General features: G+C 34.9%; 7 protein-coding genes across 7 annotated transcripts; 3 read left to right on the forward strand and 4 right to left on the reverse strand.

The window, feature by feature from the left end:
- Window positions 1-3,512: 3,512 nt before the first annotated feature.
- On the reverse strand, window positions 3,513-6,287 carry LOC7465173 (peroxidase 4). Its single transcript, XM_002319931.4, has 4 exons — window positions 5,931-6,287; window positions 5,146-5,337; window positions 4,500-4,665; window positions 3,513-4,125 (listed from the first exon to the last, which is right to left on the reverse strand). Exons 1-4 carry the CDS (start codon window positions 6,285-6,287, stop codon window positions 3,740-3,742), a joined length of 1,101 nt encoding a protein of 366 aa, XP_002319967.3. The 3' UTR covers window positions 3,513-3,739.
- Window positions 6,288-18,471: 12,184 nt separating this feature from the next.
- Window positions 18,472-21,180, reverse strand: LOC7464730 (peroxidase 4). Its single transcript, XM_002319932.4, has 4 exons — window positions 20,893-21,180; window positions 19,936-20,127; window positions 19,686-19,854; window positions 18,472-19,105 (listed from the first exon to the last, which is right to left on the reverse strand). Exons 1-4 carry the CDS (start codon window positions 21,115-21,117, stop codon window positions 18,714-18,716), a joined length of 978 nt encoding a protein of 325 aa, XP_002319968.2. The 5' UTR covers window positions 21,118-21,180; the 3' UTR covers window positions 18,472-18,713.
- Window positions 21,181-30,522: 9,342 nt separating this feature from the next.
- LOC127904211 (biogenesis of lysosome-related organelles complex 1 subunit 1) lies at window positions 30,523-31,790 on the forward strand. The gene is made up of 3 exons (XM_052446562.1): window positions 30,523-30,733; window positions 30,799-31,004; window positions 31,523-31,790. Exons 1-3 carry the CDS (start codon window positions 30,571-30,573, stop codon window positions 31,610-31,612), a joined length of 459 nt encoding a protein of 152 aa, XP_052302522.1. The 5' UTR covers window positions 30,523-30,570; the 3' UTR covers window positions 31,613-31,790.
- A 1,117-nt stretch (window positions 31,791-32,907) lies between these two features.
- Window positions 32,908-34,608, forward strand: LOC7465174 (peroxidase P7). The gene is made up of 3 exons (XM_002319386.3): window positions 32,908-33,455; window positions 33,541-33,735; window positions 33,880-34,608. Exons 1-3 carry the CDS (start codon window positions 33,249-33,251, stop codon window positions 34,438-34,440), a joined length of 963 nt encoding a protein of 320 aa, XP_002319422.1. The 5' UTR covers window positions 32,908-33,248; the 3' UTR covers window positions 34,441-34,608.
- Window positions 34,609-35,717: 1,109 nt separating this feature from the next.
- Window positions 35,718-38,911, reverse strand: LOC7465175 (transcription factor RF2b). The gene is made up of 4 exons (XM_024583140.2): window positions 38,187-38,911; window positions 37,255-37,387; window positions 36,661-36,745; window positions 35,718-36,497 (listed from the first exon to the last, which is right to left on the reverse strand). Exons 1-4 carry the CDS (start codon window positions 38,789-38,791, stop codon window positions 36,130-36,132), a joined length of 1,191 nt encoding a protein of 396 aa, XP_024438908.1. The 5' UTR covers window positions 38,792-38,911; the 3' UTR covers window positions 35,718-36,129.
- Window positions 38,912-40,988: 2,077 nt separating this feature from the next.
- LOC7464732 (RING-H2 finger protein ATL74) lies at window positions 40,989-42,113 on the forward strand. Its single transcript, XM_024583375.2, has one exon. The coding sequence runs from the start codon at window positions 41,307-41,309 to the stop codon at window positions 41,814-41,816; it is 510 nt and encodes a 169-aa protein (XP_024439143.1). The 5' UTR covers window positions 40,989-41,306; the 3' UTR covers window positions 41,817-42,113.
- Window positions 42,114-49,500: 7,387 nt separating this feature from the next.
- Window positions 49,501-52,170, reverse strand: LOC7465178 (uncharacterized). The gene is made up of 3 exons (XM_002319936.4): window positions 51,491-52,170; window positions 51,004-51,107; window positions 49,501-50,153 (listed from the first exon to the last, which is right to left on the reverse strand). The coding sequence occupies exons 1-3, from the start codon at window positions 52,097-52,099 to the stop codon at window positions 49,871-49,873; spliced, it is 996 nt and encodes a 331-aa protein (XP_002319972.4). The 5' UTR covers window positions 52,100-52,170; the 3' UTR covers window positions 49,501-49,870.
- Between the last annotated feature and the right edge of the window lie 6,004 nt (window positions 52,171-58,174).

Raw genomic sequence — 58,174 nt, forward strand, 5'->3', positions numbered from 1 at the left:
ATACACAAAGCTTAGTCCAATATTGTCAGAAACAGTACCTTCCCCAGTGGAGTCGCCATTCTGTCGCACGTCAGAAAAGCCACGCGGCATCGGCTGGCGATTTTCTCGTTGTTGTTTGATTTGCTTGAATTGGTTCGTTGGAGTCGCCACCTAGTATTTAATTAAAGGTTACTAGGAAACCTGGATATACTGGTCTTGTTAGAGATTCGCGGGTAAGGGACTGGTTGTGGTTAAGGAAGGTATTCGCACCCCTAACACACCCTACCTGAGGTAAGCTGCTTCGTGACTTTGATGTGTTAAAGAAGTTTTAATAATTGTCTTTTCATCGGATATTAGAAATACAACTTACATGTAAGTTAATAAATCTTGACCGTGATCCAATCAAAATATTAAATTCTTCTTTAATCTTTGCAATTTTATTTATATAAAAAAATAATACATAAAACAAATACAAACACACACATACACTTTCACTATATCTTTTCTTTTCTTTTTTTCTTTTCCCTTTTTCTTTTCTTTTCTTTTTTCTTTTACATCCACATTACAAATTATAAAAATTCAACAACTAAACAAACATTACATCAAACACTATAGAAATTACAAAACAGACCCCCACAGATCCTTTACAGTGCAGGGAAGCCTTTTGGACCCGTATGAACAGTGGTGGCGCGTCTTCCCACGCGCCACCGTCACTGGCGGCGCGTGGGTTCACGCGTCGCCGCACAAAACTTGGAAGCCGGGTGGATCTGGCTCAGTTTCATCTCCTCTTCCCTTCTCTGCTGGTGGTGACAACGCCGTTACCTGCAAAACACCCAAAACGCAACAAGCAAGTCTGTTTCTCTCCTTAGATCTGTTTCTTCCTCTTTCGGATCTGCTTCTCTCTTTCTTCAGATGGCAGATCCGTTGTGAGGGGGGGAGGCCACTGTGTTAGGCCGCGATGGTGTGCAGGCGCTGCTGGAGGAAGGAGGCGGACCGATTTGGGTTCTGTGGGCGCCGCTGTACCGGGTTTGTTCGTTGACCCGGAGAGGGAGGCCGTTGGGTCGGCTGAGAGAGGAGAGGAGCCTGGTGAGGGGGCGGCCGGCTTGATCTCGGCGAGCTGGGGCTGTTGAAGCTGTGGTGAAGATCTGTTTGAGGAGAGGGTCTTGGCTGGGCGTCTGCTGTGAGCGGCTGGAGGAGCAGAGGAGGAAGTGGCCTTGTGGGGGGAGCTGTGAGGGTGGTCTCTTGTGGGTGCTCCGGTTTGTTGCAATGGGAGGGGGGATGCGTTGTTGGCTGGAAAAGGAGAAGAAGATGGGGAAAACGGTGTGGAGAGAGCTGCTGTTTGGGGGGGGCTGTGGCCGAAAGAGGTTGATGTGGGTGTGGTCGGCAAAGGGAGAAGGGGAGCTCTGGTTTCCTTACCAAGGGAAGGGAGGCGGCTTCAAGAAGATGAGAGGACAGGGAGGGGGCTGCCCCCGGTTTGGTTTTGAAAGAGAGGGAGCTATCCCTTGTTCCCAGCTGCCGAGGTGAAGAAGAAAATCAAAGGGGAGGGGCGGCCAGCCTCTGTAAACAGGGAAAGGGAGGCTTGCGGCCGCCCCTGCTCCCTCTGGTTTTTTCTCAATGGGAATGGGGGGCGCCGCTCCTTGCCAAAAAAAACAGGTTTAGGGTTAGGGTTTTCTTTTTTGTATTTTTCTGATGTTTCCAAAATTGACCCCCCCTTTGTTTGAGTTGTGGACCAGTATTTATAGGTAAAATGTTGTATGGATCTCCAAATTGGTCCCTCAACTTTCTTTTTTTTTTTGTAAATTTGATTTTTCTTAATTTTTTTTATTTTTTGAAAACAAGCAATATCAACGTCGACTCAATGAAGAAAATCAATGATTTTAAAAATAACGCGTTAAAAGTTGAACGCGTTCCAAATGTCTTTGAAAATTTAAATTCTTTTGAGACGATGCTAAAAATGCTAAAAACGATGCAAATGTATTAAAAAAAGTATTTTTTTGGATTTTCAATGTTTTTCGCTATTTTTGGATTTTTCTGAAAATTTATCAAAACATGGGTCAAAAATTGGGTAGCAACACTAGCCATAAAGTCATTTCTGTTTTTGGAGGGCAAATGGATTTCCATACATTTGTGACATAAGTTTTAGAACCAGCATACCTGATCCTTTCAAGGGCAAGCATACAAGAGTTTACAGTATAGTCTCCGTCTTTCCCCAATTCCCAAATCAACCTGTCTTCTTTCAATCGATGAATAGCTGCAAGATTAAGATCAGACATTAATCTTTGAACCATCAGGGTCTCACTAGCTTTGAGGGGCCTTCTCCATTTCAGATTCCAATACCAAGTATCCTCTAACCAGTATCCCATCTGACTAACAAACCCTGACTTGGAGGAGGACAGGTGGAAGAGGGCCGGATAAGAGTTAGCTAAGCAGATACCAGTCAACCAAGTATCTAACCAAAATTTAACATAATTACCATTACCAATTTTAAGTTTACGACCATCTCGAATAAGAGAGCTATCAAGATCCGAGTTGGTAATAGTAGAGTTGATTCCTTGCCAAATCCCTGAAAGTTTTTTCTTGAACGTGGGCATCCCATTTATGAACTAAGGTCTGTATTTTGCCTTAATGAAATCTGCCCAACTAGCTTTATCATTGCTTCCCAATTTCCAAATCCACTTGAAGAGGAGAGCTTTGTTTTTTGCTGATATATTCCCAACATCTAAACCACCCTTGTCTTTTTCTGTTGCCACTGTATCCCAAGCAAGCCGATGAATTTCCTGTTATCAACACTCCCACCCCACAAAAACCGAGACTGCATGGCTGTGATCTTGCGTGCCACTGTCTTTGGAATGCAGAAGATGGACATGTAATAGAGAGGAATGGTAGAAATTACACTTTTAATCAAAATTGTTCTCCCTGCCAGTGATAATAACCGCCCCTTCCAAGAGTTGAGCCGTCCTTTAATTTGAGAGAGAACAGGTTTCCATGTGGAAATCCTTTTGGGATTAGCACCTAGAGTAAGCCCCAAGTATTTGATTGGGAGAGTATCACATCTACACCTGAGAACACCAGAAATCCCTTCAGCATATATCCCATCCACCCCCACACCCACCAAACTACTCTTATGGAAGTTAACATTAAGCCCTGAGCATAAACTGAACCAACGTAACATTCTCAATTTTAACTTTATTAAACCGGGAGGAAATAAACGAAATGTCCACAAATATATATCATGGCCACGTTTGGAGTTACATGGTATCTACAAGCCTCCTGAGCTAGCTATCAAAAGTTAGATTTTCATTTTTGCCGAACCCGTAGAGTTCTTCTAAAGCAAGGGTTTGAATCAAAGACCTTTCCAATTCAGTTTTTTTTTTTTAAAAAAAAGACTGTTCATACTTCTTAGATCAGAAGGTTCATCAAATTTTATTTCTCTTGGTAATTACCAAGGAAGATACACACAATTAACTAGGCCAACTCCCACATGTTAGTATTTATTAATTAACTGTTAAAGATAATAAATATAAGAAAAAAAATTATCAACTCCAATAAAAATGATCTGCTCGGATCTCTTATTCATGATAGCAATATTTGAGCATAAACACTAATAAAAACATACTTAGACATTCCTATTTTTTATCAAGCTGCTCCAACTCTTAGCAAGACAAACACACACAAAAATAAAAAAGAAGAAGAAGAAGAAGAAGAATTAGTATTTCAATTATACAAACTAAGAGAAGGAAAGATGTAGCTCCACTCTAGTTTAATTTGGACAGCTACATTTCTTTCTAATTTCACCGCGAGTTCCAGTACGGGGATCTATATCTCCCATCTTAACCATTGCTGCAGCAAAGTCAGAAAAGAAGATATCAGGATTATTACTGTAAGTTCTAACCAACGAATCAGTAGATTCACCACTGAACAGCACTTGATCAGAGTGGAGGAGACCCTTTTTGTGGATGAGGTTTTTGTAATAATTATTGTCAAAGACATTAGGAGTTTGGAAATCTAGAGGTGCCAAATTGTCATCTCCTGTAGTGAGCGGGCACATCTTTTGCCTCATGGTAGCAAATGATTTGTCAATATTGGTCTCGTTGTATATTCGAGCTCTAAAAGTCTTGCACTTAGTTTGCCCAATTGTGTGGGATCCTGCCACCAAAGTTTAAAACAATTTGAAATTAATAATAATAACAATAACAACAACAATAATAATAATGATAAGAGGTATGTAATTGCGGTTGCACCATGTTTTTTACTAGCTTGTCATTAATTTTATAGCACTAGCACCGATTAATATTAAATCCTTGACTATTATAAAAAAAATAAAATCTCACAGCTTCTTTATAATAATGGTCAATTGCAATCGCAGGCTGCATAGATAGCATCAAAAACATGATTTTCATATTTTTGCTGTGATGCACTGCAATTTCTAACGATCTTTCAGTCTCTATCTATCTATGGAAAAAAAAAAATTCACTGTTCTCGTGGGCATGTAAATGGATAGAGAAAAATAATAATAATACCTGATAAGGCAACCATGTCCGTAGCAGAGAGGCCTTTAGATTTAAATCGTTTGATGAGTTGGCTAACAGTTGAAGTGTCAGAAGGGAGGCTCTTACTGGCAGCATTCATGTTAGCTGTCTTTGAATCTCTCCGTCCAAGTTTTACCTTCCAATATGGACCTCCAAGCTGCATGGAATTAATTAACGGTATAGTTTTCATGAAAAGACAATCATCCTAAAATTAACAATTACTCTATGATTATGTGATATCTAATAACAAAAAAAGAGAACAAATGAGAAGAACTCTTTTGGTATTTACAGTACTATAAGTTATTTTGGTTTAGTGATTGGATTTAATTAATATGGCAGTATTTAATTAGTATCGCAGTATTAAAAAAACTGAAGGGTTATTGGGGGGAAAAGGGTACATGTGGAGAGAAAAATTAGCTTAAAAAGATATTTAATTAAGATGTATTAATGATGGGAGCAATTACTAAATGTAGTCGGGATTTGCAATTATCAGATTCGTAGTATGGAAGTTATCTGTGCGTAGATTGATATATATGGTCATAACTCTTAAGGTAAGTTTCAAATGATAATATAGAGAACAAATTTACGTACGGACAACTTAAGTAAGTAAAACAATTAGAAAGAGTTGATGACTTACAAGAACAGTGGAATCACGGGCAGCAATGACCACGATATCAGCACATGAAACTATACCTGGACAGACTTTCTCCAACTTAGACTTGATTTTGGCGACGACATTGTATCCCCTCACAGAATTATTATTTGGACCTGCACCTTGTTCTCCCTTGAAAGTGGCAGTGTCTTCCAGAAGTATAGACGCATCACAACCCTGTTGGGAATGTCATGTAATAAATATTCATATTAATGTTCAAAAGATACACCTAAAACACACCTCTCAAAAATTGATTTAGAATCTTAATATATATGTTCGTTCCCCTTTCACATTCAAGTGAGAGTGAGACTTATCTATATAACCAAAATGAGACAAGGATGGAACAGTTAAACAAATATTATTGTCAATGTATGTATAATCTAGCTAGAGAATTCTTTTATTTTTGTTGTCATGATCTCTTTATCAGTAGTCTAGTCCCTTTCAAGATATAATAGTGAATATATATATATATATATATATATTGTTATCTTCCAGAATACTAATTAAACATTAATTACTGATAGATAATATAATATAAATATTTGAAATTTTTACTCAAGAAATAATAAACATAATATTAATATAAAAAACTTAACCCCTAAATACTCCTAATTATCATCCCTGTATAAAAATCGGAGGGAGGTTAGCACGCATGGGGCAAGCGAAGAGGAAAGTGTATTCTGAAAGAGAGTTTGTACGTGTGTGCGTTTTACTAAACAACCAAGTTAAAATTAATCTAAGCAGAGTTAAACGGAGGAAAAGAGAATTACTTTGACAAAACAATCATGAAAGAACAAACGAACAAGAGAAGCACCCATCCGGCGTTCTTTCGCTATTGCAGATTGAACAACAGATTTCACTGTTCCGAAGAGTTGTGGGCAACTTTTATCATAAAAGTCTGTAGAGAGGTGAGCTGAGGAGCTACTTGTGTAGATCAAAAGCAAAGCTAATGTAACAGAGACCATGTAAGAAGAAAAGGAAGTGCTAGAACTGCTAGTTCTAGCCATTTTGCTTCTTTCTTTTAATGAATTAAGGAAAGCTAGGAGTGTCTTGAGTACAAGATTGTAGGAAATATCAAGGTATATATGGGGTTTAATGGAGGATTTTTCTTGACAAGAGCATGGCATGGCATGGCGATACCCACGTCAACAAGGAATTATTTAGGATGAAATAAAACCAGACAAAATATCATCAATTAATATACCTAAATTGATTGATAACGATGAAAATATGGAACCATAAAACACGTATATAATTAATTATGTGATTTGAACTAGTCTAATCAAATTTAAGGTTCATTAATTAACATTACGAATTTATCATTTTAATATATGGTGTCCAGCTAACCTATGTCCTTGGGACATTTGTTAAAAATCATAATTTAATCTCCAAATTATCAATTTCATTTTCTTTTTTAGTTATAGGATTTGTTATTAACATTTTAAAATGTTATCATAAGAAATAATAGTACCTATTTGATTTTCATAATCAATACCATTAATTTTCATTCAAATATTGTATTGGGACAATTGAATAAGAAATATCGTTTTCACTTTAAATTCTGACAAATTTGAGAGAAAAAGAAGAAGGAGAAGAAGAATAATCAACAGAGTCAGCTGTCACAGGAAATAAAAAATAAATTCGTTGGATTAATTATTTGTCCCTTAATTACTTAGCAGACACTAGAATCTATTGTATGTTTTCATATAGAAGTCATGGAAATTTACCTTCGAAAACTCATAATTTACTGAAGATATAAATCAAGATGACATTAAGGTGGAAATCTCCTAGCAGTTGTTTTTCTGGTGGGCAATTAACAAAATCAGAAAAATTGTACGAGGGAGCCTCCTAGCTAGCTAATTAGTGGAGCATGCATGAACTATATTTTGGGCATATTCGCGACCTCGGATAAGGATTTTGCAATAAAGTAGAGTAAGTCAATAAAAAATATATCCTTTTGTCTTTGACAGTACAACTCCACAGAATAAGAGGAGAAGAAGCAACATCAACTGGACTTATTCTTGGGTCCTTGACAGTTGACAGTACAATGTTTCTAATCATAATTACTATATAATTACTTGAGATTTTGATCTGTTTAATTAACAGTTTTGAAAAAGTCAGAACCTCATTTATTCTTTATAATTCCCTGTCGAAGATTAATTCGATAATTCTTTTCAGATGGTGGAAATATTTGAGAAAGTAAAAATGGCTTATAATTAACAATTTCTAACAAAAGGGTTTCCACAGACAATAAGGGGGTGTTTAAGATCCAGAGTTTTCAACAATTATGAATTATTTTTACTTTAAATTATTTTATTTTATATATTTTTTAAATTATTTTGATGAATTGGTATTAAAAATAATTTTTTAAAAATAAATTAAAAACTTATCCTGTTATTGTCATGAGCGACGGTCTGCTCAAGTAACGTGGGTATAACAGCTGTCAATACGAGAACGATCGATCAGTATCGAAATTGTTTGGTTCTCTTTGTCACTGTTAGAAAACTAAAAGCTAACTCGGAAACCATTGGGAGCAAATATTTAGGCAACAGCTTGGTTTAAATTTGGTTCACCAATAATTAATTTTGTGATATTATCATTCAATAACGACATGGAAAAAACCTGGAACTCACGTTAGGAATCTTGACGAATGAGAACTCGTGCATGAAAAATAATTTTTTGTCTTATTTATGGAACGAAGAGTCATCTATGGTGACATGGTTGGTATTTTGACAAGTTATTTATATTTTATCTTTTATAATAATCAAGGATTTATTATCAACCGAGGAATTTTTTTTATATAAGAATAGTAAGGAATCATGTGAAATGAAAAAAGAATCAAAGTTATTATCTAGTATTTTGATCACTAGAAACTCTAAATGTTCTCAGAGTCTGAGAAAAGAGACTGATTATATACAAGGAAGATATTAATACCCCTAATTCGTCTTACCTCATGTAAACTGTATTATTTATTTGTCTGATATAAATTTAAAAAAATTATGTTTTATAACTGTTGGTCTGTTTAAAATTTTTTAAAAAAAATTTATCAATAAATTTTTTTTTATCTTATCATATCAAAAACCTGGAATTCACGTTAGGGATCTTGACGAATGAGAAGTCGTGCATGAAAAATAAATTTTTGTAAGAGTCATCTGTGGTGACATGGTATTTTGACAAGTTATTTATATTTTATTTTTTATAATAAGACTGGAATTCACGTGTCAGTGTCATAAAACTAATGACAAACTTTGACGAAGTCTTTCTTCTTTCAGTATTGCAATAATAATCGAGGCCACCTCCACCCGGATTCCTCTTGAACCATATTCCCATGTCATTTCGAGGCCTAATTTAACAGCCCAAAGTTCAGCTTTGACGGCAGTTCCCAATCCAGCTCCAGCTTCAAAACCTTCCAGCAGTAAAAACTGCTTACTTTCGCCAAAAATCTTCAGTGAATTGACTGCCTGAACAAGGATTTTCTGGTAAGTGGATGCCTCAAGGCACCCATATTGGTACCCACCTAGCAAGCTTTGATCAATAAAAACACTCTTCCGGTCCTCCTTTGATTGTCCGTATTTCTTTTCTAGAGATGTACTAGTTTACAGCCACGCGTAATATATATGCTTAGGGTCAATTTTGTTTTTTTTGTTTTTTTTTAAGTAATTGTAGGTATAATTTTGAGAGCATGAAATTAAGAAAGTATATGTATATAAATATTTAATTTTTATTAAATATATGAATGAGTATAATTTTTATTTAAAATATTCTTACCAAACAATAAGACAATCTTACGATTATTAATTTTCTTGGATTTGATATATGGTAACTTGATTTATTTGTAAAATCAAGCCAAGATTTGTGTTTTGCAAGAGTACAGACTTAGACGTGAATTACAGACTAAGATTATGTGATTTGATGTTTTGAAGAATGTCACACGTGTGCGACGTCATAGTGATCATCCTTTCGAATTGAGATCGTCGGGAATGATATGTCTTAACAGGACAAGGAATTCTTATTCTTTATCAGTAGAAACAAAGAAATGAGAGTTGTAGCCTATTATTTAAATCATTAGGAACCCTAAGTTGTCTCAGAGTCTGGAAAAAGTGATTGATTGTATAAAAGAAAGGTATTAGCACCTCTAATACGTCTTACCTAAGGTAATCTGCATTATTTATTTGCCTAATATAAAATAAGAAAAAGTTGTGTTTTCTAACCGTTAGTCTGTCTAAAGTTTAAGAAAAGTCATTCTCAGTAAGGAGATCATTATCTTATAAGATTAAAAACCTAATTGTTCTAATGCCGAAAAAACAAATTGTCTTTTTATTTAATATGAAGAATATATCTTACATATAAGTTCATAATCTCACGTATTAAAAAAAACAAAATAAAAATTTTATTATTTTTGAAATATAGGCCAAAATCCTTTGGAAATTTACAAACTTGTTCTAAAATCTATACAATATTTTTTAAAAAAAAACATGTCAAAGTATTGTAGATTTTTTTTAAAAAAATGCTTAAATAACTATAGGATTTTAACCATATGAAAGAAAAAAAGAAATTTTTTATTTTATTTTTTTAGGCTTTGTGTGGCAAAAACTTATTTTTTCTTTGTAATAAAACTACCAAAAATAGGCTTAAAGGGTGTTTGTCAAACACATCCTTAAACCCAAAAACCCTTTAATAAAAATTATGGAAAGCCAAACAGGGTATTAAACACTTTGACCCACTTCTTCATTTATTTATTCTTACCCGACCTGATTGGGTCGACCTGAATTTTTTTTATTTTCTTCCAATATTTTTTTATATTTCCTCTCTACTCTTTTTTTTTGTGATTTTTTTGTTTATGCGGGGGGGCTAAAATGAGTAACAACAAAGAGTATCTTTGGTATGTCTTCAAAGCATTATTAAAGAATTTTTATGGGACGTTTATACTTGATCTAATAGAGTTTTGTTCTTTGTGGACTTCAAGTGTAGATGAAGAAGACTTGAGAGCTTTTGAGAGAACATCCTTGGTTGAAGTGTTTGTCTTAAAGAGAATTTTGTATCTTCAAGCATATAGAGACCTATTTATTTTTCATGACAAATTTTAATTGGTAAAAAACTTTTGATTCTGCAGTAAGAAAAAAATTTTGGTTGCAAAGAATTATTTAGCCTTGTTATTAAATTTAGCTCAATGGATTAACCTTTATACGTCTTAATCCGACTCCTTGTCTGAATTTAAAATTAAACCATGTGGAAGTTGTCCATACATGACCTAATATACCTGGTCAATCCAAAGATAACCTGATGACTGTCGCACGTGTGCGGCGATCGCCCTCCACACTCAATTGTGTGTGTATCTATTTGGCAAATATGGAAAGACAAGGGATTCTTGTCTTTTATCAGTGGAAAAAATAGAATGGAAGTCGCCACCTAGTATTATGGTCACTAGGAACCCTAACCGGTCTCAGAGATCAGGTACGGAGACTGGTTGCGTAAAGAGAAGGTATTAGCACCCCAAATACGCCCTACCTAAGGTAAGCTGCATTGTTTTATTTATCTGATCAAAATCTAAGGTTTGGTCGTGCTTTCTACATGTTGGTCCAGTCTATCTAAGATTCAAGAAAAGCCCTCCTCAATAAGGAGGTTCTTATCTTTAATGGGGTAGAACCTAACCGTTCTAACGTTGGAAAAACATTTAATATCCGGAATATGTATTACGTGTAATATCGTACCCCGGATACTAAAAGACAAACAAAATAAAATTTTTGTTGTTTTTGAAATTTTGGCCAATGTTCTCTTGACTCTAATAAACTGGTTATCAAAACCAAAATGCATGCTAAAACATTGTTTTTTTTTTGTATGAAAAACACAATATCATTTTTTAGCTTTGAGACACTTGGCCGTATGCACAAAAACATTTTTCTTTTTTTCAAAACAAGTTTTTTTTTTTTGTATTTTGAAAGTTTTGACGAAAACCAGGTATTTTAATATCGGATTTTGTATTTTTAGCAACATAAAAAAAATATTGCTTGATATTAATCAAAATGACATAAAAAGGGAAACTTGTAAAATTACCAACAAATATTTTTGAATTTTTCTTTTAACAAAAAAAAAAACTGGGCCGGATCTGGCCCAACCATCTTGGGCTGGGTCTGACCTGGCCCATATACTGTGGGCTGGACTCAGCCCAGCCGCGTGGGCTGGGCTGATGTGCCAGCCCGTAACAAATAAAAGGGCTGGTTACTTGTGCTGCGCACAGTAACCAGCAAAATATAATTAGCTAGTTACTGTGCATAGCACAGTTAGCTAGTTACTGTGCATAGCACAGTAACTGGCTAATTAATCTTCATTTGCTGCAGAACGTAAACGTTCTGCATGCAAATGAAGCTGAAGCGAAAAACGACAAGGGAGGGGAGAAAGTTACCTGGAGCGGTGGCGACGCTGGCGGCAGCGGATGCGGCGGGGGTGGTGGTGTAGGCGGCGGCTGTTGTTACAGTTTTTTTTTCTTCTTCTTGCTGCCTTCTGCTATCTCTGCCCCGTTTGTTCTGTTCTTCCCCATTTATGGTCTGGCGGTAGTGGAAGGTGGTCGGGGCAGCGGCTGGGAGGAGAAATGATGATGATTCCAGGCGGTGGCGCGGCTGTCTTTTCTTCTCCTCCTCTATGCAGAGCCCGCGGTCTCTGTTTTTTTTTTCCTCTCTGTTCTGCCCTGTTTCTCTTCTCCCTCTCTCGTTCTGCTGGCGTTGGCAGCGTTGATGGTAGCAGGATGACGGTGCTGTTGTGGCGGTGGAGAGGAAGCACATCGGTGGTGCCCAGGGGGTGAGGACGGTTCTTCTTCTTCTCTGTGCAGAGACCGCAGTCTCTGTTTTCTATTCCTTTCTCCCTTCTCTCGTCTCGCTTCACTCTCTGTCACTGCTCTTCCTCTATTTTTTGGACGATGATGGTGCTGTCGGTGGTGGCTGGGAGGAGCGATGGAGGCGCTAGTGGAGGTGCAACGATGGCTCTTCTCCTCCCTCTTCAGTCTTGCTCTTTCACTCTCCTTTCCCCATTCTCTTCCTTTTTCTTCTGTTTTGCCCGAGCTCCTCCCCTCAAATAAACTCCCCCCCTCTCTTTGTCTTCTCCCTTCTCTGTATTTATAGCCGCAGGAAGAGAGGGGCACCTTACCACTGCCATAGCGCCGGGTAAGGTGGCTATCCTGCCCATGTCTTGGCACAGGGTAGGGTGGCCGGTCATGGCTTGCATTAATGGTGGCAGGGTATGGGATGTCAGTGAGTGGTCAAGTTGGGGGAGAGAGAAGGATGTTGATAAGTATGAGCAATTATCTCCAAGTTGGAATTCCAGTATTTGAGTCCTATTATATCTCTGATGTTAGCTGTAAAATATATCCTAGAATCCCCGTAAACATGTGATTGTATCCTAATAGAAATAGCCTTCTATATATAAGTCCAAAACTATAGGATCAGGAAAAGGGAGCCTTTGTAAAGTTGGTTATATATACTGTGCTTGTAACAGAGAAAGTAAGCTGAATAAAAGCAATTGAATCCCTTCACGTATTCTGCATATTTCTTTACTTGGAATCAGAGCAAGGTGTAGTATCTACTCTATATCATCACAACACGAATCCTGAAACCTTATAAACTTTCCCTTCGTACCATGACTAGTGACAAAACCGAATCATCCTCCTCTGCACCAGTTATCCATGTTCAATCAGAGAATTCCAGTTTCTCAACTAATGTCATCCTTACCGAAAGCAACTATGATGTCTGGTCTCAAATCATGGAGATGCAGATTGCAGGGCGAGAGAAACCTGACTATCTTATGAATAACACATCTCCAGAAACAACTGATCCATCCTATGCTAAATGGTATGCTGAGAATTAGAAAGTTAAAGGATGGTTGTTGACTTCCATGTCACCAGAGATTATGAAACGCTACCTTAGAATGCCTACTGCACATGGGATCTGGAATGCTCTTGCCAAAGCATTCTATGATGGGGCAGATGAATCATAATTATTTGCATTAAATCAACATGCGTTCTCCACCAAACAGGTTGGTCGTCCTATTTCTACCTATTATGGTGATCTGATAGAAATCTTTCAAGAACTAGATCATCGCGATAAAATTGTCATGAACGACCCTGATAATGTAATTGCCTATAAAAAATCAGTTGAGAGACTGCGGGTACATATATTTCTGAATGGACTCAATGAAGAGTTTGAACAAATTCGTGGTGAGATCCTCAGGAGAGATTCTGTACTAGACCTTGAGGAAACGTATGCCTATGTTCGTCGTGATTCTGTCCGACGAAACACACTGAATGGCGAACCTGGACACTCAGAACCATCTGTTATGGTAGCTCGTCGAATCAAATATCAACGACCAATGAACCTGAAACCAGAGCGAGCATCTGGTTCACCAAATCATAATCAGTTAATTGGATCACAAAATCGCAGCTATGAAATAGGAGTTGCACGACCAGAACGCATGTGTACTCACTGTGGTGAAACAGGACACACCAAACTACGATGCTATGAATTGATTGTTTATCTAGAATGGTGGGATTTTTCCAAAGCACCTCGTAAACGAAACTTAAAGACAAATCCTCATGCTTCAGTTGCTGTGGCAGAGCCCAATCATACATCTGTCAACAATCCTGTCAACAATCTTGGGAAATCCTCCTCTTCTATTGCTACTGTTGGGAATGCAGGTAAGGCTCTTCATACCTCCACTTTTGTTAGAAATAGTGAATGGATAATTGATTCAGGTGCCACAAATCACATGACCTTTAATAATAATTGTATTCAGTCCATAAAGCCTTCAAATCAACATATAGTATCCATAGCTGATGGTACCATTTCTTCTGTGTTAGGAGAAGGCACGATCTCCCTTACAAAAAATTTGAACTTAGATTCAGTGCTTGTTGTCCCTTCTCTTAATCATAATCTATTATCTGTTGCCCAAATAACTTGTGCTTTGAAATGTGTTGTGATTTTTTGGCCTAACCTTTGTATATTCAAGGACATTCAAACTCGGAAGACAATTGGTTATGGTACTAGGAGAGGGAAGCTTTACTATCTAGATCTGATTCCGGCAAGCTCAACTCAGTTGGCCCAAGTGTTCTCAGCTAAAACACCTGATAAACATCAGAATTCTGAAATCTGGTTGTGGCACAGGCGTTTAGGTCTGCATCCTTTGGATATTTACAGAAATTATTCCCACAGTTATTCTCGCAAGTGATTGTTTCAGACTTTAAGTGTGATGTTTGTGAACTTGCTAAAAGTCATCGTGTTTCATTTCCTATTAGTATGAATAAAAGTCCTGCACCTTTTATGGTTATTCACTCTGATGTATGGGGGCCTGCAAATACTCCTTCTCTGAATGGATCACGTTGGTTTGTTTCGTTTATTGATGATCACACTCGTATGACTTGGATTTGTTTAATGAAATCAAAGAGTGAAGTGAGTTCTCTATTCCAGCAATTTCACAAAATGATAGCAACACAGTATCAATCTAACATTCAGGTTATCCGTACTGATAATGGGGGAGAGTTCATCAATCACAGCTTGAAACATTACTTGAATTCACATGGCATTGTTCATCAAACAACTTGCCCTTACACCCCTCAACAAAATGGTGTATCTGAACGCAAAAATCGCCACCTTCTTGAGGTTGTTCGTGCCTCCTTATTTGAAGCCAACATGCCTACCAGTTACTGGGAAGAAGCTGTCACTGCTGGAGCCTACATCATCAACCGTGTACCTTCTAGTTCTCTGCAATTTCAAACTCCTTTTGAGGTTCTTCATTGCATTGTCAATGCTCCTACCATGCCAAATTTATCTCCTAAAGTTTTTGGATGTGTAGCCTTTGTGCATCTTCATAAAGGCTGGCGAACTAAGCTGGAACCTCGGGCACTTAGATGTGTGTTTGTTGGCTATGCCCTGCATCAAAAAGGCTATCGATGTTATCACCCTCCTTCTCGTAAACTTTATGTTACTCTTGATGTGGTCTTTCATGAAACTACTATGTATTATTCTGCTGGCTCAACTCAATGGGAGGCTAGCGACAAAGTGCAGACATCAACTAATCCTGCAGAATCAGCTAATCCTGCAGACAATTTGGATGTCATTGCACAAGGTAACCGATTGGATAACTTGGAAACTAGCAATGAATATCCGGGTGATGAGAACATTGGGGATCACCAGGACAGGGAGGAGTATACCAGTGATGCAAGTTATGGTAGTGATGGTCCAAAAATTGAAATCATTGACAGTAATGAAGATAACTTGGAGGTGCCGACAGTTTCCCATAATGTACCAGTTAACCAATTGTCTTCCCCGGTCGATTCCATACTTGAGTCTCATGAGAGTCCTCCATCTGAACCTCTAAAAGAACTACCTAATCGAGTCACAAGAGGTAAACCCAAGGTGAACTATGAACCGGTCCTTCACTTTAAAGTTAAATATCCTATGAATAACTATGTATCCTACCATAGACTATCACAAAAAAAAATGGCATTTGTACATCAATTATCCGTTGTATCTATTCCTAACAATGTGCAGGAAACCTTGGATGATTCTAGATGGAGGGAGGCAATGAATGAAGAAATGAGAGCCCTTTAAAAGAACTCAACATGGGAAGTTGTTGACTTGCCGAAAGGGAAAATACCTGTTGGTTGTAGATGGGTCTTCACCATTAAATACAAAGCCGATGGAACTATTGAACGGTGCAAAACAAGACTTGTCGCCAAGGGATATACTCAAACATATGGAATCGATTATATGGAGACTTTTTCACCAGTGGCCAAAATTAATACTGTTCGTATTCTACCATCTCTAACAGTAAATCTCGACTGGCCTCTACATCAGTTTGATGTAAAGAATGCATTTCTACACGGAACTCTCCAGGAAGAAGTGTATATGGAATTGCCTCCTGGCTGTAAACAGCAAGCTGAAAGTAATAAACAGGTCTGCAGGTTGAGAAAATCCCTATATGGTTTGAAGCAGTCTCCTAGAGCGTGGTTTGGAAGGTTCACAGATTTTATGAAGACAGTTGGTTACACACAAAGTAACTCAGATCACACTTTATTCTTAAAGCATAGCGAAAAACAAATCACAGCTCTCATTGTGTACGTTGATGATATGATAGTGACTGGAAATGATCCTGCAGAAAGGAAAAGACTACAGCAGCATCTTACCCATGAATTTGAGATGAAAGATCTTGGAGAATTGAAGTATTTCCTTGGAATTGAAGTGTCAAGATCAGATAAAGGTATTTTTCTATCACAAAGAAAATATGCCTTAGACTTACTGAGTGAAACTAGTATGACAGCATGCAGTCCAGCTAGCACTCCTATGGAAGAAAACTTGAAACTACATGGTGATTCAAATCAAGTTCCTACTAATAAGGAACGCTATCAGAGGCTGGTTGGAAGATTAATGTATCTTACACATACTCGACCCGATTTAGCTTATGCATTGAGTGTGGTCAGTCAATTTATGCACTCCTCAAGCGAAGAACATATGAATGTTGTCATCCGAATCTTACGCTACTTAAAGTCATCTCCAGGAAAAGGAATTTTATTCACGAAAGGACACAATTTGGATATTCACGGCTATACAGATGCTGATTGGGCTGGGTCGATTCAAGATCGACGTTCTACATCAGGCTATTTCACGTTTGTAGGAGGAAACTTGGTTACATGGCGAAGTAAAAAACAAGAGGTAGTTGCTAGATCCAGTGCTGAAGCTGAATATAGAGGAATGGCTAAAGCTATATGTGAATTGTTGTGGATTAGAAATCTGATGCTAGACTTACAGATCAAGCCAGTCAACCCTATGAAGTTATACTGTGATAACAAGGCAGCATGTGATATTGCTCATAATCCTGTCCAACATGATCGCACAAAACATGTTGAAGTTGATAGGCATTTTATCAAAGAGAAACTGGAAGAAAAATTAATTGAAGTTCCTCATGTTCGATCTCAAGATCAGCTTGCTGATGTGCTAACCAAGGCACTGTCAAACCAAGTGTTTAATGACTGTCTCAACAAACTAGGGATGAGCAACATCTACGCACCAACTTGAGGGGGAGTGTTGATAAGTATGAGCAATTATCTCCAAGTTGGAATTCCAGTATTTGAGTCCTATTATATCTCTGATGTTAGCTGTAAAATATATCCTAGAATCCCCGTAAACATGTGATTGTATCCTAATAGAAATAGCCTTCTATATATAAGTCCGAAACTATAGGATCAGGAAAAGGGAGCCTTTGTAAAGTTGGTTATATATACTGTGCTTGTAACAGAGAAAGTAAGCTGAATAAAAGCAATTGAATCCCTTCACGTATTCTGCATATTTCTTTACTAAGGAGAGGGGGAGCGGAAAAAGATTTCAAAAATCTTTTTCTCCCCTGTCTCTGCATTTGCATGGGAGAAGAAGTTGCACCGTGTCGTTCAAAACGGCACCGTGCAGTTTTTTTTTTTTTGAAGAAAAGAAAAGAAAAAAAATAATTTGAGAGTGACCCAAAAATGGGTTATGACAATGACCGTTAAAAAAATATAAGGATAAAATTGAGAAAAATTAATGAAATTGAAAGAAATAAAATTTATCTACCCGATAACTTATCTAGCTCGAGTTTCAAATTAAACATGTGAGATTTTTCTCGACGTGAATCAGTAGACTTGGTCGGTTAAAGGTAACCTATATAACTGGTAAAAAAAATATGAGGATAAAATTAAAAGAAAAAAAATCTCTCATCTCGACTTCTTATCTAGCCATGCTTTAAAATAAAACATGTAAGATTTATTTTGATATGACCAAGTTAACTTGGTTGGGGCAATTTTCACTACTAATAAAAAAATCTAAGAATAAAATTAAAAAAGAAAAAACACGAGATCATAATTAAAAAAGAAAAAACATATTTCACTATACATACAAAGTGAAGGATATGTTTATGACCCCGGACCTTTTAGATTCCAAGAATAATCATGGCATTCGCATTAGAGAAAAAAAAATCATATCTTATCCTCATTAATTATTTATTTAGTTATAATTGTTTATAAGAAAGATAGATTGATTAGAATAAAATTTCTCAATCTTGCTCCATTAGGATCCAAAAAATTACGTGATTGGTGGGTTCCATGCAGGAAAGAAAACCAAGTCTCCTCTAAATATGACATTAAGTCAATGTTAGGAATTACACGGCATCTTCATGTCTCCTTAACTTGCTAATGTTTTTCAATTAAACAGAAGTTATGAGGGTTTAATTTGGTCAGTGCGATCAAAGGTTAAAGTGACAAAATCTTAAAAAATAAAAATAAAATCAACATCCTTAAAATTAATCAAAATAGACTTTCATAATATCTCTTATTCATTGTTGCAATCCAAATTTAACTGAATTCCTCTAATAATATTTCACACTTGCGAATACATTTCTAGTTTTTCATTCTATATCGCATACAAACAATCAATCAAGCCTTACCTTAGCAGCAAACCAAATCAAAAAAAAAATTACTTATTTCAAATTTATGGAAATTAATTAATAGATAGAAATGATCATCGATCAAGCTTCACTCTAGTTTAATTTCGCTTGCTACATATCTTCCTAATTTCACCCTGGGATCCAGTAAGGGGATCAATATCTCCCATCTTAATCATGGCTGTGACGAAGTCAGAACTGAAGGTTTTAGGATTGCTGCTGTAAGTTCTAACCAAAGAATCTGTTGATCCACCATTAAACAGAACTTGATCAGAGTGAAGGAGACCCTTTTGGCTGATGAGATTCTTGTAATATTTGTTGTCAAATGATGTAGGAGTTTGGACATCCAAAGGTGCTAACTTGTTATCTCCTTTCGGTCCAGGAAATGGACAGTTCTTTTGCCTAGTGGTAGCAAATGAACTATCTATGTTGGTCTCATTGTATATGCGAGCTCTAAAGCTTGTACACCTTGCTTGCCCGATTGTGTGGGATCCTGGTACCAATGTTGAACAGCTTTAGAATGAAGCATTTATGTCATAAAAAAGATTGTAGTATAGATATTGAACAATGGTAACAATATTTACTTAGCATTTAATTAGTTATTGTTTCAAAACAGGAAAAAAAAAATAGAAACAATGAGGATAAAAGTATCATGTCACCTTATATTTTCTATTTAAAATATACAAAAATTCACTTCAAAATTATCTTTAGAAACAAATTTATCCTATATTTTTATCTTTTATTTCTTTAATCAAACTATTTTTTGTCCTTGTACTTTTTCTTTCTTTCTTTTTCGTCTCTAGTCAGCACAAATTAAAGCCAACAAATGGCAAGGAAAAACAACCATAAGATCGCAATCAAACGTACCTAAATTATAGTAATCATATTGAAGATATTTCTTGTGGAAAAAATCTCATCCACTGAATTGAATTTTATAGGATCCATTAGTATTATAGTGGATTCATTCATCGATCCGATGAATGAGATATTTTGAAAACTGATTTTTGGAAGACTATTCTGCATAATTAGCATATTACTCAATTGTGTATATATATATATATATATACACGTACCGGATAAGGCAACCATGTCCTTGACTGAGAGGCCTTTACTATTAAACCGATTGATGAGGTTGCTAAGCGTAGAAGTTGGAGGAGGGATGACCCCACTGTTGGCAGCAGAAAGGCTAGCTGTCTTTGAATCCCTTCTTCCAAGTTTTACATTCCAAAATGGACCTCCAAGCTGCAAGAAATTAACAACAGTCTCAACGAAACATTGAACAAAAAAACTTAGAGGAAATGGAAAGAACTTTCGATTACTTACAATCACAGTAGAGTCACGAGCAGCAATGGCTACGATATCAGCACATGAAACTATGCCTGGGCAGACTTTCTCCACCTGAGACTTAATCTTGGCAACAACATTAAATCCCCTCACAGAATTATTATTTGGACCAGCAGTTTGTTCTCCGGTGAAAGAGGAAGTATCCTCCAGAAGTATTGACCCATCACAACCCTGTCAGAAAAGTAAATAAATTTTCCCAGAATGTTAATTCTTACAAGTAAATAAATTAACTCACAAAAAAAAGAGGTTTTTTTTGGTGTTCCTAACACATATATTACTCATACTTATTCTCTGATCATCATAAAAATCTTTTTATATATTTAACTCTTTTCACTAGAAATATAAAGTTTATGTGATTCAGTTAAAGAAAATAAATCAAATTTTACAGAAGTCATTATAATTCGAAGTAATGGAAGAAAGAAATCCATACAAATTAACATGTATGATTTTGGACGGCAAAAGTTAATGCTAGTCTCTTCAGGAATTAGGGAGCTGAGTTAGAGTGAATTGATGTAACAAATGAGACAAGGAAGGAAAAGTGAAGAAGTGTCAAATCACCATGATTTCAGCATATCTATATAATTGTTCTAAGTTTGTTTTTTACCATAGAATTCTCTTACTTTTGCTGTTCATGATAAGAAACACATATTTTATGCACAGCAGTCCCTTTCAAGATCTAATTGTGTTTGTCACATTATTAGCGCGCCAATATAATAATCCATTCCGATAAAAAAAATTTACCCAGGAGTGATAGTTTTTACTTTTTGTTGCTTTTTAAAGTAATTTCATTTTGAAAAAACATTAAATTAATATTTATTTTTATGACTTTGATGTTTTGATATAAAAAAAAAAAATCAAAGGATTTAACGCCATGTAACAAACCACCTAGCAAAGTAAGGGAAGAGTTCAGTTAAGTAGAGAGAAAAAGAGAAATACTCTGACAAAACAATCATGAAAGAACAAGCGAACAAGAGAAGCACCCATCCGGCGCTCTTTCGACACTGCAGATTGAACAACAGATTTCACTGCACCAAAGACTTTTGGACAACTCTTGGAGTAAAAATTTGTTGAGAGTTGAGCTGAGGAGTGACTTGTGAAGATCACAAGGAAAGCTAATGTAAAGATGGCCATATAAGAAGAAAAGGAGCTAGGTCTAGCCATTTTGCTACTTTGCTACAATGGCTTCTAAGCAAGCTTCTAGTTGAGTGTGTTGAGCTCAAGATGGTGGAAAGGTTGGGTTATATATAGGAGGTTAATGGAGGCTTTTCTTGGCAAGGCAGGTAACCTAATCTAAAAATCAAAGGACGGGAAAAAAAAAGACTAGTACTAGTACTACATGCATGGCATGGAATGCCATTTTCTACGTCTAGACAAAAAAAAAAGCAGACAAAATACATTGATTCGTTAGGACCTTGATTTTGATTGATTGAAAAAGAAGACACTCCTCCGTCTAAGAACATGTTTATGTGAATTGAACTAATCGAAAAGTTGATGTAGCTAACACCATATTTGTCAAAAATAGGGTCCATAAACATTTAATTAAATCAATAATTGACCATTCCTATTAATGATTATTGTTTCCTTTGGAATCTAATCCAGGTTTTGCTGGGACGCCATGCTTGTGGACATGATAATAACCTGGATATTTGAATAGTTGGTATTTGGACTAGTCATCGGATAAAACTTACTGGTTGGTAGGATATAAAAGTTGGGCCGGAATCCCCAATTAAGGTGACAAGGTTAAAATTGCAGATTTCAATTATGATGATATTACCTCCAAGATTTTGAAGGAGTTGATGAAATTGGAGGAATAATTAGTTTCTATGAGTTGAATAAAAATCTTTTTAAAACATAAATATAATTGTTCAGATTATATAAAATTATTTAGTATTTTTATTAAACTTGATTAATTTGATCAACTTTGAACCTTCAAATTTCCATTAAATCTTTTGTTTATCAAAAAGAAAAACAAATCATTGATATTCCATTACTATAATCCATTTGAATTTCGTGTTTTCTTAAGAACAAATCATAAGAAATTAATATTATGATAAAAGTAGAAATGCTATGGTAAAAGTAGAAGAAAGAAAAAGTCCAAGGAAACCTGCTTCAAAGTTTCTTCATCTTCAAGACAGAGGTCAAGATAATGGATGCTATAAAACCTGATTGGGATTGTGGTAATGGTTGCGGTTTAAAGTGTTTTTCGTTTAGAAATGCATCAAAATAATATTTTTTTTTATTTTTTAAAAATTATTTTTGAAATCAGTACATTAAAACGATTTGAAAAAATAAAAAAAATACTTTTTTACAAAAAAAAAAATGAATTAAAGAATGGGAAATGCATCACATTGGTGTCCATTAACTTTAGATAGTGAAAATTTAGTTATTTAACGAATTCAAATTAATTATATCAACGTCATAGTTTATATTTACGTTGGCAGCTTTCCTTTAGTTATTGCGTATGATGTTGAATAAACTGCAAAATAGTCCTCGAAGCCCGGGAGTTTTCGTCAGGTTCCCCCTAAACTATAAATTTAATTTCTTAGTTACACCCCACAGTTTTTAGTTTTCTTTTCAATTACATCCATCATCATCATTGTTCTCCCATAACTTTCATCCTTATTTTCATAAAAAATATGACAACCCAACCCTCCCGGCTTAAAACAATTTAAATACAATATAAGTATTTAAATTTTATAAATAATACAAAAAAAAAAAAAGAAGCAATAATACAGTGTGATCCCTATCAGCAATTGGTGACCATGTGACAAACAATTTCCTTTTCAACAATTAATCCTTTTTTTTTTCTGGTGCCGGGAGGGTAGTTGTGTTCCGGCCATTAAATTATTATTTATTTATTTATTTATTTCAATTCATCATTAAGAACGCTGCTCCTCGGAAGCAAAACATGATCGATGACATTACACTTCCACTACAAAATGCTATATGCGTTAGTGGTGTGAGCGGAAAGCATGGTTGTTATTATCACAGTAAACACTTTTATCATACTACCAGGTGGGCAAGCACGTGTTTAGAGTTCAACTTTTGATTTTAAGGCTAAACTCGATGTATGATGTTAGAGAATAATATAAATTATATTTTAAAATTTTATTTAATAGTTTAAGCTATTAAATTGAGATGATTTTTTAATATGATATCAGAGCTTTGATGACCAAGTAGTCACGAGTTCGAATCTCACCATCCCATTTATTTGATAAAAATTAAGCACAAAATAATGTGGATTTGTACAACTTTCAAGTCTAAAGAGCTTTCACTTGAGAGGATGTGTTAGAGAATAATATAAATTATATTCTAAGACTTCACCTAACAGCTTAAACTATTAGGTTGAGATGATTCTTTGATATATTTTTGTTAATTTCGTTGTCTTTAACTAATCTTTGTATTCTAGGTAATTTTAATTTATATTTTTTAGAAACATTTTCACCTGACTGATAAAAATACTTTCTTATAGAAAAATTACACCCAACCTGGCTTATTGAAAAGAAAATGAATTTTTTTTTCACTTGGTGTTAAAATTTTGTTTTTTCATATTTTTTAACAAATCAAGTCAGATTAGTTTCTGACATGAGAAATATTTGTCAAGGGTTAGTTACTGTTTATTGGCGCATTTCAAAAACAATTTTGAAATAATTTAATTTTTTCTTATTTTAAATTATATTTTTTTTTTGATTTCAGATCATTTTGATACGCTAATATCAAAAATAATTTTTAACAAATAAAAAAGTATTATTTTAATGTTTTCTTGGAGTAAAAAATACTTTGAAAAAGAACCGCAACCACACTTCTAAATATCCCTTTAAAATTTATTTATCTTGTAAAAATATTAATAAATATTTTTTTAATTATTTGAATATACTAATATACCAAATAAAAATCATTTAGCTTAGGGAGGATACCTCGTCCAAGCTAGTTGCCTAGAAGGGGTTTTGTAGTTTATCATTTAATGCCTCTCCTGTTTTTCAAGAAGTCGAAGTTCTCTTCTCTTTTGCTACTCTTGTGACATAACAGTGTTAGCCATAGAAACTTTTGACTACCAACAAGGACATAATTAACTTTTATAAAGATGGACAGTTGGCACCAGCAATATGGCAACATATATTCTAGGTCTTTGACGTGGTTTTTCCTATGTTTTTACTTACTTTTCTAAAGTGTTTTTAATTTATAAAAAATTATTAAATTAATATTTTTAAATATTTTTATGATTTTGATATGTTATTAAAAACTAAAAAAAAAATCATTTTTATGTATTTTTAAATAAAAAATTATTTTAAAAATATTGTGTATCATAATCTCAAACAACTCTAACCAAAATTCAGATATATGATGAGACTTCTTACTTTATATTTAATCAAGAAAGTGCATAGATTAGATTACTTGGTTTTTTTTTGGTTATCAGCTTAGTAAAAAATTATATGATAAAATAATACAATATAAACAATATTTAGAAAAATAATATAATTTAAAGATACATAAATGACATGTGATTCTCAAGTATAATTTGTAACTTTTTTTAATTGTAAAATTGATGGACACGTGATTTAATAAGGAGAGGGAAGAGAGAGAAAAAAAGATAGAAAGAAAGAAAAAAAATTCAGAAACACACAAAAACTCTAATTATGACATCACCAGTATCGTTGTAAAGATCTCGACGAGACAAATCTAACAAAGGTCACCAACAGTGATTGTAGTAGGCCACACAAGCGGCTCAATAACATATTTGAACAGCTCGTATAACCCACTCCATTCACTGTTGGTGGCTTTTTTTGGTATCACTGGATTTGTCTCGTTGAGATCTTTCTAACATTACCGATGGTGTCATCGTCAAAGTTTCAGTATGTCTCCGAGTTTTTTTTTTTTCTTTACTTTTTTCTCTCTCTTCTCTCTCTTTTTTTTTTATTAAATCATGTAAATGTTGATTTTTAAATTTAAAAAAGTCACAAAAAACAATTGCAACTCGTAGATCATAAATATCATCTATAACTTTCTAAATTGTACTTTTAAAAAAAATATTTTTTACATTTTATTATTTTATCAATGTTTTTTACTAAGCTAGAGTACAAAAATAGTCGATTATCTGCATGATGTTTTCAAAGAGCTTCAATTTGTCGTTTTATTATTGTGAACAGTTTTGTGTTTTAATTTTAATTGAAATGAAAGTGCTTCGCAAATAAAATAAGAAAATTACTAACCTCATTAATTAATTACAGCTTTCATATGAAAAAATTACTTCACATAATACTTTTTACATCATCATAAATTATTTTCATTGGGAATTCTAATTAAATTAAAGGGGAAAAAAAGAAAAAAGAATGATACAGGCCTTATCAGGGTAACTAGCAAGCTAGACGCCAAATGCAAGGCATCCTTTTCACTTGCCGACATATTTGATTTATCAAAGATAACAATTACCAAAAGAAAGGCAGTATTTATGATTTACAATATCTTAATTAACAATTGAATCTGATTTGTTTAATACGTGAAGAAAAGTCAGAACCTACTCCTTGACAAATTATCTGCTTAAGATTCCAACGTTCTTCCCATCAATGTAAAAATATTAATTTAATTTCACTTTTTTAAAATTAATATGACCTATAATAATTAGTCCTTGACCTTATATGAAATGGCGACGCACTTCTTACTAGAAATATCTACTTACTACATACCCAGTAAGAGTACATGCCTAAGGAAAATGATTAATTGGCCGTTTTTTTTGAAAAAAAAAATAAAACAATAAAGGTATTATTCAACATGTGGAAAGTTTGTTTGTTAAAGTGTTTTTTAAATTATTTTTATTTAAAATAATATTGAATTAATATTATTTTAAATATTTTTCAATAGTTTTAATATTAAAAATAAATAAAAATATTCTAAAAAAACATTATTTTAATATATTCTTATGAAAAAACACCTTAAACCAGCAAATTCCCTTTGTAATTTCATTTTAGGTAAACATGTAATCATGTAGAACATTTTCTTGCATACTTTCTCTTAAATTCAAATCCAAAATAGTAATCACGACTAAGCTCACTGACAATAACTTCATTAATTGTCTAGTGTGTTCAAAAAATAAAAATATTGCAAGTGTTCTATGCTTCAAATAGAAAATTAGTTAAAACGTACCATTCAAATTATTGCCGGCGGCTCTTTCTTGCAAATAGTCAAGGAACTGTTTCAAAGTTAAAGAATTTAAGTGCCATTGCTTGCATGAGCTGCTAAGGATTGGGTAGGAACTGTGAACATTGTCAAAACAAGATGCTGCCTCATCGATCTGCCAGATTTCCTTAGTTGAAGAGCATTAACCTGCAAAAAATAATGTAAGGTTACCGTACAAATCTCACTTGACCCTCCACGAGAACACATTAAAACAGCGGGAATCAGAATTTGGGAAATGAATCCTCTTGTTTAATTTGATATTTTCCATGTATCAAGGCTTGAATATATATTATGAGAATAATTTGGTCTGATATTTAAGCAAGGAAGGTTCTTATCGCTATCAGTATACGTGAAATCTCACCAGACGGCCATAAATTTCTGGCATGCGAGCGATATAGATGTATAATTTGACAAGAGGGGCTTGAAATTCCATGTCCATTTATTGGGAGCCGACAACTTGATTTAATTAGGTTTACCAATCTTATAAAAAAAATTCATGACATGGGAAAAAAATTGGAACACGTTAGGAATCTAAACATTGACCAAACTTTATTTAATTTAAATGAGGATTAGGAGAGTAGTAGATGGGGGGGTATGCTATTTTAATGAAGAATCATCATCCATCCACGTTTATTTAATTAACTGAAAAAAATCAACTCAATCTCTTTTATAATATAGAAATTCTCTATATCGATCTAAAACAAGTTCTTACTGAAGGGATTGTTGACTTTTACCCTTAAATATTTAAAGATATCACATGAGCACAAGTAGTATAGAAAGGTTCACTCTCAAATTGCTTCGCAAAATCAATTAGAAGCTTTTATGACTCTATTAGGGTTAATAATAGAGTTATTTAACTCTTCCTTCCTTGACTTACACTATTATTTTATTTGGCAAAATTTAACGGCTTTTAATAGAAATGAGGGATAACATCTCTATCTCTTTCTATTTTGTCAAGAGATAGTAAGAAAAAACTATCTTATATAGTGTTTAGTCTTGAGACAAAATATACAGAAATAGTACGTATGATAGAGAGAACATTTCTTCATGTACTTTTGGATTTGAATAGTGATTTTTTTTAATTTTTAGTTTAGTCCTCAAACTTTTTTTTTGCGCAAATGAGCCCTTTTGAGTTAAATTAGCACCTAGTTGCATATTTTTTTTTAAAACAAAGGGTTGAATTGAAAGACAGAAAAACTAAAGTGCGAACGGTGGGTAAAATAGTTGGTGCGTTAGAATTTTAGTTTAAAAACTCATTTTAGTCCTCCATCTTTTTTAGCTAATAGGTAACCGGTCCCTTTAGTTTCCTGAAATTCAATTTCAGTACCAAACTTTATTTCCCTTATTTTTCAATCTTTTTTTTGTGTGAGGAGAAAGAGAGGCTCGCCGAATTCCAGTGTAGAGAAAAACATTTGTTGTTGTCGATGATTCTGACCACAAAAATAGTTAATTTTTATGTCAATGAGTTTCATTTCACGAGGGGAGTTCGGCCTAAGTGTTTCTTTCCTTCTCTTTGCTTGAGGGTAGATTTGGTCATGAGAATAATTTTGGTGGCGAGTTGATTTGGATTTTTTAAGTTGTTTTTTTTTTTTGTGGCTATGAATAGGTTTATCAAGGTGTTTATGGTGTTTTCTAGGTGTTTTGAGTTAAAAATTAGTTGAAAATGAGTTTTTAATAGAAAAAACTAAACCCTCAATTTTCTACTGACTAAAGTCTGCAAGAAGCAAATGACGAGTCGTATGTTGTTTTTTTTTAAATGTCATCCATCCCTTTAAGAAATAAAAAAAAATAAGAAAGACCTAGGTGTGCGTATTGGGTTAGAAGACCCACGTGTCTAGGCTGTTTTTTTTTTTAATGTCCAGGCCTATACGAAGGGGCTCCTTTTGTTTTTTTGTTTTTGTTTTATTTTGCCTATTTTATATTTGGTTTAAAAAGAATTGATAAAAAAAATCATTGAACCCAATTAAGTCCATTAGCCAAGTCGCAGGTTTAACGATTTAATCCACAACATCCAGGCTATTATTTGTTTTTCTTTGTTTTTGTTTAATGCTTTTTTTGTCCCTTAATTTTAAAAAAATAAAAATTAAACTTCACTCTTTATTATTGATGATCTATTTTTTTTAATTCAAACCTAAAAAAAATTCGATTTTCATCATTTGTTGTCAATGATCTACCTTTGTTATCTCGTTCCCACATGTCTATCTTGGTTCTTTACTTTTTATAAATAGGTTTAATACAAAAAATCTATCATGCGCTTTATTATCGTCTAATTAAGATATGAAAAATATGTTTCACTAAATGAAAATAATATTCTAAGAAACATAGTTGTTAAATACAATTAAGTACATGGTTTGTGTTGAGAGATCAAATATCTTAATCTTAGTTATTTATTGATTAAATATTAATTTAAATAACTAGATACATGTATAAATATTTTGATTTATGATTGATAATTTTTTTATATATCCAAGAATGTATAAAAGAGAATGCATATTTATTTTTTATTGGAAAAAATAACTGCTCGCAACGGAACGCTAATACAAAACTAGTTATACTTATTCTTGATGCTAAAAACATTCAATTTTATATTCAAAATTTTTATTTTGAAAGCATAATGGAAAATCAACTGAAATACCATGGATCAGTTAAATTTACCATTCAAGTGATGGACTAATTTCGAAAATTAATTAGAATTTGTGCTCCGTTTGTTTGTAGGAAAGTTGTTTCCTTTTGGAAAGTGAATTCCGGGGAAAGTGAATTTCTGGAAAGTATTTTCCGATGTTTGGTAGTGTTATGGAAAATGAATTGGAAAACACTTTCCAGTGTTTGGTTATGTTATGGAAAATGAACTGAAAAATAATTTATACGTGGTTCTCTTGGTATATAAATTCTATTTCTTTCTTGTTCAATAATAGCTACCCCTGTTGCTATCACAGTTACAGCTGCTCCCATACATGCTGCATGAATTATCTTACTATCCATGACATGAAAGTGAAGTTTTCTGATAACAAAACCTAAAAATTTAGGGAAATAAATATTAAAAAAAGCATATAAAATACTTACACAATCAATACAATAAAACTGTTTTGAAAATTATACAATTCAAAGTTCACAACGATTAGAAATTGCGCAATGAAATCCATATAATTACCAGCATCGTCCCACAAATTTATCCATATGTAACAAATATAATCAAACACTAATCATAAATTAATCAAAGCAAAATAAAACAAGCACATCTATAAATATAGCAAAATAAAACAATAATTGTGGCAAAAAAAACATGCTTTTTAGTGTTATCAACGTTTTTATATTTGATTCTGTTAATTCCCCTTATTAAACTTCCTCTCGGTCTCGGTGGATTCCCCTGCAGTCACCTCTCATGCCCCTTCCTCTAATTCCCCTTCCCCGGTTTCTCTCATCTCCCCTTCCCCTGGTTTCTCCCTTCCCCTTCCCCTGGTTTCTCTCTTCCCCTTCCCCTTCCCCTTCCCCTTCCCCTGTTCGGTTTCAGTTTCTCTCATCCCCTTCCCCTTCCCCTGTTCGGTTTCGGTTTCTCTCATCCCCTTTCCCTTCCCCGGTTTCTCCCTGTTCGGTTTCTGTCATCCCCTTCCCCTTCCCGCTCCTCCTTCCCAGTTCTCCTCCCTCTCCCCCCCGACTACTTCTATTGGGACTTGAAAAAAAAAGAGCAAGGGTTGATTAATTCCTTGATATGGTGGCTAACCGAGGACAGGGAAACCGGGTAGGGAATGCTTTTTGCTAGGGAAGTTTGGCCATTTTGCTTTGATTGATTCACAATAATCTTCAGGGTAGGGATTTTGCTTTGATTGATTCACAGTAATCTTCAGGGTAGGGATTTTGCTTTGATTTGTGGTTTGTTTGGTTCTGCCGGTTCTGCAGGATGTGAGTGAGGAAGAATGGAAATGATGCACTTGTTGCTGCTTCCCAATTGTTGACGAAAAGAGAGACCGTGATTTGAGAATTTGAGAAAAATGTGTGTAATGAAAGAAAAGGAAAGTGTTTTCCGGTTCTTATCAAAAGGAAAACACTTTTCTTTGTTAAAGTTGTGTTTTCTGTGTTGACCGGAATTAAGTTTCCGTTGACTAGTTTTCCATGTTGTTGCCAAACATGGAAAAACAAAAAAAGTAAATTCCAGAAATTCACTTTCCTGCAATCAAACACGTCCTGCAATCAAACACGTCCTTGATTAGAAAGAAGGGATTTTCAAGAAGTAATAAAATTCGTATTAACTTGAGATGATAGCACCGTCCTTCGATGAAATGGACATGGTTGATAGAAAAGTAAGCCCATAAAATTTGAAAAGTTTAAGCCCAGACAGCCTTTCACAGCCCGGACCATATATTTAATATCCAAAGCCCAATTAAAACCAAAAAAAAATCTAACGGGGAGCAGCACACAGAAAAAACAGAAATTTCACTTCGAATGAACTCACCGCAGCGTCCATCAGCGCGTACGCGCAGGCCGCACTTACCGGAGTGTGAAAAGCCACCGCAATCGAACCCAACCGGCAACGACCTAGAGTCATCTCTCCTCCAAATCTTCACCGATCACAACCACACCTCCCTTCGTCTCCGGGAAACCACGGGTGAGTTGCAATTTTTCTCCCTCTCTGAATTTGGATTTCAGAGTTTTAAAATTTTAGGGTTTTAGTGATTGAGACAGAGAAAGCGAAGAAAGAAGCGGCGAGAGTGGCGGATTTGTTGGTGGATAAAGTGAATGGAGGAGTGCAAGAATCGTTTGTTAATGAGAAGAGAATTGAGATGGAGATTAGAAGTTTAGCAGCAAGTATTGTAAGGTTTATGAAGCAGAGTGATCAGTGGCTTACTGCTACTCATTCCATTAATACCGCTATTAAGGTCTGTCTTTCTCTTTATTATCCTTTTTTTTTTTAATTATTGGGATTTTAAATTTATGATTGAATTGTGGATTAAAGAATTCAAGTATGATTTTGCAATCAAGGAAGGGGAAGAACCATGTCCATGCTAAGTGTTTAGTTGCAAATGTGCTCATCTGGGGCTGTGTGTAGCCTCCATGCGCAGTGAACCTCGCAGATACATGTGGGTTCGCTTACTTCTTGGATGATTGCAGTCGCGACTGCATTTAGCATTGCTCATTTGAAAAAAAAAAAAAAAAGGGTTATTATGGATTGATTTTGACAGTCGCCCCACATGCGGGTTAGGAATCCAGCTTGTGGGCCTCACCTTGATGCTTAGACGGGTCAATTTTGTGTGTTCATGGACAACTATATGTACTAAGTAAGAAGGAATGATTTGGTTAAGGAATATTGATGGAGTGAGTAGTACTAATCCTTTTGTTGCTGTTTTAAGTTTCAACTCAAAGTGTTTTCTTTTTTCTTTTTCATGCTGTGCTATAGGAGATTGGGGACTTTGAGAACTGGATGAAGACAATGGAGTATGACTGTAAAAGCATAACCACTGCGATACACAACATTCACAAAGAATGAACTTATAGTTGAAAAGTATGTTTTTTACTATATTTCACTGAATGGAGAAATTTCTGCCTCAGACAGATCAGTTACCACAAGTTTGTGTTTACTGTAAACTTCATCATGTTTGCTTTAATAGTTCTTTATTGTATTCATGTACTATTGTCGTTTTTTTTAATAAAACAATTCTTTGCAATTCTACGTGCCCAATTGATGTGTAGATTTTCTGCTTATGTGTGTGCATGTGTTTGTCATTAGCTGGAGTGCAAAGTCAGATCCCTTGAATCCCAATTAATGGAGAACTCCTCAGAATGCTTTCTATAACGATGCCAATGTCCTATGGAAATCTTAAGCTATGTTTCTCATCTGCCATCCAATCAATGTGCCACTGTTTTTACCATTTCTTTTTATCATTTTTTCTTCCAGGTTGTTTTTATAAATTCATCACAGAAATGACTTGTGGAGGAACACAGAAGCAAGACAAATGAAGAACAGCTCATTTGCAAATACTGAAAGGTGGAGTCTTTCGCAATGGCTGAACCATGGATCATTTATGAAGTGTGAATGATTTGTGAAGTGAATGATTCATTATTTACAAGTGAATGGCAGATCGTTTGCAAGTTTGAATGATAGGTCTTTTGTGAATGGGGTGCCATGGCCCCCATCATTGCAAACAAGTAGTTTACAAGTAAACAATCTATGGTTCATCTACGTAAAGTTTGATTTATAAGTCATCAATGCAGCAATCCAGGATATTCACCAGAATGATTCTATATATTAATAATCCTTCACAATAATTTCTATGCACTAATTAATATGTTCTTTGTTAACCTGGATTCAGTTTCATATCATACTGAAATTCAACATATTGATACCTTGAGGAAGCTTTTAGTCTGTTTCTCATCCACCATGCACACATTGTGGGAACTGGTTTCTAGCCCAAACCCTTAGCTGAGAAGAAGGCTTGTCTAGTTCGAACCAGCTGGTTAAGTTAATTCAAAATGTTCTATCACACCATCTATTGCCTTCATATATAATATAACCAAACAAGAAAAGATCTCTTTAATAATCATACAATTCCCTAATGGAGGGATTCCTTTTGTTATACAGAAGAGGTTTCGATCTTGAGATCTCTTAGAAGAGAAGGGATACTAGAGCCAGCTGAGCAACAGTTCATCATCGGCTCTCTCATGATAATTTGGTAGAAGAACAAGGCATGTTGCAGCCCTCAATTATACAAAGAAACTCACACCTACCATGCAATAGATTTATCGTCCTTGGTGGTAGACTATGAATGTAAGAGGCACGTTATATATTAAAAAACCAAATCAAATATGGCAACGTGCAGGACACTTACTTTGTAAATGCAATAAACCTGAAATGTTAATATGTGGTCAAACATTCCCGTTGGAAGAAGGAAGCTCCAGAATGTCAGCTTCTTATTTGATAGAGTCGAACATCTGGTAATCTCTGGGCCATGAAAGCGTACAATTGATGAATGTAAATGCACTAGTTGCTACTAACTAAAATATTATAATATACAGAAAGAACAAACAGAAGTGATATTGTCATCGTTTCTGCCTATAAATAGACATGCTTCTTCGTTCTAGTACTTGCACTGCAATTTTATATAAACTTTCTGAGCTTAATAACTATGGCTGCTATACAATCTTTCTTGTATTTTGCAACATTAGTGGCTATTTTGATCCCTGTAAGTGCACAGTTGACACCTGACTTCTACGACAAAGTGTGCCCTCAAGCCCTGCCAATCATTAGAAAAATTACTAAGCAGGCAATCCGGCGTGAGCCACGTATGGGAGCTTCGCTGCTTCGAATGCATTTTCATGACTGCTTTGTCAATGTAAGTTTACTTCAAGCTTAAACTTCTTCACTTTTCTATTGCTCAATATAGCAGACGTAGATGTTTAATGTTGCTTTGGCTTCAGGGTTGTGATGGATCAGTGCTTCTAGATGACACAGCCAACTTCACTGGAGAGAAGACAGCCCTTCCCAATTTGAATTCACTCAGGGGCTTTGAAGTGGTTGACCAAATTAAATCAGCTATTAACCAAGCTTGCTCTGCCAATGTGGTGTCATGTGCTGACATTTTAGCTGTCGCAGCTCGCGACTCTGTGAACCTTGTAAGCAGGCATTGATATTCTTATAGCATAAATCCAACTGTTTTTTATTTATTTTCCTCTTCTAAGAAGTTTCCTTTCATTATGATCTTTATTTGTGTGCAAGAATCATATCATTAATGAATCAAGCTTGTTTTTGTGTTGCAGCTGGGAGGTCCTGCGTACAAGGTGTTACTAGGCAGAAGAGATTCAAGAACTGCAAGCAAAAACGATGCAAACACCAATCTTCCTCCCCCGTTTTTTAACTTCTCACAACTTCTCTCTAACTTCCAATCTCATGGGCTAAACCTGACGGACCTAGTTGTCCTCTCAGCAGGCCACACCATTGGACTTGCTCGGTGCACCACTTTCCGCGACAGGATTTACAACGACACCAATATAAACTACAAATTTGCTGCTTCCTTGAAATATAGCTGCCCAAGAACTGGAGGGGACAATAACACGAAGCCTTTTGATTCAACCACAACAAGATTTGATGCACAATATTTCAGGGATTTGCTTGCCAAAAAAGGTCTCCTACATTCTGACCAAGAGCTGTTTAAGGGTGATGGTAGTGGTAGCGATTCGCTAGTGAAGTATTATGGTTACATTAATCCAGACAGATTTCTGACAGACTTCTCTGCTTCCATGGTCAAGATGGGAAATATGAAGCCCCTCACTGGAACTAATGGAGAGATCAGAATGAATTGCAGAAAAGTTAATAACTAGCTTGATATCGAATGTGCGTTGCCTTGTTTCATTGAATGGGCAAGTTGAAATTGTCTGTCATTGTGTTAATTTCAATCTTTTCGTTCTTTTGTTTGCTTACATAATGCTATTTCATATGTAAAATTGTTTCCGGATTCAAGAAATATTTTTCAAAATTAAAGAGCTTTATACCTTCGTCTTCATTAACGCAGAAGACAAATGAACACATTATAAAATATGACTAGTAGCTTAATTTATGAGAAAAGCCAAAAATGAAATAATTGTAATTATGTTCGAACAACTCATAAAGGTGCAGGCAAATGAGGCCCCATTGGAGCTGTGTAGGAGGCTTTGATGTGGGGGATAGGGCCCTCTAGCTCATTGGCAGGATATTTGACAAATATTTGAAAGAGCTTGGAATGAAACCACTCCCTGTTGAATTCGGGATTTCACAGCTTGAAAGGTAATTTGCCAAGTTAAGTCCTTCGAGAGATTTCTTGAGGAATGCACTCAGAGAATTTGGTATCTATCCCGAAGATAGATTTCTCAAGTTTCCAATTCTACAAGTTTCGAGGAATGCAACCGAGATTTGAGAAAGAGAGTAATATTTTAATCTTCTAAAAAGTAATGAATTTTCAATATAAACTCTTATATTTTTCAATTTTGATTTTTGATGTTGTTTATAGACTGACATCCAGTCACACCATCTACTGCCAAACCTCATGCGTCATACAATGTTGTTGTGAATTTGCATGAAAAGAAACATTCCCCAGCCTCTCCTATATAATAGAGAGTATACATGAAAAGAAACCTTCCCCAGCCTCTCCTGTTATTAGATACAATGTGGTTATGGTTGTTTTTTAAATAATTTTTTATGCTGAAATATATATCAATAATTTTTTTTATTTTTTAAAAATTATTTTTAATATCAGTATATCAAAACAATCTAAAATATATTAAATTTTAATAAAAAAAAATTAAAATTTTTAGAAAAACAGTTTCACCCAATTTTAGTTAAGAGCATTCTCCAAGCCCGCAACCCCTGGACAGATGATAAATGGGACTTTAGTTATGTCCCATGTTAAAGCACCCAATTTACTGACAGCAATCGAAACAGCATGGTTTTTCCTATGGCAATTTCCTCCACAGAGAAAACAACGGAATTCTTTAGCTCTTCACTTCATAAAAAAATGCTAAATTTCCTAGAGAAAATTATGGGGCCACAGTTAGCATAAGTGCCGGAAACATCCAATGTGAAGGCAAAAACACACACACACACACACACGAGTGAGAGGAGAGGGAGGAAATGGAGTTCATTTCAATCAATCCAGGAAATGGTTCAAGAGTAATATGACTGTCCACACGGTATCAAATGAAATGAGATACAAAGAATCAGACAACAACAGCATAATATCCCATCATATCTTGACATCCAACAGGAATGACCTTACATTCCATTAAGTTCTATATCACCACAAAATCCCATGTTAAACAAGGGACCCTTACAAATTGCATCAAAACCAGGGTGCTTCCCTTTCTGGAGAACCCTATGAATAAATAATTAGGAATTGACCCCACAGCATGAATGGAATGAATAATGAAATCAAAATAAAAACCTTCTCTAAGTGACTGGATGTCATTCTATAAACAATCTACCACACAGGCACACCATGGACAAGTCAGCAGTCAGCAGTCAGCAGCCAGTTTGCATCAAAATGTGGTGCTACTTTCACTTGCAGAAAGCGAGGGACCTTCTGACTTTACAATATGTGATCCTTTGTTACTGATATCAAGCCCCTGCAACCGTCCGATAGGGTCATTCTGCATATAGTCTGAGAGACTCTGAGAATCAACCTGATGTATATGGCGGGTGGACATACTGGATGGAGAATGAGTAAATGAAGGTAATTGCATGTTTGGGTGACCAGCAGGTCCTGGTTGCGAAGGAAGTGGGAAAAAGTTGGACGGGGTGAAGGGCATTTGGTGCATTCCCAAGTTGTATGAATCGGAAGGGCTTAACATTTCCCCAGTGGCAATCTTGAGCCTCCCTACTTCCTTCTTCAGTGCTTCATTCAGAGCTACAGAATAATAAAAAACAAAATAAGATCTACCATAATTTCAACCAAATATGATGTCCTAGCATTAAATAACAAATTGAAAAGAAGAAATGACCAAAGAAAAGAAAAGAGTACGTATCAGGTAGCACACGTGATATAAGCAGAAAGCAGGCATCCCACTTACCATCACGCAATTGGGCCTGTTGCTCCATAGCTTGTAACCGAAGCTTAAGCTCTGTGTTTTCTGTACTTAGACCAGTAGTGTCCCTCTATATGAGAAAGAAGAGAAACAGGATCATCATCCTGACCAAAATCCAAAAGTAGCAGAGCACTAAAATTGGACTAAGCACTGTGGCAGACAATGAAGTTACGTGATAAGATGAAACTGATAGAAAAAAGAAATGGTGTTCTTAATTAGAAGTACTGAAAATTCAATGATAATGCAAGAGATGTGGACAAAGTAAATCTTTACTTGCAATCTTTTTGCATCTTCAAGCTTGCCTTGTGAAAGAGCTTTCTTGGAAAGGAAGGTTTTGTGATCCGATTATTAGCTAAACAAAGTTTCATGAGAATCACCATCCAATAACAAAATCATTTACTATATCATAAGCAAAATATTTTTGTTTGTCTAGGCATTATCATGATCATCCATCCAATGAACATGGATCAGATTAACGAGAGCCATCCTTGCAGTAGACAGATGAGGTATAGATAGGTTATACAAATATAACCAAGGTAGAAAAAATCCATGCTGAAATTTCAACTTACAAGCACAAACCTGAAATAGAGATAGTTGTGCAGAAAGAGTGGTTGCTTCTGTTTGGAGGGTTTGAACTTTGCGCTCAAGTTCTAGTATGTATCGGGCCTTCCTCTCTTTAGAGCGAGCAGCAGACTGCCTATTTGCAAGTATCCTGTGAACCAACGACTATGTTGTCAGCATAAGCAAAAGAGCTGCCAAATTTTTTGAAGAAAAAAAAAATCCAGAGACGAGGATGCATGTCTTTGCTTGTCTTCGTTTATATATTCAAAATCATCATTAAAAGAAAACTACGAAAAGTATGTTTGAGGTGGCTATACTTTTAAACATTTAAATGCCCTTTAAAATTCCCAATGTTAAATGGTAGATCCAATCACCTAAAACAGAACACTCACTAACATTTCTTAAATCCCACCGTATTCCAACATAACTTAAATCCCAGGTATGATAAAGTGGTTGGTGAATGGCAAGTCAGTATAAGATGAAGAAAACTACTAAAGCTCACAAGACAATCAAAATCTATATCAGACGGTAACCTGGTTTCTTAAATTCTTCTTAGGGTTCAATTATATACTAGAGTATCCATTTGCCACCAATACTATACAATTCATCACTATTCAATATCAGACAGTAGCAAAAAACTCTTAAATCCCACGATCCAACAATTCAACAGGCAGGTCAAAACATTAACAATTTAACAGTAATGTGACAGATTGTAACAAAGTTTGACAAATCAAAACCAAGATTCTAAACCCAAAAACAAAATTTTTAAATCCAGCAAGCATCACACTTTCCCCATTTTCCACACCCAAAATCAACAACAATTAAACCATAAAATAAAAAACATTACACTATCTCAAATGGAAAACAAACGCACACCCTTTTCCCACAAAAACCTATAAAAGTCAAAACGTTAAGCAAAACCCATAATCAGAAAACAAAAAAGTTCGCACCTTTTAGCTCTTTTAGGATCAATAGACCAAAGCTCGGCTAACTTATTAGGCGGCATTGCTTTCTTAGCCTCCATCACCTCTCCCCCACCAAAGACACTCCCATCCACCGAATAACTATGCCTATGCTTAGGCCTAGAAGTACCTGAACCGGGACCCGAATCCGAAACCCCACCTTTCTCTCCATTTATGGTATTATCATTGTCATTCTGATTTCCCACTCCAGTTCCATTCCCATTATTGCCTCCAGTTAGCTTATCAACATCGATGTACGTAGAGAACAAATCATCCTCTGATCCGATCTCTTCTAAGCTTCCTGTTGAAGACCCACCATTACCATTACCATTACCAATACCAATACCATTACCGCCATTGATTTGATCTGAGGGATGAAGATCCATCATCATCATTGTCATGTCTTCTGGTAATCTAAAACTCATCTCTGAATGTGCCCTCCGATGGTGGGCTCCACCTCGAATGTTGTTGAACATTGAAGAAGAAGAAGAAGAAGAAGAAGAAGGTGATACAGTGGGATTAGGGTTGGGGTTGTTGGGTTTTGGTGGATCTGAATTTTGTGGTGGTTTAGATAGTGGATCTCGAGTTTCCATTGAAGAAGAAATGGTTGAGAAGCGAAAAAGGAGAAAAAGAAAGAAAAAGGCAAGGTTTTGATTTTTTATTTTTCTTTGGTAGTGGTGTGTAATAATTAATTATTAGTGTGAAGTGTAGTGTTGTGTCGTCTGTCGAATGCAGTGTTAGTACTGCGGTTAAGAAATGATTTTGAAAAATTTTATAAATTTTTTATTTTTTTATTTTAAATTAATATATTTTTAATATTTTTAGATTATTTTGATAGGTTAATTTTAAAAATAATTTGTTTTTTTAAAAAGTTATTTTAATGAATTTTATAATAAAAAGTACTTTAAAAAACAACCGTTATTATATTTTTAAACACCATCAAAACCTTTTTTTGTTATGAGATTTTAATAATTTTGGTGTTATTAACTTAAAAAAGACGGAATAAATAAAGTTTCACGGTTAAGAATGTTTTTTAAAATATTTTTTAATATATTAAAAAAATATTTCTATGTTTTAAAAAAAAATTTATATTAACATATTAAAATAATTTTAAAAAATATATAAAAAATTAATTTGATAAAAAAAATACTTTTTAAAAAAGACAAAAACAAACAATTATTTAGTATTAATAATGATTGTTGATCATTAAACAATGTTTTTCTAAAAAAACTTTTTCAATTAAAAATATAATGAAATGTCATTTTTTTAAGATATATCTTTATATTAGTATATTAAAAAAAATTTAAAAATTAATTTAATATTTTTTTTTAAAAAAATAATTTGAAAATCAACTCCAACTATAAAGACCAACACTCTATATCCAGCTAGGTTACAGAGTAAGGCCATCTGATATTATGATTAATTAGTTACTCATTTTTGGACATATATAGAATTTTTATGGGATTATTCGATGTGTATGTAAATTGATTTGGATACTTACATTAATAAAAAAAAAAGTATAGAATTTTTGTTACTGGTTGATATTGTATGGTAGCAGAATGTTTATAATTATTAAGTTTGGTCGGGTTTAATAGATTTAATTTGAATTCAAAACTTGAGATAGAAGGAAATTTTAGTTAAATTATATAAGAAATTTACTTGAACAAACTTGATTAACTATGTTATACATATTCCAAACTCAATGGATCAATATCTTCTAAAAAAAGTAAAATGCTATTATTTTAATAAAAATAATTAACTTGATACTCGATAATTTAGTCCTTTTTAGATTAGTTTTTGAATGGATTTACCAATGAACGATTAGCATGTTGCATTGTAAAGTTTATAGTAAACTAACATATTAATTATCAATTATCATGTCAATAATTTGTCTTGATTAATCTAGGAGTTTTTCTATAAAGAAATCCAAATGTTTTTAATCAAGATACTCATTTGTTAATAAAGCATGAGGAAGTAATATATATATATCATGATTTCTTCCTTTCATTTTTTGTATTATTATGATGCCTTTAATTTGGAAACATAAAATATAAGTTAAACTAGTAAAATATGAAAGATAAATAATAATAAAACTTATGAAAAACACAAACATGGAAAGAGAAGGAAGAAGAAAGGGTAAGGATAAAATTTTATGTTGGGCACCTAGGATAACACCTAAAACATTTTAACAACCTAAAAGAATGATTATATTTGTCTCATTCTAAATATTCCAGTGGAAAAACTATAGTTTACATCTAAAACTATAATTATTTTTTTTAAAAAAATCAAATCTAGGTTAGTTTTTGTAAAAAAAAAAAAAAATTTCATTTAAAAAACTAGATTTTAAAAAATAAATTATTTCATTAAGACTATTATAAGATAGATTTTTACATGCAAAGTAAATGAGAAACACATCTTTATAAATAAAAAACAAGTCATTTTAACTTTTATAAAATTAAAATTTAAAACGTAATTATATATGAGATTCAACATAAAAAAATAAAAATTATTTGGCTAACTAAATATTTATTATTAATAAAAAATACAAAAATTATCACACTACCAAATAACCTCTTCCCTGTATCAAAAATCCAATTTATAAGCTAAAAAGAGAGGTTGAATGCAGTTAGTCCCTCATCAAAACCAGATTGATTTTGAAAGGATATGAAGCTAGCAGAGCAGATTTGACAAGGCCCAAAAATCAATCTTCAAGATAGGGAATAATATTTCAGCATCATGGAACCACACTGTGTTCCTTTATTTAGCTTAAAGCATGCACAACCACACACTCGACTCAAAAAAAATATCTAGCATGTCTTCTTCTGTTTCTCTCTTTGGAATATCTCTTCACATGTAATTCAATGACCACTAATTAGGTAAGACAAACTCTATATTCCTCTGCTATCTTTCTTCTCGCAAAGTATTTGAATGTGGCTGGAGAGGACCATTTCTGATCCATTTGGTGTATTATAGCTTTCTGTTGTCCTAGTTTAGGATAATTATAATTCCAAACTCTCTTGTATACAACCCCTTTCTCTATCTTTCTGACCAAGTATATGCTTTTCTTGAGGCCGCCGCGACCGATCAAATTAAGTAGGCAAGCTAGCCATGGAGATTTCAGTGGTATACCATACACACCGCCTATTCCTGGATACGGATTCAGGAATGCCACCTTCTAACCAAGGAGACGGGAATTCTAGCGATTACATCCTCGGAACTGGTACAAATTTTGATGGCAAAGTGGTGATGGTTTTGGTAGCTTTGCTATTTGCATTAGTATGTGCGTTTGGGATAAACTCCATAGCACGTTGTGCCACAAGAAATGGGTATAGAATTGGCTTTGAGACTCCACAACAGGCTGCTTCACGCCTAGCTGCAGCTACTAATACAGAACTGAAGAAGAGTGCGTTGGGGCAGATTCCGGTGGTGCCATATAAATCAGGACTACATATTCAGGTCAGTACTGATTGTCCGATTTGTCTTGGAGAATTTTCGGAAGGCGAAAAGGTAAGAGTTCTACCACAATGTAGCCATGGTTTCCATGTTAAGTGTATAGACAGATGGTTATTGTTGCACTCATCATGCCCCTTATGCCGACAAGCATTAGTACTGCCGTAGAAGAGGCGAATAAGAGATCAGTCCGGGCGCCAGAAAATGGGCCTGTGGATAACTTAGGGCTGTAAAGAGACGATCAAACTCAATAATGGAGCTGTGAGCTGGTTGTTGGCACCAAAGTTTTAAGAGGAGGTCAAGTCTTGGTTCTATGGAACTTTGTATCATTATAGTAGGATGTAGGACAAGCATTGATATATATATTTAGGATGTGTAAGGGTCAGCTTTTGTTACAACTGTTACTATACTTATAAAAAATGTTTGGTAACATATATGTTAAAAAAGTGTTTTTATATTTCAACATATTCAAAAGTTTTCCAGTTTTCGGAATGTTTAAAATACTTTTTTTTTCTTTTTTTTTAATTTATCGTAAACGCTTTCTGATTTGTTTGCCAAAATTCTGAACTCTAAATAGATCAAGCCATCAAGGTATAGGTAAAACTCATGGTTAGAGCGGGGGCTGTGCACATTTTTTGCTCTTGACAACAATATGATAATTCATGCAGGTTCTGCAATGATTTGATGAGCCTAAACTGTTGATCAAATGATCAAACAAATTAAATCTGAACTAACCAGTTTTTTTTTCATTACCAAGTTCTTTGCTGGCCATGTATCCTTTACTGTGGCCTTAAACTTAATTCCGAGTAGATTTGTATAAATCTTTTCCAGTTAGTTGAGATTGGATTGATGCAATCATGCACAAATTAGTGCCTAAGACTGATTCCGAACTGTTTCATTTGGAGAAATTGAACCCAGTAAATTAATTTAACTATGAAATTTTTGCAAGAAATAAATTCCCACAAAAACCTGATCTCACATTGGTTTGATCGATGGTGTGGGCTTTTGCCTCTGGCTAATATTTGGTTACAGCAATACAGGAGGGTGAGAAGAAAGTGGTGGTTGCAGATCTCATTATTGATTCTCGAACTTGGAATGTAAGCGACCTTGAGATGGTTCTCCTTCCTGTCACTATTGATGCCATCAAAGCTACTCCACTGCCTAGCTAGGTGGTTAAATCTCGAGGATATTTTGATTTGGGGAGAGAGTTATCAGGTCAGTACACAGAGAAATCAGGCTTTGAATTTGTTGCAAGCATTCCTTATCCAACAGAGGACAATCCTTATTGGCAAGCAATTTGGAAACTCAAGATTCTCTCAAAAACTTCTTTTCTGTGTCTGGCTTGTGGAATGGGACCGATTACCAACGAATGTCCTGAGATATCATAGGGATATTATTGATTCGAGCATGTGTAAATAAATACAAGAGGGCTATCGATTGTAAGAAACGCGTTTGTTATAATTGGACCATATACAAAGCACAGTAAACACATTTATGAAGTACAAGGACAAGTTCTAGCTCAAAAGGAGGTTTGTTGACGATTTCAGGGTTATTACGTGGTGGTTTGTTTGTAGGTGTTGAAGGTTGGTTTCTAGAGAAGCCATGGCTGGTTCTATCTAGTGGTAAGGAACGGTCTAGTTCTATACACAACATATATATCATTCATTATTTTCCATTTTATTTTTGACAAGTCAGAGTAGGACTAAGGAGGGTATGCTGTTTCAAGATGTTATAAGTAGCATGAAACTGAAGATCTCATTTGATATAGGAGAGAAGATAGAAGACAAAGGAAATAAAAATATAAATCAGAAGGAGGAAGAAGTTTTTGGTCCTATGGAAGTATCCCTAATTGGAATATAGCTCAGAAGTTTGGTTACGTGGAGACAAAGCTGCATCCTTTTTTTTTTTTTTATGGTTACTGTTCTGTGGTTTCCTCGTCTTGTTGTCCTTCTTATTTTGTATTTAAACCTTTCGGCTATTTTGTTTTTGGTGATTTAATGGAATACTTTGTTTATAAAGAAAAAAGGGTCTGTCCAGTCAGACAATCTATCTCATCAAAACAACTATAAATATCAATCATTTTTCATTTTTTATTTTTCTATCTAATTTGGTTTTTTTTTCTTTTTTAATTAAGGTTGTTTATGGACATCTTTAGATTGATGTAAATATTTTTTTAGAGGAGGATTTTTGGCAGAATAATATTGAGAAATAATAATATGGCTAGGGTTCTTGTTCTTGACCCTTTTCCAGAATTTTTTTCTTTTAATTTCTTTGATTCCTAATCTAGTTAGGTTCGGCTGCATCACTACCCGGTGTCATCTGAGGCATGAAACACTTCTTCACACTCTTCGTGATTGTTGGAAAGCCAGAGAAGTTTGGTGATAAGTGTAATTTAAGAAAAGAAGAAGAATTGACAGAATGAGAAACAGAGAAGAGAGTTTTGCATAATTAATTCATATCCTTTCCTTACACTTCAGATGACTTTTTTATAGCCAACTAATGAATGAGTAAAAACAACTGATACAATGAAATGGAAATAATGGCAGAAATAATCGGTGCATGATTCCCACACACATTCTGCATATAACGAAAAGCAGGGCACTAACCCCACTAATTATTTGCATCACTTAAAACTAACTAACTGTGACATGTCAGCCCATGATCCACGAACGTGGTGCATGTCGTGGTTGCATGGCGAAGGTGGTCTGTGTGCATGTCGTGGTTGCATGGTGAAGGGTCTGTTGCACATATCATTCCCCTTCCCTCAGAGTATCCTTGTCCCCAAGGATAAAATCAGGATATGTCTTCATAAAACGCCATAAATTTTCCCATGTAGCATCTTCAACAGCAGCACCTTTCCATTTGATTAAAACCTCCTTCTTAGGCCGATATTGTCCCTTACATATGACACGATGATCCAAAACCAACTCAGGCTGTGGCAGAATGGTAGAAGTCACTGATACTGGAGGTAGCTCCTGAGAGACTGGAACCACAGAACCCAAACACTTGCGTAGGCGGCTCACATGAAAAACATCATGAATTTGAGACCCAGCAGGTAAGGCAAGCTTATAGGCAACTTCCCCCACCTTAGCTAATACTTGATAAGGGCCAAAGTAACGTGGCGCCAGTTTGATTGACCTGCGAAAAGCAACTGATGTTTGCCGATATGGTTGCAACTTCAAATAAACAAAATCTCCCACAGTAAAATGAACTTCACGGCGATGTTTGTCAGCTTGAGTTTTCATCCGATCTCTCGCAAGGACTAGTTGATGACGTAAATCCTGAAGAACTGAATCCCTATCACGTAAATATTCATCCACGGCTTGGACACGAGTAGTTCTTGGCACATATGAAAGCATGTTTGGTGGTGGAATGCCATAAACTGCTTCAAATGGTGAAATCTTCGTGGAAGAGTGAATGGCAGTATTATAACTAAATTCTGCCCAAGGCAACCAATCCACCCACTTATGTGGTTGATCACCTGTAAAACATCTTAAATACTGCTCCAGTGTCCGATTGACCACCTCAGTTTGGCCGTCCGATTGAGGATGATAACTGGAGCTCATATTGAGCTGAGTACCCTGCAGTTGAAACAGAGTGTTCCAAAAGGAGCTCAAAAATACCTTGTCTCGGTCGCTGACAATAGACACAGGAATTCCATGAAGCTTGACAACATTAGCGATGAAAGATTTGGCCACAGTAATGGCCGTGAATGGATGCTTCAGAGCTATAAAATGAGCATATTTACTCAAGCGATCCACCACAACCATGATCACTGTGTTGCCCAATGAAGGAGGCAACCCTTCCACAAAATCCATAGACACCTCAGTCCATATTTTAGTTGGAATAGACAAGGGCTGCAGCAGCCCTGCAGGACTCAAACAATCTGCCTTAAAACGTTGACAGGTATCACAGCGCCGGAGAAAATCTTTGACATGTTGTCGCAATTTTGGCCAAAAGAAGGTACCGCGGATTTTCGCTAGAGTTTTGTGGTAACCAAAGTGGCCCCCAATAGGAGAAGAGTGATGATCTGCCAAAACTGAAGGAATTAATGGAGAAGAGGGATTTAAATATACCTTTCCACCTTTGAACCATACACCATCTTTACAAGTATACAGCTGTCGTTGTTGACCTGAATTCAGCTTGAATAAATCAGTGTAAAAAGAGTCTTGTTGAACTTCTTGTTGCAGACGTATCCACCAATCGGGCTGAGGCAAGGAAACTGCCATAAAGTTGAACTCGACTTTTCTGGACAGTGCATCAGCACCTTTGTTGTCAGGGCCCTTTTTGTATTCTACCACATAATCATAACCAAGGAGTTTCGGAAGCCAACGAGTCTGTGCTGGAGTTGTGATGCGTTGTTCTAACAGAAACTTGAGACTCTTGTGGTCAGTCCTGACAGTGAAGGGTCTACCCAGAAGATATGGTCGCCACTTACGGATGGCTTTGACAATGGCCAACATCTCTTTTTCATAAGTGGAGAGTGCCAAAGATGAACCCTTTAATGCCTCACTGAAGAATGCAATCGGCTGACCTTGTTGTATGAGAATAACGCTTATTCCAGTGCCACAAGCATCACATTCAATGAAGAAACGTTGAGAAAAATCAGGCAACCGCAGAACAGGAGGTGAAGTCAAGGCCTGTTTAAGTTTGTTGAAGGCTGTAGACTCAGTTATTCCCCAACGAAATCCTTCCTTGCCTAAACAATGAGTCAATGGTGCTGCAATATTGCCAAAGCCACTGATGAATTTTCTATAATAACCTGCCAACCCCAAGAAGCCACGCACACCCTTGACTGTTGTCGGTTCTGGCCAATCAACCACTGCCTGTATCTTGTAAGGATCAACCTCAACTCCTTTCTCTGATATGACATGGCCCAAATAATTCACCAGTGATACTCCAAATTGACATTTTGACTTCTTGACATACAAACTGTTACTGGACAAAATGGTTAGAACACTAATTATATGTAAAATATGTTCATCCCAATTTTTAGAGTAGATCAAAATATCGTCGAAGAACACAATAATATACTTGCGAAGATATGGTCTGAACAGATCGTTCATGAGACTCTGGAAAGTAGCTGGGGCGTTCGTAAGACCGAAAGGCATTACTACAAATTCATAGTGTCCTTCATGTGTGCGGAAAGCTGTTTTCTGGATGTCTGACTCTTGAACCCGAATTTGGTGGTACCCCGAACGTAAATCCAGTTTTGTAAAAAACCTGGCACCATGCAGTTCATCCAAGAGCTCGTCAACAATCGGAATAGGGTATTTGTCCTTCACTGTTATGTGATTGAGTGCCCTAAAGTCGACACAGAATCGCCACGTTCCATCTGCCTTTTTTACCAACAAAACAGGAGATGAAAATGGACTGTTGCTTGGACGAACTAAACCGGATTCAAGAAGTTCTTTAACCATCTTTTCAATCTCAGTTTTTTGATAGTACGGGTACCTGTATGGACGAACACTAACAGGTTCGCTGTTGGGTTGAAGTAGAATCCGGTGGTCATGTGAACGATTTGGTGGCAAAGCTGTCGGTGTGTCAAAAACATGCGCAAAGTTGTCAAGGACTGCTGCGAGATCACTGGAATAAGTGGTAGTGGAGTCCACATGCTCAGTCATAGTAATCTGGAGAAACAACCCAGTTTGTTGCAAGTTAAAAAGGTCCTTATTAGATAAGGCCTCCAAACCAGCACGACCAATGCCCTGAAACATGCGTTTGGTGCCCCCGTCTGTGAAAGTCATCGTGAGATTTCGGTAATCTGTTTCAATTGGACCAAGAGTCGCAAGCCATTGAACCCCTAAAACCACATGGCAAGCAGCAACAGGTAAGACATAAAAATCAGCAATGACCACATGACCTTGGATAAGTATGGAAAGAGCAAGACACCGTCCGCCACAAACAATCTTCTCACGATTAGCCACCATCACTTGAAACGTCTTATCTCGAATTTCTTGTAGCCCGAATTGAGAGACAATGGATTGGTCGATGAAATTATGTGTACTTCCTCCATCGATCAACACTGTGACATCCTTGTTCTTCAGTTTTCCCAGTACGCGAATGGTCTGTGGATGCTCAGTTCCAGCGATGGCATGGAATGATATTTCTGGAAAAGATTCCACAGTTGCAACGTCAACGGTGCAATCATCACTAGTATCGATTTCTTCTGGTATGGAATCTTCAATCATAAACAGCTGTGGCCTTTGACAACGATGCCCTGGTATGAATTTTTCATCACAATAGAAACAAAGGCCCTTCTCACGTCTTTCACGAGCTTCCTGGTTTGTTATCCTTCTAAATGAGGATGGAGCGGCGGTGCTGACTGGTTTGGATGCTGGTGGTGGTCCCAATACACCACTGTTGGTGGTTGGCAGAGGACGAGAATTGGCAGGTGATCGCACAAAAGTGTTACCTTTTCGTTGCAGGAGATTACGTTCCTCCACCAGGCGAGCAACTCCAATGGTGTCTCCTAGAGTCTTCGGCTGTTTAATTTTGACATCCAGACGGATATCATCCCGGAGTCCTGCAATGAAACATCCAACCAAGAATGGTTCTGGTAACCCATCCACACGATGTGATAGCCCTTCGAAAGCTTCTTGGTACGCGGTTACTGTTGTGACTTGTCTGCAACGAGTTAGAGCTTCAGAGGGATCCTCATACTCAGTCGGACCAAAACGTTGGAGGAGTGCTGCTGTAAATTCAAGCCAGGTGAGTGTGCCCTTGTACTTAGTCAGCTAACGGTGCCACTGCAAAGCTAATCCCTCCAGGTGGAAGGAAGCGAGTTGCACTCGTTGATCATTCACAATGTTCTGAAACTCGAAGAATTGCTCTGCCTTATAAACCCAACCTGTTGGATCATCACCACTGAATTTTGGAAATGACAGTTTGAGCTGTTGATGACTCCTGTCAAAACAAGTACTTGTAAAGGAACAAGCAGAAGCTGGTTGTCGACCCTTTTGGGAAGTTTCTCCCTTGGTGAAAGAATTGACATCTTGGATAATGGTTTGTTGATTGGAACTGTGACGTAATGACAAAGTTTGTAATTCACTAATGGCGTTTTGGAGGTTTTGGAGGGATGAGGTAACTTGAGTCATATTGGTGTTCAGGAGATCGAAACGAGACTCATGTTGGGTTTTAAGAAGATCAAACTGAGACGCATGCTGAGCCAAGGCTTCAGTGACCTCGTTGCGAAACTCAGTATTGCTTTTGTTTCTAGTCTCCATGGAAATGAGAAGCTCTGATACCAATTGATAAGTGTAATTTAAGAAAAGAAGAAGAATTGACAGAATGAGAAACAGAGAAGAGAGTTTTGCATAATTAATTCATATCCTTTCCTTACACTTCAGATGACTTTTTTATAGCCAACTAATGAATGAGTAAAAACAACTGATACAATGAAATGGAAATAATGGCAGAAATAATCGGTGCATGATTCCCACACACATTCTGCATATAACGAAAAGCAGGGCACTAACCCCACTAATTATTTGCATCACTTAAAACTAACTAACTGTGACATGTCAGCCCATGATCCACGAACGTGGTGCATGTCGTGGTTGCATGGCGAAGGTGGTCTGTGTGCATGTCGTGGTTGCATGGTGAAGGGTCTGTTGCACATATCATTTGGAGCACGTTTCATGTTTTCCTCTGCTATTTCAAATTTCTGCGCAGCTTCATGGTGCTCTCATTGCTGATATCAATCTGCTCCTTGACCATGCTTGGCATTGCTCACTTATACAAACATTACGCCATGCATGGAAACATCAGAGAAAACTTCATGGAAAAATTGGGAGTAAATTCAAGCTCTTCTTGTGTACTGTGTTCCTCTCCTTCTCATGGCCTGAGTAACTTGCTAATGGATGATTTTTCTGGTGTTGGCAGTGGGCAGGCCTTGGTGGCTGCCTTATCATCTTTTGTACCAAAAAAAAAGTCACACTTTTACTCCAATTTATAATTATTTTACAGATAGTACACCTAAATTTAGAAAAATGATCCAACATTTAAATCACAAATTATTAGTAAATAAAATATATCAAGTACAAGAACTATCAAACATAAAGCATCCTAATCTGCTCACATGCTGAAACCTTAAAGATTTTGATTTTAACCAAAAAAAAAACAAATGAAAGAACAACAATATAAATGACGAAAACAAATTAACACATTAAGAAACTGATCTTAGACCGAAATAAAATTTGGAAGTGGAATTAGGACCCTTCCTACAAGGGCAGGTGGTGATGTTTAGGAGTACTGTAAGGAGAATAAGGTGCGCTAGTAACAAAAGAAGGTAGATCTTGGCTCATGCTAACACCAGCTGCCTTATTTGGAGTTCTTGGGGTCCTTGGAGTCAGAGGGCTTCTTGATCTTGAGGTCATGGTGCTATGACCAAATGCTCTTTCTCCTGCCTTTCTTGGCCCCTTCTCAGCCCACTTGAGCTCTGCCTGCTTAACAGCACTAGGATACCCTGAACAGCACCCTACTATTCCTGCTCTATTTATGTACCTGTATAAATAACATTACGCAAATCCACAGCAAGCAGACGAAATGTTAGAATTTGATACAGAGGTACTCTTGCTCCCAGTCTCATCTTTGTCAAAAACAATAACAAAATCGAAACACACGCTTAAAATATTGAAAAAAAAAGGCTGAAGCCGTCCATTAACGATAGAATTTTGACCACAAATTAACATATCGTGCAAGATGTCATATTCTTTTGCCTTGGTTGATTAAGTTTAATTTATTAATTAGGACGGCAGGAGGAATTCCACTCCTAATGTGTTGTTGTTATTGGCAGATTGAGCTTGACCATTTGTTCTTATTGTGACCTACTCTAAAATATCCAGGTTCAAATGCTTAATCATTTTCAGAATCTTCTTAAATTAATAATCTTGATTTACTACTTCATAAACAATTATATACGGTGAAGACTAGTTACTCCCACTCTGCTTGTTCAAGAAAATGATTTTTTCTATTTTCTGATGAATGATAGAGAATTTTTTTAATTAGAAAATTAAAAGAACTGCAGTAAGAGAAATTGTCAGGGTCATAATAGCATCATGACTGAGCTCTAAGCAAGCTGGACAATCAAATAAATTATGATGAAGGGTAAAAAGGAAACTGTAACTTAGTCCAAATTAATTTATGGATTGGAGAAAGTTCGATTCTTTTCATTGCAAGTTAAAGATTTAAGTGTGTGTTTATTAACTTGGTCAACACCATGCATATGGTTGTATTAATAAATTAAGACACAAACCTTTTTAATTAATGACAGATAAATCTAATGAAAGATATGTTGATAAATAAAATTCTTAATTAAGATAAGTTTGAAGGAAATATGCTTAGAAATTGTTACCTTTGGCTGAACTTTCTTCCTAAACACTCAATGCATTTTCTTCCTTCTGTCATCTCTCCCATTCCTGCGCTCACACAATTCCTGCAAAAAACTCTTCCACAAACCTGTACATAACATTATAATCTCTTATAGCCATTAATTATTGCAAAAAATATGAATCTACAATACACTTACATGTATATCCACTAACGTGGTCCAATTATATCAAGATTTTACTTAACCTTGCTCATAAGAGCTTATATCAAATCCCATAAACCGATTTAAAATGAAATGATAATAGTAGTAGTAATAATAATAATATAATAAAGATAGACAATGGAATTCAAAACAAATCTAGTTTATAAAAAAATATTTAATATAATTGAAAGCAAATTTAGTTGAAACATTATTTAAACAAATCGGATTCAAGCACTATTGAAAGCATTTCTCTTCATCTAATTAATTTGGGGATTAATTAAAAGAAAAAAAAGATAGTTTTAGTCCTCACCAAGCAACGATGTCGAAAAATATAGATGTAAGTAGAGCAAACGGTGCAAATATTGGAGTGAGGGATTCCAGGGCGACGAGGTCTTCCACTTCTTTCTTGGTACATAGAATTCATGTTCATAACACTCACATCATCATCATCATATTCCCTGCTTCTCTCCATTGCAAACCTTGATTTTGATGGACTTTTCGGACCTATATTTGCATGAACATGATGGCTTTGATCATGATATTGACCTCCACTGCCATATGGACGATGAGTCCCGTCATGCAGGTAATGTTTATGAGATTTATCAAATGGGTGCCCTTCAGAAACATGATCAAGGTGATGAGATTGGTGATGGTTTTTGGAAGCCTGTAAACCCTTGTTGAAATCAAGGCTAGGCAACTTGGTTAGAGGAGCAGCTTGTTTAGGGGTTTGGACGACTTCTTGGATTGATTCCAAACTGGTGGTAGTGGTGTTGATCTTCTCTGATGTAGTGCTACTTATGTGTTGTTTTACATGTATTGCCAGGTCCTCAAAAGTGAGGTTGACTGAATCATCTGGGATTCCTAAATACAATTCTTCAAGCTCCATTCTTGCCATTGCCAATGTTCTCAAGTCCCCCATATATTTTTACCTAGCAAGTTAATTACGTAGTTTCCTCGGAGAGAAAATGTGAGAGAGGTAAGGGAATTGGTCGAAAGGGAGGTGAAGAGTTTACTAGGTTAAAAGTGTTGATGATTTTATATATAGAAAGGCCAACATCTGGCTAGGCCGGACAACATAGATTATGCATAAGATTCTGATATCAAAAGTAAACAAATGGGTTAACTTAGCTTATAATTAATTAAATTACGAAATTGTAGCACATCTCTTCTTTATTATTTTTTTCGTTGAGATTAATGTCCATCTCCTGTCTCTTGATGTTCAATTTCACTAGAAATTAATTTTATTTGGTCACGGGCAGTGAACAAGTTAATTAAACACATGACATTAGTCCTAATTGTGGTCATGATAATATTGACCAAATGGTGAACTGTAAGGTGTAAGCTGGAGACGGCTACTTGGTGTATAATGACAAATTCAGTATTTCAATAGGAAAACTTAATTTTCAAGAACAACCAGGGAGAATTTTGATTGGTTTGATTTAGTGATAAGTTTTTTTTACATTTCCCAAATGTATATGGTCATATGCATAATCCAAAAAATAGATGCTCACTGTCATTATGTTGCTGTAATTATTAAGCAGCGTCGGCTGTTTTGATTTGGGCGAGAAGAATGATGAGGTTCTATATTGGTTAGTGTATATATGTTCTGTGTTTGATTTTCAAAGGTCATCACACTGTGTTTGACAAGCTTGGAGCCAAGAATTTGGATGATATATAGTATATTCAAGAGTTTCAATGATTCACATCCCTTCACGTCGAGTCCAAAACTTTCTTGAATATTTTGATAAACGATTAAAAAAAATAATTTTAATTATAAATAGTAACAAGTACTGGTGTTTTATTCGAAAACATTTAGCATTGCTCTTTCCGGAAAGCATGAATTTATCTCATAAAATAGCCAAATTGCTAATTGACAGCTTGGGTTCGATGAATACTATCATCCAAATTCTTCTCCTCGTAGTTATATTAACTGCCAAGTTATAAACTAAAACATTCCAAGTAAGTAGCGGCAAGCATACATTGGAATCTATGAATAATTACTATAATTAATAAACTTTCTGTAACTAATTAAAGACTGGAGATCATGATCAGAGGATGAAAGAAGACAAATATGATGCCGGACTAATTAATTACTACTGACATGATTTTGTGGTGTGGTCAATATTTTTGTTTCCCTACTTGGGATGGTAGAATCAATGCTGGCTTGACTAATTAATTAATTAATTAATGCATGGTGATTAAGATAAACCCTGTTATATATATAACCCGCATTGTTTTAAATTCTTCAAGAGTTCATAAGTTTAACTAATTGATATACAACCTGCAAACCAGCAGATATCCCCCCCCCCCCCCCCCCCCACACACACACACACCCACCCACCCACACCACACACACACACACACACACACACACACACACACACCCACCCACACCACACACACACACACACACACACAGAGGTTAGTTCTTGCGCTATTCTGATGGTGAATTGTTTTTTAGTTAATGTAAAATAATATTATATGGGATATATTAAAATTTTTGATATTATTATTAAATTTGTATACATGTGACTCGGGTCATGGATTCTACTAGGTTCAGTGAAATTTGTATTATTTTATTATATGATAAAATAAAATATGAAAATTCATTCAAAATTAATCTAATATTGAATAATAAAATTAAAAATAATAATAAAAAATCTAATATTAAATAATATAATTAAAAAAAAATTAAAAGACCAAAAAAACACAAAGGGCCAAAAAAAGAAAGCCCGGTTGCACAAGCCTAAGGCAAACACAACATGCCTAGGCCATGTTTTTTTTTTCTTTTTAAAAATATCGAATAACATACCATCCACTCTTATTTTTTAAAAAATAAGATAATAACAAATAACAATACGAGATCTAACTACTACTATGGTGGCCAAAAGGAATAACTTTTTGTATATAATAGAACCCACACAAAAAGCAAGAAAAACTTGTTCTTTATGGTAGATTTTAGTATTTAATTGTATATTAAAAAAAACAATCACACCCCACTACCCTCTGTAATGATTGTTTTTTATAATAGTGTTTTAAAAGTGTTTTTAAAAAAATTTAAATTTTTAAATTTTTTTTGTTTTAAATTAATATTTTTAGGTGTTTCCAGATCATTTTGATATGCTGATATAAAAAATAATTTTTTAAAAAATAAAAAATATATATATTTTTAATATATTTTCAAATAAAAAACACTTTAAAAAACAATTATAATTGTAACCGCGCTCTCAAATACCCTCCAAATAGCACGTGATACATATTGATCAGCAGGAAAAGATCAAACATGCATCTATGTGGTCAAGAATTAATGGAGTCGGTGTGACCATTGGTGATAGACGTGCAAAAGGGGCAAACGTTTTCAACAACAAAACTATTCAACTGGTTTTAATTATTTCCATTGGTTATAGATCGATGTCCACATATCTCCGACTTCTGTGCTTCAAATAATCTTCGGATGATGCCGTCCATAGAATGGCATTCACATGCAGAGATACAAACCATTCGTTGGAATTTAACTTTAGGAGACAAGGAGGACATATATATATATATATATATATATATATATATTTCTTGCCAAGAACACAATATTTAAACTCTTTAAAAATTCAATTCTGCAGGATAGATATGCAAGTATTGACTATTACATAAAGTTTAACTGGTTATGAAATCTCATAAAGGAGGATGGGAGAATTGAGATTATCTATTATAAAAGTGAAAAACAAGTCTATTCTTTTAAATTAATTAGAATTATTTTTTAAACTAAAAAATTATTTGGATTATGATAGATTTAGCTTGTAATCCTCTGGATTAAAAAAGAGAAGCTGAAAATTATTTGTTTGTTTAGTTTTCAGCTATTTCTGCGTCAATCAACAAGTGATTTTGCGTGCAATAAATGGCCGAAAAGGAGTTCATCTTTATCAAGTACTAGGCTAATAAATTGGAGGGGTATTTGATCAAATAAATGGTTGTTAAACATTTAAACACAAACAATAATTTTAATTGAATATTTTCATTTGATAAAAAAAAGGTAACCGACTTCGATTTTAATTATATTGATTTTTTTATACTAAAATTCAACAAAATAATGCAAAACTTATTAAATTAAACAACTAAAATTCAACACAATTATTTCTAAGTGTTAATATTTTTAACCCTAAATTTAAAAAAAAATTATTGTAAATGGAATAAATACAAAATAATAATTAAAACTAATCCTTCACATTTAATTGAAATTGAACAAAACATTTGAAAAATAAACTAAAATTCAAAAAAATAATACAAAAACTATTTCAATAATAACTAAGATTCAACACATTTATTAATTCATAAAAGTATTAAGAACACAAAATTCAACTAAAATAATGACAAAAATACAAAAATGATGCAAAAAAAATACAAAAAAAAAGAAAAGAAAAGAGATTGTTAATAAACCCAAAAAAATAAAAATAAAAAATAATAAAGAAAGACAACATACATGAGGATGAGAAGAGAAGAGAATGCTTGATTTAGACTGAGAAGAAGAGAGAGAAGAGGAGAAAGAGAGAGAAGAGAAGAGAAAGAGATAGAAACAGCTCCGTGAGAGAAAAAGATGAAGCTCCGTCTGTTCTGATTCTGGTCTTTTACGTTAATTTTACCAACAGAATTACCGATAAAATATTAAATATTTATATTTTTAATATTTATATTAGTGATTTCATTTGTAAAGTTGTATTGAAATTTAATGGTCTTGGTATCTGGGCACTTTTTACCAACAGAATCATAGACAAAAAATTAAATATTAATATTTTAATATTTTTATCAGTGATTCCGTCAATAAAATCAAATAAAAATTTTTAACTTGCATAAAATTTTTCAAAAAGCCCTCCAAATATTACCGATGACTTTTCATTCTGTTAGTGATGCTGTTGGAAAAAAAGAAGTTAATAGTCAAAAGAACATTAATTATTAGAGTATTGAGAAGTGAACTGTTCCCGTAGTCTCTAGAATATACCGAAAGACATATTATGTCGGTATACCTGTATGTAATGAAAACCATAAATAGTGTCAGGGAAAAGACGAACAATTCACATGGTCACTGGAATATATCGACGGACACATTTTATCTGTATACTCGTATGTAATATACAGTCTATTGGTATTTTTATCACTATAAAACAGTTTCTAATGCCAAATTGTATTTGTATTCTCTATCTATCTATCTATCCTGCAAATAATTCAATTCACAACTACACACACAACACAATAACACCAGTTCATATCACAATAATAAAATAAATATTTCCTTATGATTCAATAATAAATTAACTTCATTGTCATTATATTGAAGTGAATTTTATCCAAATATTACATTATAGTTTATGGCATTACACATTCATCAATTGACTCGTCTTCATCTCCATTGCAATCTTCTACGTTGATTTCATCGTTATCATTTTCATCAACTTGTGTATGTCTGCTAGAACTCAAAACATTATTCAACTCCTTGGTGTCAACATCAACAAAAATATTCTTGGCGATGCTAAAATTTGAATTTTCTTCTAAGTCATTAGACGAAGCAACTCAATATGGGTTAACTAACTCACCAAGTTGAAAGATCTCATCTCTCATAGTTAATTCATCGGTACCATTCTGAACAACCTCGACACAACCCCTAAGTTTGGTTTTCACTACGAATAACCAATCAACTATTGAACGATCATTTCTAAAGGAATGGGTGTATATGTAATAAACTTACTAGCATTGCTTGGCGAAAATAAAAACATCATCGACGTTGCGGAGTCTAGCCTTTGAATTAATTTCGACCAAACCATGATGATGATATATTTTGATTTCTTTGTCAATGGTATCATACCAATAACATTTGAATAAAAAAACTTTATCCTGCTTGCTATGATATTACAATTCAATGACCTTTTACAACTTTCCATAGTAGTCAACTTCAAACTCATTAGAAGTTGATCCTTTAACACAAATTCCATTGTTATATGTCTTTCTACCCTCCCATATTCTTCAGTATGAAACACATGTCCATTGAAGAAATACTCGTTGTAGCACTTTACATTTCTCTTAGGACTCAAACTTAGTAAAGGCAAAGTAGCACTAACATTCCCTCTTAATTAATAAACCCGGTACATGAAATACAATATGAACAATTAATGAGAAATGTATAATGAAATTAAGTATCCTAAGAGATAAGAATAATTAAAAAGTACTTACATGTGTTCTGAATCACGTGAAAAATTGTTCATTTTATAATCGAAAGATTTGGGATTTAGTCAGCTATGAGTTTTAGAACAGTAAATATTGATGATGTTGCCTATAAGAAATTCAACAATGTATCAGTTTATAATATTATAAAAGATAAATTGTTCAAAAATAATAACATATTAAGTAGTATACTTATAGAATAAAAGGTCTTAGTTCATCACAATTAAATAGTACATAATTATATGCTTGTCTGAATTCTATTTCTGACAAATATTTTCCTCGCACAACATTTTTGGTACGAGTTGTCCAGGATGAGAGAATATTGACAAGTTCACACATGAAGGCACTTCCCCACCATTGTCATAACTTGGAACGCGGTTGATTCTTTTTCTTAATTGAAGCTCCAAATAGTACAAGATAACTATTGAGATTTCTTCAATAATATAGGCCTTGCATGTCAAAGCCTCAACATACGCCTTACTTTTTTACTTTTCTCTTAAGGTTGAATAAGTACCTGCATGGAATTAATGAATGTTTTGAAATATGCAAAGAAGGAATAAAATTTTAATTATGAAGCAAGTGTAATCTCTGACCTCTTGAATGGATACATCCATCTATATTGGACTGGGCCTCCAATTTTTATCTCAAACGATAAATGTATGGGTAAATGCTCCATCAAATAAAAAAACAATGGAGGAAATATCATCTCAAGTTTGCAATTGTCTGGATGATATTCGTTTCAAGCCTCTCTATGTGTTGTGTCTGCAACTTGTCGGAGCATATATCT

This window comes from Populus trichocarpa, chromosome 13 (assembly GCF_000002775.5).
Source record: "Populus trichocarpa isolate Nisqually-1 chromosome 13, P.trichocarpa_v4.1, whole genome shotgun sequence".
Taxonomy (NCBI): Eukaryota; Viridiplantae; Streptophyta; class Magnoliopsida; order Malpighiales; family Salicaceae; genus Populus; species Populus trichocarpa.

Coding starts and splice junctions, on each gene's coding strand:
- LOC7465174 (XM_002319386.3), top strand. CDS start 33,249: ATGGCTGCTATACAATCTTTCTTGTATTTTGCAACATTAGTGGCTATT. Junction 33,456..33,540: donor TTCATGACTGCTTTGTCAAT/GTAAGTTTACTT, acceptor CTTTGGCTTCAG/GGTTGTGATGGATCAGTGCT. Junction 33,736..33,879: donor CTCGCGACTCTGTGAACCTT/GTAAGCAGGCAT, acceptor TTTGTGTTGCAG/CTGGGAGGTCCTGCGTACAA.
- LOC7465175 (XM_024583140.2), bottom strand. CDS start 38,791: ATGGAAACTCGAGATCCACTATCTAAACCACCACAAAATTCAGATCCA. Junction 37,388..38,186: donor GATCCTAAAAGAGCTAAAAG/GTGCGAACTTTT, acceptor GTTGGTTCACAG/GATACTTGCAAATAGGCAGT. Junction 36,746..37,254: donor CACAACTATCTCTATTTCAG/GTTTGTGCTTGT, acceptor TTTCTCATATAG/AGGGACACTACTGGTCTAAG.
- LOC7465173 (XM_002319931.4), bottom strand. CDS start 6,287: ATGCCATGCTCTTGTCAAGAAAAATCCTCCATTAAACCCCATATATAC. Junction 5,338..5,930: donor TTCATGATTGTTTTGTCAAA/GTAATTCTCTTT, acceptor CATTCCCAACAG/GGTTGTGATGCGTCTATACT. Junction 4,666..5,145: donor CCCGTGATTCCACTGTTCTT/GTAAGTCATCAA, acceptor AATTCCATGCAG/CTTGGAGGTCCATATTGGAA.
- LOC127904211 (XM_052446562.1), top strand. CDS start 30,571: ATGAACTCACCGCAGCGTCCATCAGCGCGTACGCGCAGGCCGCACTTA. Junction 30,734..30,798: donor TCGTCTCCGGGAAACCACGG/GTGAGTTGCAAT, acceptor TTAGGGTTTTAG/TGATTGAGACAGAGAAAGCG. Junction 31,005..31,522: donor CCATTAATACCGCTATTAAG/GTCTGTCTTTCT, acceptor GCTGTGCTATAG/GAGATTGGGGACTTTGAGAA.
- LOC7464730 (XM_002319932.4), bottom strand. CDS start 21,117: ATGGCTAGACCTAGCTCCTTTTCTTCTTATATGGCCATCTTTACATTA. Junction 19,855..19,935: donor CTCGTGACTCTACTGTGATT/GTAAGTAATCGA, acceptor AATTTCTTGCAG/CTTGGAGGTCCATTTTGGAA. Junction 19,106..19,685: donor GGACATGGTTGCCTTATCCG/GTACGTGTATAT, acceptor CATTGGTACCAG/GATCCCACACAATCGGGCAA.
- LOC7465178 (XM_002319936.4), bottom strand. CDS start 52,099: ATGGGGGACTTGAGAACATTGGCAATGGCAAGAATGGAGCTTGAAGAA. Junction 51,108..51,490: donor TTTTTCGACATCGTTGCTTG/GTGAGGACTAAA, acceptor TGTTATGTACAG/GTTTGTGGAAGAGTTTTTTG. Junction 50,154..51,003: donor GGAAGAAAGTTCAGCCAAAG/GTAACAATTTCT, acceptor TTATTTATACAG/GTACATAAATAGAGCAGGAA.
- LOC7464732 (XM_024583375.2), top strand. CDS start 41,307: ATGGAGATTTCAGTGGTATACCATACACACCGCCTATTCCTGGATACG.